We start from the raw sequence: 72,089 nt of genomic DNA, 5'->3' as shown, positions 1-72,089 counted from the left end.
CTGTTGCTGAGTTTTGGAGGTGTTTCTGTGTTCATACAGTAATAAACTCCTAATTCATCAGCAGTCACATTATTTATAACCAGACGATGTTTAAACTGCACTGAAAATTTCTTTCTGAATGTTTTATTGAAGTAAAAAGGTGGTTTGTCAGTTGACATTGATCGTAGAATCAGTGTTGGAGAATCTGCTGTTTTCAGTAAAATCCAATAAACCTCATTTTCATCAAGATCACAGTTTATGATCACATTTGATCCCAAATCAGTTACTAGATCTGACACTGCATACTGACAACAGATTAATACACCTGTAAGATATAAAGAAAAGATGAACATGCGTCATATTCAAGATTATCACATTAAAACACTTATATAAATATATTCATAACATGTATAAACTCACAGAGCTGAAGGCGAATTACATTCATGCTGTCGTGATTTAAACCCTTCAGTATGAATTTATGCTTTATTTCCAAACAAGTGTTAAGATAAAGTCACTGCAGCTCTGAAGCAAAGATAGGAGGAACAGAACTTCCTACATCAAGTCTACGTGGTTGTACGTTGGTGAATTGGGTGGGAAACCTACAATTCACAGCCTCTTGAGGGCAGCAGAGATCAACTGCAGTGGTTCCTGATGTCCACCCAGCACTGCACATTTTGCACGTTTTCATAACCAACTTATATAACTCTGCAGCTCATTATAGTCACTCCCTGTATCCTCATTTACATTTCATTACAATAGTCCCAAAATACAGTGCAGTTATAGGAGTGAATGAAAACAAGTGATTGAATTCATACACTAAAACTGGCGCTTTTGCATGGTTTGTAGTTAGCAAGCTGACATCTCCAGCTCTAAACTAGCATATATAAACCTTAATAAAATAGTTTAATAATCAATTTAAACTACATTTAATTTGCTTATTATACTGTGTCCACATTTGATAAGTGGGTTGGAAAATGAATGGATGATTCAGTCACAGGCGCCATCTTCTGATGAGACGCAGGAATTCATTCGGTATGATCCTCACAGTGCATTATGGGTATTTTCTAGCTATTAGGTGTGTTCAACTTAACGCAGCGCTGCGCAGCTCGATCAAATTCTGACTTGAAGCAGTGCATGCCGGTTAGAAATTTTGTCCGACTTGAGACGGCGCCGACGCCTCGTAGTCTCGCGTAGCCAGACCTTCAGACTGACGGCTGAAGGTCTGGAATTCATAGCAGCTTTCTTTGGCCAAGGCCCGCCCATAAGGCCGTTTGACCGACATGTCAAACAACCAATCGCAGTTCGTTTCGTTCAGCGTCACGTTTCGGGGTGTGGAAATGTCCCCACAACAACAGACCGGCGTGCAACAAGTCAGTCAGCATAGAAAATCAAAGAAGGAGAAGAAAACAAGCAGTAAGTCATTGATCTGTTCGTGCACGTATAACACAGTCTATGCCGTGAACCTCGCATACTTTTGAGAATCCTACGTTTAGCTGATCTTGATAAATGCTCATTGTCACTCATGTGAACACGACAGTTTTTCTTCTGCAATCACATGTCTGCGCTTTGTTTCCCGGCGGACCGAAAATAAACGCGACACTCGCATCCCCCGGAAATCCGATAAAATTCAACCAATCAGATGACGACTTCGACATTCCTGAAGTGTTTCCAGTTAAGTGTACCATATGCATCAGACGTTTAGCCAACGTTCCGTGGGCGTGACGTCTGAGGCTGAGACTAGGATGATTCAGTCACAGGCGCCATCTTCTGATGAGACGTGGGAATTCATTCGGTATGATCCTCACAGTGCATTATGGGTATTTTCTAGCTATTAGGTGTGTTGAAGCAGTGCATGCCGGTTAGAAATTTTGTCCGACTTGAACGCCGCGCTGACTGTCACGTGTGGCATCGATCAAATTCTGACTTGAAATTCTGCAGTCAATAGGGGGTTTAGTCATCTAGAGCAGTCGGGGTGGGACGGGCGTCAAGTCGGACACTTTCTGCTCTCGTTAGTGAATCACTCACGGTGTTTGCATGCTCTATCACAGATGAAGTGAATTAAATGCAATATTTATCAAATACACAGACATTTTTCAAACGCATTTTCACGAGCAACAGAAACACGTTTCATATACTGCTTAATACAGCGCCATCTGAACAAGAATAATGATCAACATAAACATATACCGTTTAAAATATTAATAAAGTGGGGTTATTTACGCTTTTACCAGTGTTTTTTTATAAATCTGACTCAATATAACATTGCGACTACAGTAAAAACACTTTTATTGTTTTAAAAACAAAGATTTGTCAGCATTATCGGACTGGAGGATGTTAGAATAAACCCAAAACACATGTGATCGTTGTCACGTGGTGAATCTGGCCAATCGTGAAACAACCATGTGGTCATCAGAGCTCCTGCAGCCGCTCTGAAGAAACTGCGCTGGCTGAGTCAGTCGCTGCTCTCGAATCGCTATCGCGGTACTTTGATGCAACACGTGACAGTCACGAGGCGTCGGCACCGCCTCAAGTCGGACAAAATTTCTAACCGGCATGCACTGCTTCAAGTCAGAATTTGATCGAGCTGCGCAGCGCTGCGTTAAGTCGAACACACCTATTAGTTGTATATCCATTTTTGCGGTGCATTATGGGATTGAATGAGTGTATTTAATAAATCCACTGTGGTTTTGGACAGCAGTACAAATAGCTGATCCCTCAAATAATGCCTTAAGGATATAGGGGGTGATTTTGGACTAACCGAAACCTGGTGTTGGGTTGGTTGAAACCACTCATCTACAGATGTACAGTTCACTTTAGTGTTTTACCTTTTATTAAAGTGCCCCTATTATGCGTTTTCAAATATGTCCTTTCATGCAGTGTGTCATGTAGCTGTATGTGAACATAAAATATCTGCAAAGTTGTGAAGCCGACAGTGCACGATACATAAAGTTATTGTCTATCAAAAAAAAGAGTCGACTCACATTTGCCTGAACGAGTCGTCAGGATTTCAAATCTTTTTCTGTTACGGCCACACGTCACGAAGTAACAGATTTGCATAATGTCCGCCCACGTTCTACGTCGCGAACAACTTGCCCGCCCATACATTTCCATGTGGTTTACGTCACATGGAAATTTACATATACATTATACAGAAGACGCTGTATCCTACGCTGTGAGTAAAACTGTTTTATATTCACTTCCAAAAGATGATGAATCTATAAAGTTTGTATTTTCTAGCGATCGTTCAAAAAACGTAGTTGTGTATGTTACGTTGTGTAACAACCCTGCACATGTCGTGCTAACCGGCTAATTCACGCTTGTGTGGTTCTGTTGTTCATCTGTGGATCCACTGTAGTCTGACAATTTGTGATTGTTGCAGCTTGACTGTCTGTCTGTCTCATTAGTTGGAGTAATGATAAAAGATGGCGCACGAAGTGGCTTTCACACCGAATGCGGAAAGCGCTGTGCTATGAAACCCATTCGTTTTAATTGCTTCCGCCGTGCGAGGACGACTTGTTTCGGTCTCGAACGAAGCAGACGCACAGTGGAGCGCGCACGCCGCAGACAAAGTTCAAATGAGTTGTTCAAATGAACTTCTGCCGCTGTGCTCTGAAGGGCTGCACTGAACCCAGCGGCCAGCGCAGCGCTTTCCGCGTTCGGTGTGACAGCCGCCTTAATGCATTATTCAATGTTGAAGTTTACAACATAGAGGTGTGTCCGGTTTGGTTATAAAAGCAAATTGCGAGCACTTTCCATGGTAGTCCGTGTTAACATGTCGATCAGCCACTTCAGCCGTTTCATCATCAGACTCTGACTGGAATTGTTATGGTAAAATCGATGCCATCTTTTCTATGTATTGACAAGTATCCAGGACTGTCAGTCAGTTATGGCAATGGGCGTTTCGTTCTCCGACACGCTGTACGCGGTAGACCAATCATAAAGGACTGCGCCATCTGACCAATCACAGCAGTGAGGGCTCACGGAAAGGAGGGGTTTAGAGAGACTGATTCTTCGAACTGCTTCGCACGAGTCGTTTAGGAATCATTTAGAAATGGGGTAAAATTAAATCTATTTTTGGAGAAAACTGAAGTGTTTTTTGACCTTGCATACATGTAAACCTGTTTTGGGAGTCTATTAAAACAATATTAGCAACCTTTAAAATGGCGTAATAGGGGCACTTTAAATATGCTGGAAGCATTTTTAAATAAATTCTTTAATAGTAAAGATGCAAACAAGATAAAAATAAAACATTCTTTGTATATCAGCCAACTTTTTAAATAGTATTATCTTGCAAATTCATATAATTTACAAAAATGCTAAAAGTGTTTTATTTTTTGTTGTTGTTAGAATTATATAGTGAATACCAGATTTCCAATGTGATTTCCCTGCTCAGTGGTCTCGTCAGTTGTTATATAGCACTGTTCATTAACAGTATTTTTAACGCCTAATTTAATAAAATAGGCTGTGAAACTTTGATGGTACAAAATTCTTACTTATTTTACTAAAGCATTCATTTACAGTTATTTGTGATGCTGAAGATGGGGGCAGTGAATGACCAGCGCTCTCTTCCAGCTTCAATACCACGACTGAAGTGAGACCCTTGAGCAAGGCACCGAACCCCAAACTGCTCTCCAGGTGATGCAGCAAAAATGGCTCCTTATTTTTCTGTGTGTTCACTGCTCACTCACCCACTTTAAACTATCCAGCACTGTGCCTACATATCTAGTTTAACGTGAATACTAGAATTACTAGTGTGATGTCACTGATATTTGCTGTAAATCTGGTGCATCTCTACATGCACACAGTGCTGCTTACACGTGGCTACTTGGTTTCACACATGGTACTGTGGGGGTTTAGCTCAAGGGACCCAAAACAAGTACTTTTAAGATGGGTGGAAAGCAGGGGATTTAACCACAAGTTCTATATGTTTCCAAAGACAGACTCACACTTCACAATTTATGATTTTTATAAAAATGTACCATGACGTACTATGTAAATGCAATGCACATGAATCATAGAAACACCTTCATGTAATACATCAATGTGTAAAACCTGATTTTATGTAGGTCAAACAATAAACACATTTTCTATATTAGTTAAAATCATTATATTTGTGAATACTTCTGACTTTTTTTCTTTTGCTTTTCCTCATGAGCCCTACATTTTCACCACTTAAAGTACCACTATGTAAAAACTATATATATATAACTACATATATTTTTTTATTTTATTTATTTACTTATTTTTTACATAGTACCACTATGTAAAAACTATATATATATATATATATATATATATATTATTATTATTATTATTATTATTTATTTATTTTTTTTTTAATCAAAGCCTTTGAGAAAGACCCTATAAATCCTTGTGTAATGGCTTTGACATTTTGAGTCTATTAACTGTTGTACATCCACAGCAATAGATAATTCAGTATTAAGAGTGAATGTGTTACAGCACATATTAATATCAGATTGTCTGACAGTAAATATGTAGACCCAGTATACAGTCAGCCAGCAAGCTGCAACGCTGCTCGGTTTCCATTTGAGGTTAAGACAACTGTGAGAACGGAGATGCATAAATGTATAAAGATACCGGAAAAAAACTGCACTCAGTCTAAGGTTAAACCTCCACTCTACACAAAGTTGACAGACCCTGTTTGTCATTGGCTGACAACTGACCAAACAAGTGGAACATATTTACGGTTTTGGTTTAGCACTTCAGTTGAGTTTAACCGCACTGTGTAGCCTGTATTTTTGTATCCAATGTGTATCATATTGGCCTCATGCACACAAAATACAAAATAAAAAAAAAAAACAATGTCATAAGATTTTTAATGGTTTATTTAATATTAAGTTATTATTAATCATTTTAATTCAATTTAATGCATCTGACAGTGATGTTTCTGAGTTTATAGATCAGCGTGACATTATTTAAAATGATGCTGCTTGTGTTTTTATTTAAATAAAATCATGTTTACGTGAAATACTTATATATTTATACACTATTTATATATTCAAACTATTGCAAACCTAATTGGGAGTCATAGTAAGCTAAGTAAGCATATTAAGCTACATATATAGTTTAATGTTTAGTAATAAAATAATGTTTTCCATTCCAAATATTTACAATGAAAAAACATAACACAAATGAATAATACAAAATGAAGTTATTAAGCCATTACATTTTTATTTATCCACCAACAATGACTTACATTTTTATACAGATTAATTTATACAGGCATTAATCAAAGCATTTTAACAATATAAGCAATTCTCTCTTCTCTCTCTCTCTCTCATCTTTCAGATATTGCTACCTCTTCTGGGTCCAACAGCATTGAAAACTAAACCAAACAAGTTTTAAAAATCATTCAATTTGTTTCAAGAAATAGTTTTCAGAGACCAATGACAGAAAAAAGATCTAGGTCTTCCAATTAAGAAAGTAGATCAACTAGTGAACAAAAACATTCTTAAACACATATTTAATTTTAAGCAAAGGTTTCATTTATTTTGATGCCACAAACCCAAAAATATTATAATTCCCTAACAGGGCAGCTATAATATACAGTATATGAAATATTCTAGCTATAATAAGTATTTGCTTTCTATTAATAAGAAATTTGTGTATTTTTCTGTCAATTATTAGAGTACTGTTAGCTGTACTATAAATTTGAAGAGTAATATACAACTATGGCTGTTGATGCGTTAAAATAATTGTGATTAATTTCTAAACTTTTTTTAACTTTTCCATCTTTAGAAAGCAGATTGAAGCAGTTACATCAATAAAACTGCAGCACACTCAATCAAATTATGTTTTTCATTAATTCATTTTTAAAAAGTCTTTACCCAGTTTAAAAACCTCTGATCTTCTGAATGCTAGTATGTTAAACTGGCTAACGTTTTGCAGGTTAAGTCTTTCTACCAAACAGTTTGTGGTTAGACGTTTGCATGAGCATCAAGAAAGTGGCATATGTGCAGCAAGCACACGTTTATGATTTTGGCGGCTTTAGGGCAGCATATATGACCTGGCTGATACAATTTATTTGACGCAGCTTGGTAAAGTCGACTTCAGCATACTAAAAAAAAAAAAAACACAAAAAACAAACACAATGAGGAAAACAAAATTAGCATTTAAGGTGCAGTTGTCTCTGAAGCAAAATGAATGTTTTTAAATACTATCGTTGGAATAATAGGTCAGCAAAAATCCTTGCTTACAGAAATACATTTTATACATTTAAAATTTTCACATGATTTACCTGTAATTGGTTTGAGTCCTGATGCTGTTTTATATCAGTGTTAGATGAAGCTGATGTTTCTGCAGACTTTCTTGTTCCAACAAAAAAAACTTTTACTAGCCCTAAAACAAAACTAGTCAGATTCAGTATTTACTAAAGGTTGTAATATTATTTCTTGAATTTTAAAAATATTATGTAAGTCACATAAATGGCAAAATAACAATAAAATGGTCTGAATTAAAAAAAAAAAAAATTACACTAGAGAAGATCATAATTATATTTTGCAGAAATTAACTCACCGATCACTACAATGATTAAAAGTCCATTCATCAGGGCAGATATGATTATAATAATCTGATATTGTGTTTGATTCTGATCAGTAAACTCCACCACTGTATGATTGTGACACTCAGTTAGTTGAGTTGATTCAAAAAAAAAAAAAAAAAAAAAAGTGTCCACAGTCTGTTAAAGTAACAGTTGTTACACTGATGATACAAAGTTTGTGATTTTGTAAAACTGAAAATTGTGATAATATGAGAAATGAGTATCTAAAAAATTGAAGTAGTAAATGACAAATGTAAAAGTAGTGATTAACAAAATCTCTTGATCACTGAATGAACAAATGAACTCACCAGTGATGTATATTCTGGTGCTGTTGCTGAGTTTTAGAGGTGTTCCTGTGTTCATACAGTAATAAGTTCCTAATTCATCAAGAGTCACATTATTTATAACCAGACGATGTTTAAACTGCACTGAATATTTATTTCTAAATGTTTTATTAGGGTAAAAAGGTGATGTTGTGGTTGACATTGATCGTAGAATCAGTGTTGGAGGATCTGCTGTTTTCAGTAAAATCCAATGAACTTCATCTTCATCGAGATCACAGTTTATGGTCACATTTGATCCCAAATCAGTTAGTAGATCTGACACTGCATACTGACAACAGATTAATACATCTACAATTAAGATAAAAAAAAAAAAAAAATACATAAGCAAACATCATGACTAAGATCACCAGCTTAAAACCACTGTGAATCTACAACATAAAATAATGGCAAAGCACATGCAAACATACACATAACATGTAATAAACTTACAGAGCTGAAGCTGAAGGATCTTCATGATGTTGCTGTGAATAAAACAGCTAAATATAATGAAACCTTTCTCACCTCACAACTCTACAGCAGCTCTGAATAACAGGAAAAAAAAAACTTCTCCCCATGGGCGTCGCCAGGCCATTTTTAACTGACTACTCAGCCCCCCCTTTTGCGATGAGCTCCATAAACTGTACACAAATTCGTGATCGCCTCAGTCCCCTTTAAATTAATTTGAAAATTGCGGCAGACTTCGATCAGCTCCTCCTGTCTTTCAGCGCCTGTCTTCAATCCGCAGAGCGAGAAACAGAGGTGTGTTTATCGATAGATTGTTATAATATCTGCATCTGTGCAGTTTAAATACAGTTTACAAAATATTGTGGAGGAGTAACTGATTCCCCCATCTACTTTAGCCTGAACTTTCACTGTGTTCACCCTTCATCACACCACAGCTGTTTCCTCGAGCGAAAATGAAGCACATATAAATGCATGCTTTATAAAATGATCATGTTGCCATTTTCATTTGAAAATTTCACTTTGAATATAACACATATTCCAGTGCATGTGGCAAAGAAGGCATACTTGAGCTAAGGAAAGAGAGTTGTAAAAATGCAGACAGAAAAATTTAGCAAAACAGGTGTCTGTGTGAGATCACGAAGACCTGTAGGCTTATTTAGTACTCAAATGTTCCTGTACCTATCTATACAGTACAGTGGAATACTGCAGTAAGTGAGGTATACCACCCCTATTAGTCAAACATTTTTTATTTTATTTATATATTTATTATTATTATTTTATTATTATATCCTCATTGGGGGCTGAGCCCCCCTAAAATGAAAATCCTAGAATTGCCCCTGCTTCTCCCACATCAATCAGACAAAGTCAAGTTTGCTCTGATCACACTGTACACACTCTTTTCAACACCTAATGCCCCACCATGATCGTCACTTTATTAATCAATTTAAACATGTTTATTTTGTGTTTTATACCCTCAGTTTTTTAGTCATATTTGATTGTTAAATGCATTAAACTCTATTTAAAAAATAAATTGTATTAGGTAAGCCTAATACAAAATAATAAAAATAAATTGTATAAGGCCTAAAGAGTATAAAGAGTCATAAAGCCATAAAGAGTCGTCTGCTTTTGAATCGCTCTCGCGGTACTTTGATGGTCTGTGTGATGGTCGGGGTGCAGGGAAGGAAGCCTGGGGTGCGTTTCCCAAAAGCAACTATGGTCACAAGTTCCGTCGTTACCAAAAGAGTTCAATGGAACTTACGACCATAGTTAACGATGCTTTTGGGAAACACATTAAATTGAGATTTATACATCAGCTGAATAAATATGCTTTCAGTTGATGTATGGTTTGTTAGGATATGACAATTATTTGGCCGAGTTACAACTTTTTGAAAATCTGGAATCTAGGGGTGCAAAAAATCTAAATATTGAGAAAGTGGGCTTTAAATTTGTCCAAATAAAGTTCTTGGCAATGCATGTTATTAATCAAAAAATAAGTTTTGATATATTTGCGGTAGGAAATTTACAAAATATCTTCATGGCACATGATGTTTACTTAATATCCTAATAATTTTTAGCATAAAAGAAAAATCGATCATTTTGACCCATACAATGTATTTTTGGCTATTGCTACAAATATACCCGTGCTACTTAAGACTGGTTTTGTGGTCCATGGTCACAAATATCACATGAAGGTGTTTGATCTGTTGGCGTATTGAAAATGCAGTGAAATGAAAATGAATCATATATATTTGTATAGTGAACCTACTTCTGGTTTAACTATTTTTTGATTATAAGAAAATACAAACAATTTTAGACACAAGACTGATATAAACAGGGTTTTATTCAAAAATTCAGGTCACAATTAATCAACTGTGAACATGAATCAAGGTCTTTCTTTGTTTCTTACCTTTAGACTAAAAATCTATAAAATGTTTGAAATTAAGTACAATTATGCATAAAAGAAAATGAAATATAACATGCAACATTTACATGACCTTAAGTTTTAAGTGCGAAGTTGCTTTACATGTTGTGTAATGCTCTGATATTTGCTCTGTTATTGCTTTGATAATATTTAACCAACCATGATGTAAGAAATAATTTTTCCTTACAGGTTTATAACAGAAATCTCACCCAACATGAATGAATCAATATCATTATAACAGAAACTGTACAAATGTGTCTCATTCTAGAATATAAAAAAGGTTAATTTATTGCTAAGCACAAACACGCACAAATTGTGACTGATAAAAGAAAAAACTTACTGTTCTGACAATATTTATTGAAGCTTAATGATGTAAGGATCATTTACCATATATTAAATGTCAATAATTTTTTAGGCAAGGATCTTTAAAATGTGCTCATGTAGGAATTGATTCTACCTTACAATTAGTGCATTTGGTTTGGTTCTTACGACTGATATGTAACTTTTGTCTGCAGATCAGTATTATGAATGTGTTTTTCCAACTGTTCTGTTTTTCCAACAGCAAAAACTAAGAATGAAACAGAAATTGCAGATTCAGTGTTTACTAATGGCATATTATTGTTTACAGGTATAATATTGGGTAAATGTAAAAAATAAATAAAAAAACATCCAAATGGAGTACTATGGAGAACAGCATTATATTTCTATTTTTTAATTTAATTGATATATACTATTATTGGTATTTAATTTGATCATTTTTCGAAAAATAAAAATAATTATAACTCACCGATCACCACAACGATCAGAAGTCCATTCATCAGAGCAGATATGATGATAATAATCCTCCACTGTGTTTGATTCAGATCAAAAAACTCCTCGACCGAATGATTGTGACACTGAGTTGATTCTGTCAAGAAAATGACCAAAGTCTGTTACTGTCAGTCTTTACTGAAACACAATCTTAATATCTACACAAAAAAAACAAAAACAAACAAACAAACAAAAAAAGCAAAGTAACAACAAAAGTAATAATAGAAGTAAATATAATAACAAATAATGAAAAGTAAATAATCACAGTGATTATGAAGAAGTAAACAAACTCACCAGTGAAGTATATTCTGGTGCTGTTGCTGAGTTTTGGAGGTGTATCAGTGTTCATACAGTAATAAACTCCTAATTCATCAACAGTCACATTATTTATAACAAGACGATGTTTAAACTGCACTGAATATTTATTTCTAAATGTATTATTGAAGTAAAAAGGAGACGGTGTAGTTGACATTGATCGTAGAATCAGTGTTGGAGGATCTGCTGTTTTCAGTAAAATCCAATAAACCTCATCTTCATCAAATTCACAGTTTATGGTCACATTTGATCCCAAATCAGTCAGGAGATCTGACACTGCAGCTTCACAACAGAACAATACATCTATATAAAAAATAAATAAATTAATAAACATCATGATTAAGACTAACTGCTTTTAAAAACAGCGAACCTATAATGTAAAACAATTTATGATAAATGTAAATCTATTCATAACAATTCATATACTCACAGAGCTGAAGCTGAAGGATCTTCATGTTGCTGCCGTGAATAAAACATCTAAAAATAATGAAACCCTGTTCATTACACTGCAGCTCTAAAGCGAAGACAGAAGAAAAAAAAAATCTCCCACATCAGACAGAGGAAGTCAAGTTTGCTGTGACCACACTGAACACACTTTCAGCACCTAATGCCGTCAACAACTTAAGAATGTTTTTATTGTGTTTTTAAAGCCATTGTTTCTCAGTCATATTTAATCTCAATAACCAACATTAGCACAATTAACAAAACAAACAAAACAGACAAACTGCAATGCTCCTGTTTCTGTTTCTACTAGTTTCATGTGACAACTGACATACATAAATGTATAAATGTATTGGCACTCGGTTCAAGGTTAAACCTCTATTCTAGACAAAGGTGAAATCATTAGCTGTGAAGTTATGAAGTGACCAACCAATGGAACAAATATTTGGTTTTGGTTTAGCACTTCAGTTGAATTTTACCTGCATTGTAGTTACACGATGTAGACTTTTTAAAATTCATGTCTGTGTGATGCAGAAATGCTTGAATGATGATGCATTTGTGAAGAGGATGGTAACAGTGTGACAGTCAAATAACATACAGAACCCAAAATACTACGGTTAAAATAACAGGCGACTGTCAGGTCAGGCAGTGAACAATCATACAACAGCAAAAAAAAAAAAAAAAAGAAGTTAATACTGTAGAATAAAAGTCAATATACAGGATGGGGCCCTCCGGTGGCCCTCAGAGGGAGCTTCAACATCTGCATGAGTAACAGTCTAATAATATTTATTTTACCTACATTTTTGTAAGCACGTCAGTGGTCTAGCAGGTTTGTACAGACATTTCACCTGTAGAACAGAAATTAGTCAATAACATTATAATAGAAAAAAAGGAAAAGGAAAAAAAAAATATTATAACATGTTTAGAAAGCTAGATAACAGAAGGACCAATTCCAATTTAATTTTTCATTTTCAGTGTTTTTTTTATTTTTTATTTTTTATTTTTTTATATGTGCCCATATAGAAGACTTTACTGTTTTATAAACTTTACTGGAGTAAGAAGTGAAGTATAATAACTAGTGTCCCAAATACTCATGAAATTACTCTGTAATATAATATATTCTTGACCTGCACATGATATTTTAATAACATGTTATTAACTGTTTGCTTGTTGAATGTTTTCCACATCAGTGAACTGAAAGAGCAACAAGGAAACAATCTTCACATTTAGCCGCGGTTGATTTAAATGAATTCAAACAAAAAGCTACTTTATTTTGTTATAAGACAACAGGTCACATATAATTTTCAATAATTAAAACTTACTGTAATTACATTTAGCAATAAATAAATAAAGATATTCATTCACTGACCTTACAATTGGTGCAGTTGGTTTGGTTCTTATGGTTGATATGTAACTCTTGTCTGCAGATCAGTATTATGAATGTGTTTTTCCAGCCGCTCTGTTTTTCTAGCACCAAAAACTAAGAATGAATCAGAGAATCCAGTTTAAATATTTACGGTTATATATATATTTTTTTTACTAAAAACTTCACCTGTCAATGGAGAAAAGCATTATGATATTTTTACACTGTTGTGTATTTAATTTTTTAAGTTTATAAAACTCACTGGTCATCACAATGAGCAGAAGTCCAATCATCAGAGCAGATATAATGATAATGATCTGCCACTGTGTTTGATTCTGATCAATAAACTTCACCACTGTATCATTGTGACACGTAGTTAGTTGTGCTGATTCTGTAAAGAAAGTGTTCACAGTTACAGTAACAACTGTCAGTCTCTATGAAGCACAATGACTGCAGATTAATATATACAACAGGCCTATTCATCTCTGTCTGAAACAACAAATAAGAGGGATCACTTTAATAAAGTGTATAAAAAACTCAAGTAATGAATAACAAATAGTAGAAAGGTAAATAAACACATTGATCATCAATTGATCACTGAAGGAGTAAATGAACTCACCATTGAAGTATATTCTGGTGCTGTTGCTGAGTTTTGGAGGTGTTTCTGTGTTCATACAGTAATAAACTCCTAATTCATCAACAGTCACATTATTTATAACCAGACGATGTTTAAACTGCACTGAATATTTCTTTCTGAATGTTTTATTATGGTAAAAAGGTGGTGTTGGTGTTGAGAATGATCGTAGAATCAGTGTTGGAGGATCTGCTGTTTTCAGTAAAATCCAATAAACATCATTTTCATCAAGATCACAGTTTATGATCACATTTGATCCCAGATCAGTTAGTAGATCTGACACTGCAGCTTCACAACAGATTAATACATCTATAAGATAAAAAAAATATATAGATAAACATTAATCATAATTAAGATTACCTGCTTAAAACCACAGTAAAGCATTAAAGCAATTATTGTTCCAAGTGTATGAAGCACGTAAATATATTGATATTATATAATAAACTCACAGAACTGAAGCTGAATGATCTTCATGTTGTTGTTGTCGTAGTTAAAACACACTTTCTCATCCACACAGCAGTTAAAATGACATCACTGCAGCTCTGAAGCAAAGACAGGAAGAAAAAACTATATTAAACAGAGGAAGTCACGTTTGTTCTGACCACACACCCCACACCCCCATCTATTTTTTTCTAATCACCATTATCACTTTATTAATCCAAAATCGATCTTTTATATGAAATGTGAAATGATATATAAAAGATATGAATGTGATATGCACTTCTGAGAGCCAGTGAAAGGTCAAATTCACGCTGACCTCATAAGCTTTTCAACACCTAAAGCCCATCACCAACATCACTTCATTAATGCTTCATCTGAAGGATGCTCCTTTTTACAGGAGTCATTGAATGGTTCATCAAAAAGTTGCTCCTTTTACAGTCCAAAGTCTGCATCGTTGTACTAGCACTTTTGGACACATACAGTTCATGTCAGGGAATAAGCACCCCCTGCTGGCCAGACTAAAACTACCTTCAACTATTTTTTTAAAAATGTCTCACATCAGTGCACTGACCAGGCTCTGGCCTGCTTAGCTTTTTTGAGAAACCAGACTCTGGCCACTGCATGCAACAGCTGCATTCGGTTGTGGTGCTTAATAAAGCTGCTCTTATAGAGGGGTAGCACATCCTAATAGGCTCATTGTGGCCATCAGAATGTGCTACCACCTCAATAAATGAGGTCAAAGTCATAATTAATGTGGGGAATTAATAACCACAGAAAGTCAGGAGGCCAGGTTAATGCATCATCTGATGGATGCTCCTTTTTACCAGGGCTTGTTTAATGCTTCATCACAAAGCTGCTCCTTTTTACAGTCCGAAGTCTGCATCTTATACTAGGACATTTGGACCCATATAGTACACATCAAGAAATGAACATCCCCTGCTGGCCGGACTAAAACTGTCTTTAGCAGCAAGCTAAATTTTCCACAAAAGGTCTGACCAGGCTCAGACTTGCTTAGCTTTAATGAGGAACAGACTCTGGCTACTGCATGCAACAGCTACATTCACTGCAGTTAAAGTGTTAGTTGCTGACTTAGAGGGCTAGTTCACCCAAAAATGAAAATTAGCCCTTTACTTACTCATCCTCCAGGCATCTGAGGTGTATACGACTTCCTTCTTTCAGACGAATGCAATCAGAGTTATATAAAAAATTATCTTGGCACTTCCAAGCTTTATAATGGCATGGGTGAGTGTTTCTCTTCATCAGTCAAAAACAAGTCCAATCAAGTGCATCCAACCATAATAAAAAAGTGTCTCACATGGCTCCAGGAGGTGAATAAAGGCCTCCTGTAGCAAACTGATGCATTTGTGTAAGGATAATATCCATATTTAAAACATAAGAATTACTTTAATCCAGCTTGCACCAACTGGTCGTACACAGAAGCTGCTCCTGGTGGATGATGTAGGACGTCGCTCTGAAGTGACAAACACGTACGTGCAGTGAAGTGACCAAAACAAAACAATTGTCAGAAGTACAAAACGAGGATTTGTACATGAGGATTTCGACATAAGCCAAGACTGCTAAAGCAAGGAAACTTTGCTTCCTCTGCTTCTGTAAACAAACATTGGCTTTTGCGAGACTCACTGGCGCAACGCATACATCCTACGTCTGTGTACAACCAGTTGGTGCAAGCTAGATTAAAGTGATTTTTGTGTTTTAAATATGGATATTTTTCTTACACAAACACATCGATTCTCTACAGGAGGCCTTTATTAACCCCTCAAAGCCATTTTTTTATATTAAGGATGGATGGACTTTAATGGACTATAATGGACCATGCCATTATAAAGCTTGGAAGTGCCAGGATAATTTGTAATATAACTCTGACTGCATTCATTTGAAAGAAGAAAAACTCACCCTAGGAACTCAGCTAGTAAATATTTTAAACTAATTTCCATTGTTGGGTGAAAGGGTTAATACCAACTTTACATTCTGTTTAGAGAACACTGAATATGGAGGTCCAAATTACTCAAAATTAAATAATTAAATAAATGTTGAAATATATAAATAAATTGTTAAATGCATAATTTAATTATTGAAAGCATAAATAAATGTATAAACATTTATTTATTTATTTATTTATTTATTTATTTATTATTTTATTAAAATATTTATTAAAATATTTATGCATTTATTGCCTCCACATTTCATTTTGAGGTTTGCGGTTGTCGGCATGTCACTCAACAACAGTGGGCGTCACCTTTCCAGTTCAATTTCTTTGGTCTTTCTAATTTAAGGGCCTTTTTCTTGTTATTCATATCATGAAATGAGCATGGTACAGTAAAAAAAATCTGTCGTTGATTCTTGCAGATGAAGTGATATGGCATCTGATGCACAGAAGCCATTGGCACACGCCACTATGCTCAGTGGCACAACCGCTGACACTTCAGGTTTTCACTGACATGTGTCAGCAGAGAGTGGCATGGTGTGAAGATTTAACAACTGCTTTGACAGTTGCAATCAAAGCAATATAAACTTGTGTGAAGGGGCTTTACATGTGCCTAAAAATGTGTAGATATAGACAAAACAAACTGCTATTCTGCTGTTTCTATTTGAGTCAAAGAAAACTGTGAGAACTGAGATGCATAAACATTTTTAAGGTAGGCCTACTGGTACTCAGTGGTTAAACCTCCACTCTAGACAAAGGTGACAGGCCCTGTTTGTCATTGGCTGTTAAATGGCAAAGTGACCAACCAATGGAACATATTTATGGTTTTGGTTAAAGCTTTAGTTGAGTTTAACCACATTGTTTTGCCTGTGTAGATTTGTTAATATTTTTTATTTATTTATTTATTATTATTTTTACATAAATGAATACATAGTCATAAAGCTGTCACTTGATGTTAAATTTTTAGTTTACCAAACAAAATGTTAGCAAATCATTTGTGTAAGCAAATAATTGGTTAAAAAGTACTTTAGAGTTTACTTTTTTTAATTAGGTTATATATATATATATATATATATATATATATATATATATATATATATAAAAAAAGTAGTCTTCAAAATATGACCCCATTTGTGTCACGCAGGTGCTGTTTGCTTGCTAAAAAATTCCACCTCAGTGAACTGAAAGAGTAACAATGAAAAGAATATTAAAATTCAGCTTAACCTGAATTAAAAAGCTTTTTTTGTTTTATATTTTATAGTTTATAGTACCCACAGTGATAAAATATCAGTTTACATTTACCTTATTGTGTTTACAACTGGTTTGGATCTTGAGGATGATATATAACTTGTGTCTGCAGGTCAGCATTTTGAATGTGCTTTTCCAACCGTTGCATTTTTCCAGCAGCAAAAACGAAGAATGAAACAGGAAATTCACATTTGATGTTTACTAATGGTTATATTATTATTTTATTAAATATACAAATATATATGCAGACATAAAAAAGCCAAAACTGTCAAAAGACCATGTAATTAAAAACTTCACCTGCCTATGGGAAAGAAAATTATACTGGTAGTTTTTAGAACAATAAGAAAATTAACTCACTGATAAGTAAAATGAACAGAAGTCCATTCATAATAGCAGATGTGATGATGATAATCTGACATTGTGTTTGATTCTGATTAATAAACTCCACCACTGTATGATTGTGACACTCAGTTAATTGAACTGATTCTGTAAAGAAAGTTTCCACAGTTACAATAACAAGTGTCAGTCACATTATTTATAAGCTGACGATGTTTAAACTGAACTGCATATTTTTTTTTTACATAGATTTTTAATATCTATAACATTTATGTGTGTTTGGAGCAACAAGAGATATAAAATCCAATAAACCTATTTTTTCATCAAGATCACAATTTATGATCACATTTGATCCCAAATCAGTCAGGAGATCTGACACTGCATACTGACAACATATGAACACATCTGTCAGAATAAACAAATAAATAAATAAATCATAATCAAGATGATTTGATTTAAAGCACTGTGAAGCATAAAACAATTGACCGTTTCATATTTACAAAGACCATGAAAATATTTTCACATGTAATAAACTCACAGAGCTGAAGCTGAATGATCTTCATGTTGTTGTCATAATTAAAACACTTCAGTATGAAATCTTCTGCAGCTCTGAAGCAAAGACAGGAAGAAAAAACCTTCCTACTTCAATCAAAGGAAGTGAAAGTCTGACCACAACTTTTTTTCAACACCTAATGCACCATTGGCATCAGTTAATAAAATATTTTATTTGGATTACTGTACATTTGGTTTTAAAGCTTTGTTTAAAACCATCCACCCTGACATCTTTGTTTAGAAATACTACTTTGTTGGAAGGTAACACTGATACAGTTAGTTTTATGGTTTGTACTTTTGTTTAAACAAAACAAAACAATAACAACAACAAAAACAATAGGCACACTGTCAAACAGGAGCACAGGAGAATGACAGACTGAACAACACAGGCTTAATCTATGATGATAAGAACTGACAAAAAGTTAAACCAAACACTGGAGATTAAATGCAGGACAATGAAGTAGAATACAATAAAAGAACAGTTGATAAACTTTCGACTGTGACATTTATAGTGAACCACCAATCATATAAAAAACACAGAGAGATCATCTGTAACGGCTGCCAACCAGTGGTGAGACCAGAAACCTCCAGTGGGTGGATCTTGGTGAAAATGAGTGAAGAACTCACTGTTTGAAGCCTCTTGAGGGCAGTAGAGACCAGCAGTATCTTAGCAGTAAACAAACTGTAGCTCTTATGGGGTGTTCCCCGTCTGTAGTGGTCAGTATATCTGTCAAAAGGAGTCCAAGAAAGGAACAGTGGTGAACCAGTGACAGGGTCATGGGTGGCCAAGGCTCACTGATACACATGGGAAGCGAAGGCTGGCCCGTGTGGCCTGATCTAACAGACGAGCTACTGTTGCTCAGATTGCTCAAGAAGTTAATGCTGGTTCTGATGGAAAGGTGTCAGAAAACACAGTGTATAGCAGTTTGTTGTGTATGGGGCTGCGTAGCTGCACCCCAGTCAGGGTGTCCATACTGACCCCTGTCCACTGCTGAAAGCACCAACAGTGGGCACGTGAGCATCAAAACTAGACCATGGAGCAATGGAAGAAGGTTGTCTGGTCTGATGAATCACACTTTCTTTTACATCACGTGGATGGCCGGGTGTGTGTGCGTCACTGACCTGAGGAACCACATGGCACCAGGATGCACTATGGGAAGACAGCAAGCCGACCGAGGTGGTGTGATGCTTTGGGCAATGTTCTGCTGGGAAACCTTGGGTCCTGCCATCCATGTGAATGTTACTTTGACACATACCACCTACCTAAGCATTGCTGCAGACCATGTACACTCTTTCATGGTATTCCCTGGTGGTTGTGGCCTCTTTCAGCAGGATAATGTGCCCTGTATCAAAGCAAAAACGATCCAGGAATAGTTTGAGGAGCACAACGAGTTTGAGGTGTTGATTTGGCCTACAAATTCCCCAGATCTCAATCCAGAACAAACAAGTCCGATCCATGGAGGCCCCACCTTGTAACTTACAGGACTTAAAGGATCTGCTGCTAACATCTTGGTGCCAGATACCACAGCACACCTTCAGGGGTCTAGAAAAACAACAAACAAAGAAACAAAAAACACAATACAAATGCAAGGTCTGAATCATGTGAGTACATTGTCTGAGCAGTTGGCAAACCCACTTGAAGTTGCACACATTGTGCCTACTGCAGGACACCGGCATGAAAGCTGATGTAAAATAAGGATTGGGTTTGGAGCCAATAATTAATTCGTGTAGCCTACTGTCTGTTAAAATCAGGTGTTTTGTTATTATGGAGCATGTCCCTGTGCTTTAAAGTTGTGCAGGTCACTGCAGAAGCAGATACTCATGTGCGTGAAGAATTTTTAGAATGACGATTATGAAAAAACGCATATGGAAATTCAGAATTCAGTGTGCAAGACTGATTGGCTAGCACTATTTTCCCACTAATCTGTGTTCTTTTGTTCTTTCATGTTAACTGAAGGAAAATCTAATAATGCACTTTTATTTTATGCACTAACTTTAGTCAACAAGTAAAACTGACCATGATATTTTTACCTTACCTTATTCCAGAAAAGTCATTCTCCCAGCGCTGAATGGAGTTCTCATGTGCATAAATGCTGGAATGTGCAAAATCAGCACCCTGATAAAGAGGTTGACTGCCACAACGTATTTTATGTATTTTGAAAATACAAAATACTGATCTTAAATGTATTTAAATACAAAATACATTTGATTTTTTTCACAAAGACTTTAAAATACTATATACAAAATAGTATTTTGTATTTTAAATACATGTATTGGAAAAACTGCCCATCCCTGTGCTCACTAAACACAAGAAAAAATAGTAACACTTTATTTTAAGGTGTCCTTGTTACACGTTACATGTACTTAATATTATCACAGCAATTATTATGTATAATTACATGCAAGTAACCTTAAACCAAACCTTAATCCTAACTCTAACCATAGGCTATAGTAAGTACATGTAGTTAATTAATATTTCTCAGTACTTAAATGTATAATGACACTGCATCAAGGACACCTTAAAACAAAGTGTAACCAAAAATAATAAATGAAAAGTGCTGTTTGAGTTCAGATCTATTATTACCCACTAAACACACTAGACAAAATGAGTAGGTGTCTTTATCTTTAACATTAACACATTTTCATCATCTACACAACTTTGTCAATTTACATGTTTTCTGTGATCTGTGAAACTAGAAAAGTCTTGTAATATTCAATATAACAGACATAAAATGCACTGCTAGTTAACTTTCTCACACAAACCACTGACAGCCTCTCTCTGAATCTTTCAGTAGTGTTTAAAATCACTGTACAAAAAATGAAATATTGTCTGAAACTTAACATAAAACATGAATGTATATTAAGTTCATGAAACATGAATCAAACAGAAAAATCCACATTTTTGCTATGTATAAAAGATTGCTGCACGTATTGTGTATTTCCTGTCTCATTACTCTGGCTCCATTCACACTGCAGTTGTTTTTCAGATCTGATATTTAGGACTGGCTGACAGTGCAAAGTCAACAGGACAGCTAGTCGTGCAAACAGAGGGCGGAGCCTGTGCTTATTACAGCTGAAATGCAAGCAAATGCAAAATTTCTGATAAAAATGAATAAAGATGATTGTCACTTTAAGGCCACATTTGTCACAAAGGCAATGAGTGAATTAATGGTGAGTGATATATTAGAGCTGTAAATACCCTTTATTTTGTTGGCAGAATGCACTTAACTTAGCAATTAATCTTTATCTTTATCAATTAATCTTTATCTTATCTTTCTATATATATATATATATATATATATATATGTATACATACATATGTATATATATATATATATATATATATATATATATATATATAAAACTATAAAACTGCATTTTTATATTATATATATATATATAATATAAAAATAATATAAAACTTTGCAGGGCTGTGGCCCTCCAGGAACTGAGTCTGACACCCCTGCTCTAAACCAACATGAATGTAATTTGATTGACACATTTATGAGAAGGCTGTATTTGTAGCACTTTTCTCTTTTTCCGATTCTTTGTCGTCACTGGAAGATCTGCATTCTTCCCTGATGAAGTTAAAACATGATTGTGCAAGACTCAGTGTGCAAGGGAAAGGTTTTTTTTTTTTTTTTTTTTGTTTAATATAAAGTACATGTATGTATATGTATATGTATGTATATATGTATGTATGTGTATATATATATATATATATATATATATATATATATATATGTATATGTATATGTATATGTATTTGCATTTTTATATGTATTTTGCATTTTTATATTATATATATATAATATAAAAATAATATAAAACTTTGCAGGGCTGTGGCCCTCCAGGAACTGAGTCTGACACCCCTGCTCTAAACCAACATGAATGTAATTTGAATGACACATTTATGAGAAGGCTGTATTTTTAGCACTTTTCTGTTTTTCCGATTCTTTGTCGTCACTGGAAGATCTGCATTCTTCCCTGATGAAGTTAAAACATGATTGTGCAAGACTCAGTGTGCAAGGGAAAGGTCATTTTTTTTTTTTTTTGTTTAATATAAAGTACATGTATGTATATGTATATGTATGTATATATGTATGTATGTGTATATATATATATATATATATATATATATATATATATATATATATATGTATATGTATATGTATATGTATTTGCATTTTTATATGTATTTTGCATTTTTATATTATATATATATAATATAAAAATAATATAAAACTTTGCAGGGCTGTGGCCCTCCAGGAACTGAGTCTGACACCCCTGCTCTAAACCAACATGAATGTAATTTGAATGACACATTTATGAGAAGGCTGTATTTTTAGCACTTTTCTGTTTTTCCGATTCTTTGTCGTCACTGGAAGATCTGCATTCTTCCCTGATGAAGTTAAAACATGATTGTGCAAGACTCAGTGTGCAAGGGAAAGGTCATTTTTTTTTTTTTTGTTTAATATAAAGTACATGTATGTATATGTATATGTATGTATATATGTATGTATGTCATATATATATATATATATATATATATATATATATATATATATATATATATGTATATGTATATGTATATGTATTTGCATTTTTATATGTATTTTGCATTTTTATATTATATATATATAATATAAAAATAATATAAAACTTTGCAGGGCTGTGGCCCTCCAGGAACTGAGTCTGACACCCCTGCTCTAAACCAACATGAATGTAATTTGAATGACACATTTATGAGAAGGCTGTATTTTTAGCACTTTTCTGTTTTTCCGATTCTTTGTCGTCACTGGAAGATCTGCATTCTTCCCTGATGAAGTTAAAACATGATTGTGCAAGACTCAGTGTGCAAGGGAAAGGTCTTTTTTTTTTTTTTTTTTTGTTTAATATAAAGTACATGTATGTATATGTATATGTATGTATATATGTATGTATGTGTATATATATATATATATATATATATATATATATATATATATATGTATATGTATATGTATATGTATTTGCATTTTTATATGTATTTTGCATTTTTATATTATATATATATAATATAAAAATAATATAAAACTTTGCAGGGCTGTGGCCCTCCAGGAACTGAGTCTGACACCCCTGCTCTAAACCAACATGAATGTAATTTGATTGACACATTTATGAGAAGGCTGTATTTTTAGCACTTTTCTCTTTTTCCGATTCTTTGTCGTCACTGGAAGATCTGCATTCTCAGTCATAACATAATAGTGCAAGACTCAGTGTGTAAGGGAAAGGTCAGTTTAGTTCAGAAGGAAATTAATTAAGATTTTCTAGGGAATTTGGACAGAATCACTGTTCCTTTTTTTTTTAATATAGAGTATATATATATATATATATATACACACCCCCCATACACACACAGACATATGCATGCACACACAGGATCACAGACGCATGAATATATACACAGGAGTTCTCTGAATGTACTTGTAATATTGGCTGTTAGTATATATGTTTGTTTGTCCAATTGAATCTATATCTGGCACATTTAAATATTGTCACATTCTTTAATTATTATTATTAGGGCCCGAGCACCGGTGGTGCGAGGACCCTATTGGAATTGCTCCGTTTATTATTATTATTATTATTATTATTATTATTATTATTATTCTCCAAAATGAATCGCATTTTTGAGGGCCTAAACATGCCCGAAAACTCACGAAACTTTGCACACGCATCAAAACTGGCGAAAATTTACGTCTGATATGGGTCTCAGAAGTGGGTGTGGCAAAATGGCTTGATAGCGCCACCTATACACTTTCAGCGGAGTGCGCCTCGAGCTACGTTTCAAGTACATTTACGAAACTCGGTGCACACATGTAACACACCAATACCTACAAAAAAGTCTCTTGAGGTAAAATCCGAAACCCAACAGGAAGTCGGATATTTTTAATTTTTCCAGCAAATTTTGTCTCATTTTTGCCATTTCCAGGCGTCGTACTTGAACGAACTCCTCCTAGAGATTTATTCAGATCAACACCAAATTTGGTCAGTCTAATCTAAAGGCCTTTGTGACGTTAAATTGCGAAGATCTAGAGTTTTCACTGGAGGGCGTGTCCGTGGCGGCCTGTCAAATTTCGATGATTCGCCATGAAAAAGGAAGTTGTTATAACTCAGCCATACAATGTCTGATCTGCCCCAAACTTCACATGTTTGATAAGAGTCCGGTCCTGAACACGTGCCCATAGTCATATTCAGTTTTAGTCATAGCGCCACCTACTGGCAACAGGAAGTGACATGTTTTATTCTGTAACGGACTCCTCCTACAGATTTATTCAGAACCACAGCAAATTTGGTCAGTGTACTCTAAAGGCCTTTGCGATGTTAAATTGTGAAGATCTTGAGTTTTCGTTAGAGGGCGTGTCCGTGGCGGCCTGACAAAGTTTGATGTTTCGCCATGGGAATAGAAATTGTTGTAACTCAGCCATAGGAAGTCCGATCTGCCCCAAACTTCACATGTTCGATAAGAGTCCTGGCCTGAACACATCTAGAGGCCAATATTCAGTTATTATCATAGCGCCACCTGTTGGCAACAGGAAATGACTTATTTTACACTAACTTAAACATGCAATGTCTGATCTGCACCAAACTTCACATGTTTGGTAAGAGTACTTGCCTGAAGACATCTAAAGACCAATATTCAGATATAATCATAGCGCCACCTGTTGGCAACAAGATATGTAATGTCTTACACTAGCTCAAGCATACTGTGTTCAATCTGCACCAAACTTCATATATTTGACAAAAGTGCTGGCCTGAACACATCTACATGCCAATATTCAGTTATAGACATAGCGCCACCAGCTGGCAGCAGGAAGTTTGGCACATATAAATGACTTTGACATATTCCTCCTAAATTTACTATGTGAAAAGCATAGTGCCCACCATTCGCCACCGATCGGCGGTGAGCCCGGGTGCGAGGGCCCGTTCATCGCTGCTTGCAGCTTTAATTAGGGCCCGAGCACCGGTGGTGCGAGGACCCTCTTGGAATTGCTCCGTTTATTATTATTATTATTATTCTCCAAAATGAATCGCATTTTTATTTTGCAGGGCCTAAACGTTTATTATTATTATTATTATTATTATTATTATTATTATTAGGGCCCGAGCACCGAAACTCAGTTGCTCCGTTTATTATTATTATTATTCTTCTCCAAAATGAATCGCATTTTTGAGGGCCTAAACATGCCCGAAAACTCACAAAACTTTGCACACGCATCAGACCTGGCGAAAATTTACGTCTGATATGGGTCTCAGAAGTGGGTGTGGTAAATTGGCTCGACAGCGCCACCTATACACTTTCAGCGGAGTGCGCCTCGAGCTACGTTTTACATACATGTATGAAAATCGGCACACACATGCAACACACCAATACCTACAAAAAAGTCTCCAGGTACGAAATCCAAATCCCAACAGGAAGTAAGTTATTTTAATTTTTCCCGGCAAATTTTGTGTCATTTTTGCCATTTCCAGGCGTCATACTTGAACGAACTCCTCCTAGAGATTTATTCGGATCAACACCAAATTTGGTCAGTCTAATCTAAAGCCCTTTGTGACGTTAAATTGCGAAGATCTAGAGTTTTCGTTGGAGGGCGTGTCCGTGGCGGCCTGTCAAATTTCGATGATTCGCCATGAAAAAGGAAGTTGTTATAACTCAGCCATACAATGTCTGATCTGCCCCAAACTTCACATGTTTGATAAGAGTCCGGTCCTGAACACGTGCCCATAGTCATATTCAGTTTTAGTCATAGCGCCACCTACTGGCAACAGGAAGTGACATGTTTTATTGTGTAACGGACTCCTCCTACAGATTTATTCAGAACCACAACAAATTTGGTCAGTGTACTCTAAAGGCCTTTGCGATGTTAAATTGTGAAGATCTTGAGTTTTCGTTAGAGGGCGTGTCCGTGGCGGCCTGACAAAGTTTGATGTTTCGCCATGGGAATAGAAATTGTTGTAACTCAGCCATAGGAAGTCCGATCTGCCCCAAACTTCACATGTTCGATAAGAGTCCTGGCCTGAACACATCTAGAGGCCAATATTCAGTTATTATCATAGCGCCACCTGTTGGCAACAGGAAATGACTTATTTTACACTAACTTAAACATGCAATGTCTGATCTGCACCAAACTTTACATGTTTGGTAAGAGTACTTGCCTGAAGACATCTAAAGACCAATACTGAGATATAATCATAGCGCCACCTGTTGGCAACAAGATATGTAATGTCTTACACTAGCTCAAGCATACTGTGTTCAATCTGCACCAAACTTCATATGTTTTGATAAAAGTGCTGGCCTGAACATATCTACATGCCAATCTTCAGTTATAGATATAGCGCCACCAGCTGGCAGCAGGAAGTTTGGCACATATAAATGACTTTGACATATTCCTCGTAATTTAACAATGTGAAAAGCATTGTGCCCACTATTCGCCACCGGTCGGCGGTGAGCCCGGGTGCGAGGGCCCTTTCATCGCTGCTTGCAGCTTTAATTAGGGCCCGAGCACCGGTGGTTAGAGTTTAGATTCTCTGCCCGAGACCGAGCCCAGACTTGACCCGACCCGACCCGTGGGCTGGGTCGGGCCGATATTTCCTGCCACTATCTTCGGGCCGGGCCGGGCCGGGCTGGGCCGGGCTGGGCGGGGCCATGATCAAGCATTTGTGTGTGTGTTTTTTTTTTAATCATTACTTAATTAGCCTAATTGGGTGGAGAGCTATGCCATAATTATAAATATTATACGAATATTTTAGCAAAGTCGGCCTGAGCAACACGTGTAGGTCTACAAAGTTGCGCAATTTGCAACGCGTGTCATGCGCAGCAACGCTCTAGCTCCCGCGACAGCGTCTCCTCCACTTGCACACATAACACCGGGCCAGCTGTGCTGTATTGTGTATGTGTATAGCCTAAGTGCAACATGGAGCTTCAAGACGTACGGAAAAAAAAAATTAAAACGGGGGAATTAACTTTGAGCAAGTTTGGAGGAAAGTCGGAGGTACGGAAACATTTTCATTTTCTGTGTTTATCATTGTTCACGTTTTTTTAGGCTTTTTTTTTTTCATTCAGATCTATTTGCGATCCATTCTGAATAAACAAACAATGCAGTTTACATGCTTCGTCCTTGTTGCATTTTTTCATTAAGATAAATCTAAACTAATTTCTGTAGTTCAAACAACTTAGAATTGTAGTTGAGAACGTCTGTTATAACGGCTCACCTATTAAAAAATAGTCGGGTTTAAAATGGGCTCGGGCTCATAATTACAGTTAATGTGTCGGACCGGGTCGGGCTCGGACACAAGGTGCACGGGCTCGGGTAGGATCGGGTTTAATTTTTTGGGCCCGATCTAAGCTCTACCGGTGGTGCGAGGACCCTCTTGGAATTGCTCTGTTTATTATTATTATTATTATTATTATTATTATTATTTTTATTCTTCTTCTTCTCCAAAATGAATAGCATTTTTGAGGGCCTAAACATGCCCGAAAAGTCATGAAACTTTGCACACGCATCAGACCTGGCGAAAATTTACGTCTGGTATAGGTTTCAGAAGTGGGTGTGGCAAAATGGCTCGACAGCGCCACCTATTCACTTTCTATGAAGTGCCCCTCCCGCTACATTTCACATACATGTATGAAAATTGGTACACACATGTAACACACCAATACCCACAAAAAAGTCTCTTGGAGGAAAATCCGAAACCCAACAGGAAGTCGGATATTTTTCATTTTCTCAGCAAATTTTGTGTAATTTTTGCCATTTCCAGGCGTCGTATTAAAACGAACTCCTCCTAGAGATTTATTAGGATCAACACCAAATTTGGTCAGTCTAATTTAAAGCCCTTTGTGACGTTAAATTGCGAAGATCTAGAGTTTTCACTGGAGGGCGTGTCCGTGGCGGCCTGTCGAATTTCGATGTTTCGCCATGAAAAAGGAAGTTGTTATAACTCGGCCATACAAAGTCTGATCTGCCCCAAACTTCACATGTTTGATAAGAGTCCGGTCCTGAACACATAGCCATGACCATATTCAGTTATAGTCATAGCGCCACCTGCTGGCAACAGGAAGTGACTTGTTTTACGCTGTGAGAAACACCTCCTAGAGATTTCATGAAATCAACATTATAATCAGTCAGTCTAATCTAAAGGCCTTTGCGATGTTAAATTGTGAAGATCTTGAGTTTTCGTTGAAGGGCGTGTCTGTGGCGGCCTGACAAAGTTCGATGTTTCGCCATGGAAACAGAAGATGTTATAACTCAGCCATACAATGTCTGATCTGCCCCAAACTTCACATGTTCGATAAGAGTCCTGGCCTGAACACATGTGAAGGCCAATATTCCATTTTAATCATAGCGCCACCTGCTGGTAACAGGAAATGACTTATTTTACTCTAACTTATACATGCAATGTCCAATTTGCACCAAACTTCACATGTTTGGTAAGAGTCCTGACCTGAAGACATCTAAAGACCAATATTCAGTTATAATCATAGCGCCACCTGTTGGCAGCAGGATATGTCATGTCTTACACTAACTCAAGCATGCCATGTTCAATCTGCACCAAACTTCATATGTTTGACAAAAGCGCTGGCCTGAAGACATCTACATGCCAATATTCAGTTCTAGGCATAGCGCCACCAGCTGGCAGCAGGAAGTTTGGCACATCTAAATAACTTTGACATATTTTTCCCAAATTTACTACGTGAAAAGCATAGTGCCCACCATTCGCCACTGATCGGCGGTGAGCCCGGGTGCGAGGGCCCTTTCATCGCTGCTTGCAGCTTTAATTATTATTATTATTATTCTTCTCCAAAATGAATCGCATTTTTGAGGGCCTAAACATGCCCGAAAACTCACCAAACCTTGCACACGCATCAGAACTGGCGAAAATTTACGTCTGATATGGGTCTCAGAAGTGGGTGTGGCAAAATGGCTCGATAGCGCCACCTATACACATTCAGCGGAGTGCGCCTCGAGCTACATTTCAAGTACATTTACGAAACTCGGTACACACATGTAACACACCAATACCTACAAAAAAGTCTCTTGAGGCAAAATCCGAAACCCAACAGGAAGTCGGATATTTTTAATTTTTCCAGCAAATTTTGTCTCATTTTTGCCATTTCCAGGCGTCGTACTTGAACGAACTCCTCCTAGAGATTTATTCAGATCAACACCAAATTTGGTCAGTCTAATCTAAAGCCTTTTGTGACGTTTAATTGCGAAGATCTAGAGTTTTCGCTGGAGGGCGTGTCCGTGGCGGCCTGTCAAATTTCGATGATTCGCCATGAAAAAGGAAGTTGTTATAACTCAGCCATACAATGTCTGATCTGCCCCAAACTCCACATGTTTGATAAGAGTCCGGTCCTGAACACGTGCCCATAGTCATATCCAGTTATAGGCATAGCGCCACCAGCTGGCAGCAGGAAGCTTGGCACATTTAAATGACTTTGACATATTCCTCCTAAATTAACTATGTGAAAAGCATAGTGTCCACCATTCGCCACCGATCCGCGGTGAGCCCGGGTGCGAGGGCCCTTTCATCGCTGCTTGCAGCTTTCATTTTTATTCTTCTTCTTCTTCTCCAAAATGAATCGCATTTTTGAGGGCCTAAACATGCACGAAAAGTCATGAAACTTTGCACACGCACCAGAACCGGCGAAAATTTACATCTGATATGGGTTTCAGAAGTGGGTGTGGCAAAATGGCTCGATAGCGCCACCTATACACTTTCAGCGGAGTGCGCCTTGAGCTACGTTTCACGTACGTGTATGCAAATTGGTACACACATGTAACACACCAATACCTACAAAAAAGTCTCTTGGGGCAAAATCCGAAAACCAACCGGAAGTCAGTTATTTTTTTATTTTTCCAGCAAATTTTGTCTCATTTTTGCCATTTCCAGGCATCGTACTTGAACGAACTCCTCCTAGAGATTTATTCAGATCAACACCAAATTTGGTCAGTCTAATCTAAAGGCCTTTGTGACGTTAAATTGCGAAGATCTAGAGTTTTCACTGGAGGGCGTGTCCGTGGCGGCCTGTCAAATTTCGATGATTCGCCATGAAAAAGGAAGTTGTTATAACTCAGCCATACAATGTCTGATCTGCCCCAAACTTCACATGTATGATAAGACTCTGGTCCTGAACACATATCCATGACCATATTCAGGTATAGTTATAGCGCCACCTGCTGGTAACAGGAAGTGACATGTTTTACGCTGTGAGAAACTCCTCCTACAGATTTCATGAAATCAACATTATATATGGTCAGTCTAATCTAAAGGCCTTTGCGATGTTAAATTGTGAAGATCTTGAGTTTTCATTGAAGGGCGTGTCCGTGGCGGCCTGACAAAGTTCGATGTTTCGCCATGGGAATAGAAGCTGTTATAACTCAGCCATACAATGCCCGATCTGCCCCAAACTTCACATGTTCTATAAGAGTCCTGGCCTGAACACATCTAGAGGCCAATATTCAGTTATTATCATAGCGCCACCTATTGGCAACAGGAAATGACTTATTTTACATTAACTTAAACATGCAATATCTGATCTGAACCAAACTTCACATATTTGGTAAGAGTACTTGCCTGAAGACATCTAAAGACCAATATTCAGATATAATCATAGCGCCACCTGTTGGCAGCAAGATATGTAATGTCTTACACTAGCTCAAGCATACTGTGTTCAATCTGCACCAAACTTCATATATTTGACAAAACTTCTGGCCTAAACACATCTACATGCCAATATTCAGTTATAGACATAGCGCCACCAACTGGCAGCAGGAAGTTTGGCACATATAAATGACTTTGTTACATGTAAACATTGTCACATTAACTACTTTGCATAATAATAATAATAATAATAATAATAAAAAGACTCAGTGTTCTACGGCTGATCACTGAGTCAGCCAGCAATTCAGTGAACAAGTCATATAACCAGTCCTGGCACCAGGGGGATCATAGCATGAGTTTCAGTGAGCGTTTAGCATCGATATAATTTAATTTTGCCTATACAACAAAGTGATTCCTATTATTACGTCACTATTGTGCAAAAAAAAAATCATTTTGCCCTGGCTCAAACTTAATGCAAACATTTTTTAAAAAAGTCACAATTAAAATAAGATGGCGTTATAAACAAATTACATTCTGAAATAAATAAAATAACTACTGTTGTCGAATTAAATTCATCATATCTTGTATGAGCTGTGCATCCAAGAAAGTGCTGTCTTTCTGTGGATCAGAATTCAATTAACTTGCTGTTTCTTTCTCCGAAACACCAAGATTTCTGCAAACACTGCATCCAAAGTACTGTAGTATAATCGTCTGAGCTCTGTTTGATTTCCCAAATTACCTTGAGCCTGGCCAGTGCTATCCTCCAGCAGATATATTTGAAGGCCTTTGTTAATGGTGCGTTCTCGTTTGGGAGGTCTTGGCATTTCATTGTTGTCGGTCTTCTCCCACAGTTCTAAGGAATCAGATTCACAGTGCAATTTCGCAACTAACTTGTGAATGGAAAACATCAAACACTGCCTTCATGTGACGCGTCTATAAACTAAATGAGGCGCATCTATCAGAACCAGTCTGACCACTATCAGAATATGTCATATAGCATTAAGTTAGTTTAATACAGAAACACAATACAACAACAATAAAATACATACAAAACAAAATACAAAACAAAAGCATTTAATGTTGTCAATTTAATATGTGAAAAGGAAGACCAATGTTAGCCTAATAACAATGAAAAGAATAGAAATAAATGTGTACCAAAGAGTTCAAAAACATTCATAAAGGAAACAACAACCAAACTTATCAGCACATTTTTCTTTGTCTTTCCAGAGTGTCAAACTCCAGTCCTTTGGGCCACAGCTCTGCAGTGTTTTAGATGCCTTTTCAAGTCCTTCAGTGTGCTTCAAAGCTGAAAGTGAAATTTGTGTCTGATGAAGAGACTAAATGTTTTCTGCATGGAAAACAAAATGCCACTCCTATGACATATACCATGTTGCAACAGATGACACAACAAATGACCTTTGCTGGTTGTAGCAAAGGCGAAGAGGAAAACATCTTAACCTGATTCGGTTTAAAAATTGCAGAGAATCAATCGGTGTCATCTGGCGCGTCTGCTGAGTTGATGCTTGCAGGGTCTCATCTGGTATATGAGACTGATTTATCATATATTTTGGTATATTTTATGCTGTGTTATGGTTATCTTAATTGACCATTCTATCTAGCCGTCACTGATGAATCATGCAATTGTAGGAAGCTCCCTGACAGGCTATGGGCCGATACAAATCTCTGCCTACCACCAGTCTGACGGACATGTCAGGTTTTTGCCTGATTTTTTTTTAGTGGTTATGGTATGATTAAAACTCGATTCAGTATAAAATTAGTAATGTTTCATTTGTAAAATTTGTATTGAAATTACACATCACGTTTTATGTCACATTATACTTGTTTAATTACATTTTTACATTCTCTTATGCCAGGCTTGATTTTATGAATTTATCATTTTAACCCTTTCATGTTTGGTATCATTTTAAAAGTCTTAGTGTGATTGGAAATATGATCTCAGTCCCATATCAGTAGAACAGACCAACAATAAATTTCAAATTTCATTTAATTTTTTAGAGAATTCTGTTCTAAGGTGTGTTCTGTTCTATTCAGTGATGTGGGTTATGCCCCTGATAGGATCTTTGACGGGACGGTGAAAGTAATAACCCGTAGGAAGCACCCCGGGAGGCTCAGTGTATGACTGGAAAATCTTCTTTCATGCTATTCTCTCACACTGACTCACAGTACTAGACATCCCCATTTGTACGATTTTCTTTATTTATTCATTTATTTGTTTGTTTGTTAAAATGCTGATTTTTCCTGTTAAGGTTAAGTTATATGATTTATATTTATTTGCAAATAAAAATACAGTCCCATTTAGACAGTAAATATGTAAGAGAGCTAGAAAGTGAGAGTGGGTGCCGTGTGGGCGTGTTTGTGCTGTCATGGGAGGTGCTATTACACCTGCTCATCTGGTCTGACAACTTTAAAAAAACTTAAATCCAATCTAGTAGTGCTTTCAGCAGCAGTCTTTGAGGATGAAAACAAGATGAACTACGTACGAGGCAGAACATCCTGGATATCAGGAGCCCACATATGAAGACAAAATGGAACACAACCCTGGTAATTACTTTTTGCTTTATTAAAATCCACAAGATTTGAGTCCTAGGTGTGAGTAAAAATACAGTCCCATTCTGACAGTAAAGCATTCGGATCTACCAGTCAGTGGCAGTCAGTTTTAGAGCGGCAACAAATGATTATTTTGATAATCGATTAACGATTAGACTAATCATAGATTATTTCCCTGATTAATCAGTAGACTTTGTCTGATTGTTCAGCTTTTGCAATTAGTTAAAATATTGAGTTATACATATACTAATGTAGGGACATGCTTGGGTTTTAATAATAGAGTTGGGGTACTCGGACTCGAGTCCGGTCTGGAGTACAATTTTTAGCAGACTCGGACTTGTCACAGACTCGGATGCATTTTTACTTGGACTTGACTCGACCTCGAGCATTTCGGAAATATTCCGAGTCCAACCTAGTCCAGGGACAGTTGAGAAAGTGTCACTGACTCGATGCATTATCACGAAAGTGATATTCAGTATTTGCATGTGTTTTTAAGTCTTGTCCAGAGGGCTTCTTAAAAGGCAGCGGGTTTATGCGCGCACACACTCAAAGCGCGCTCACAGAACGTGCCTCTCAGTCAGTGTGCGAATGCCGAGTTCTCTGTCGCTTAAGTTCTATTAGGTTCTGTTATTGCTAAACACATGCTTGTCTTGAAGACTATTCATGTCAGTAATAAGATTAATTTTCTAAAAAAATTCACATTTGTATTTTTGATTAATATATTTATTTATCCTTTTACTTGGAGTGTTTACTTGCCTTCAGTAAGCAAATATTTTATTTATATTAGTTTATTGGTTTTTGATGTATTAAAATTATTATTATTTTTTTAAACATGGTGGCAGTTTCTAGCTTCAAAGAAAACTATTTTTTCTAACATCTTTGTGGCAATAGATTTTATGGGTCCAGTGGTTTATGGTGCTGGAGCTAAACTCTGTAGGATTGGCCCTCCAGGACCAAGTTTGGGCACCTCTGGGTTAAAACAATAAGATACTGACAAACAGTAGTATTTTTTTAACATTTATTACTTCATGAAATGTCTGGGTCTATTTCTTAGTAGTCCGACTCAGCCCATTTGAAACTCAAACTAAAACTCTTAAAAGATATATTTTTGACTTAGGTGGACTCGAACCCAACACTATTTAATAATGTAGAATATTAAAATGTATGTATTTTATTTTTGTGTATTTCTAATACATGCATCAGCATTATTTCATTGTTCAGATGTTTTTATTTATATCAACTTACATAATATATTTAATTCAAGTATTTTATTGTTGGCCAATGACTGTTGAGCTTCTTTAAGCTTTATGTAATGTGAGTTACACAAGGAAGAAGGGGGAGGAGCATCGCACAAGGAGAGGCTGCATGTGAACTGTGTGGACTGCATTGATGAAGCTTGTCATGGACTCGCTGTGCTGAGTTTGTTCTTGACTGGACACGTATGGTTTCATCGTGGGACTTTGATCGACGGATCGGTGTCGTGTGCCGGGGAATGAACGAGATTGAAAGCAGTGAGTTTGTGTCGTGACTGATTTCAACATTGCCTCTTTATCGTCGGATGGACATAAGTGAAATCCTTTTCGAGCCTGGTTGACTGAGCGATTATTCTGAACTCTTCCGCTGTTATGTGCACCAACAATCTGCGGCCCAACGTTAAAGTATGCGCACATTTGTGACTGTGTTACTGATTCATACCAAATTTGCATACGGGACTGAAAGAGACGTTATAAATTGTGAACCCCAGGTTTTTGTTTTCTTTCTGACAAGTGTGAAATCTGAATTTGTGTTTCTTGTTTCTAAAGTGTTCAACTTAAAGGGGTCATTGGATGCCCATTTTCCACAAGTTGATATGATTCTTTAGAGTCTTAATGAAAAGTCTCTAATATACTTTGATTAAAAATTCTCAATGGTTTTGTAAAACAACCCCCCTTTTTACCTTGCCAAAATCAGCTCTGCAAAAATCATCTCATTCTAAGGGGTTGTTCCTTTGAATGCAAATGAGCTCTGCTCACCCCGCCCCTCTCTTCTCTCTGTGGAAAGACGGTGTTGTTTACATTAGCCGCACTTAGCCGCTAAACGTCCTAACTACCACGTTATAAGGAAAGGCGATCGCAAAGATTCATAAAAAAAAAACGCTTATACTCACTTCTGCTGTAAGTGAAGCTGGATCATGAATGATTTGTGCGAACATAGATGGATATATGTAGATCGGGAGGCGCATTCCCTTCACAAACAAACTTAATCTACTGCATCTTCAGCGGCTCAGATGTCGGGAGTAAATGATGACCACTATGTTCATTATTACATCCAGCAACACAACACCTCAATCACTCAATCTGAGATATTCTTGTCTAACTTACATCCCTGCTCTGGCATCAAAACATGGAAAGTTACTGGACTGTGACAGCTGGTCTAAGGTAAGAGCTCATGTCAATCAATTATGGTGGGAGCGGCCTCTGAGAACGGCTCGATTTGAAAAAGGGGATATTATTTTTACAGATTAATTAAAAACCACTGCATGGATTTTTACCATTATAGGGTAGATTTGTACATACACTGACAACACACATTAATGTTCAAACAACACGAAAAAGTGAACTTGCATCCGATGACCCCTTTAAGAAAGTTTGTGAATTCTCCTCTCGTGTTGATTTGAGGTTAAAGAGTAAGAGAAACAAGATTAATAAGCATAGTATCAGACAAATAACAATCTTGAGACTCAGAATGTGATATAAATCTTTTATTCACTGACAACCATTCATTCATATACTTTTGGGTAAAAGAGTTTATCTTCATCTGTGAAATTTTCTATTCATCATACATTTATATTGTTTATTTGTTTCACTCTTTATTGTTTTCCTTAAAAAAAAAGTCATCCTATTAGTGTACAAATAAACCTTTGTTATATTATTTCATAATCTGGTATTTTATTGTTTTTTTTTTTTGTTGTTGTTGTTTTTTTCAATAGTTAATTCATTCAGTTACAAATTCTGAGGAAAATATAAAAAAGAACTGAAAAATATAATAAAGAACTGTTTTACAAAATTCATTTTCATAGTGATTGCATGATTGCTGAGGGATATATTTGTACAAGAAAAAAGTAATTAACAACTGTTTTAAAGTTAAAGACAAAAACACCAGCCAAATTCACCATTCAACTGCCGGGACCCAAGTTTCTTACTTATGCCAGCATTTAAATTAACCCCTAGGGTTAAGAAAAGGGTTACACTAACAAATAAATAATGCCAGTCACTTCAGTTTTTGAAAATCATTTAATGTAATTACAATTATTATTATTCATTTATACAAATAAATTTTGGTACACAAATGAGATGACAGACAGAGAAACTCTCTCATTCACCATTGACTGCGCAGTGACGCATTAAGTCCAACACACCCAGGGGCCTAGGCTACGGGAGCGCGGGGCACAAACTAACGCAGGGTTAGTTGTTACACACATGGTTTAAATGTTTCCACACATGCTAGCATAACCAAATTTATGGTATTTACTAGTTGCCATAGCAACACTATACAAAGAAAAAGTGTGCCAACATTCAGAAGCCTTTTGAAGATATCGCAGAATATTTATTTTACCATAGTAAAAGTATATTTGTGGCTGAAGTAAATTTTTCATCTCAGTTATTAGTATTCCTTTAAAATGAGACAAATCTGCTATTATTTTATTTGCCATTATTATTTTATTTTATTATATTTTATTTTGGCTCCTGCGCCTCCTGCTCCACCCTGGACGGCTCCTGCTCTGCCCTGGAGGGCTCCAGTGCCTCCTGCTCCACCCTGGAGGGCTCCTGCTTCGCCCTGGTAGGCTCCTGCACCTCCTGCTCCACCCTGGATGGCTCCTGCTCTGCCCTGGAGTGCTCTTGTGCCTCCTGCTCTGCCCTGGAGGGCTCTTGCGCCTCTTGCTCCGCCCTGGAGGGCTCCAGTGCCTCCTGCTCTGCCCTGGAGGGCTCCTGCTTCGGCCTGGTAGGCTCCTGCCCTGCCGGTCCTGCCTCAATCACCTGGTCCTCTACTGGACTACTACTCCCATCACCCATCGCGCTGACTGTATCAACACCTGTGGCCAATCAAGCGCCCTATATAAGCCCCGGACTTACCCCTGTGACCCACGGAGTATTGTGGTTATTTCTGTGGTGTTTTGGATTGTGTTTACATTGTTGTTTCACGTTCCCGAGTTCCCTGTGTTTAGCTTTCTCACCTGGCCATCTTGTTTCGTCTGTCACACCGCCTGCCTTCTGGACTCTCACTCATTTACAGATTATCCCCTCGCTTTGCCCTCCTGGATTACGTTCGCCGATCATCGACCCACGCCTGCTACACGAACTATCCCCATGTCTTGCCTTCGTTATACCTGTCTGCTATATACAATGCATGGCAAATTTACAAATAGACTAACAGGAATGTGTAGAAAATATACTTGACAGTTTATGACAACTAGATCAACCGTTTTGCATGTAATGACTTATACGATGAACTAATGACTAGATGAGGGGTAAGACTATTGCACAGAGAACTATGCAATACATTTTGAGCAACATGACACTAGCAACTGATAATGTAGGAAAATGCAGACAAATGTACATAATCAATTGCATGAATGTACCAAAGCAATCGCAACTTGTTCAAAAGAATAAGAAACTGCTATTATGATGTGCACAATGACTAGATGATGCGGAGGTTGAACAAGTAGTTTTGAGAGTTTCATTTTTGATCTGAGAAATGGATCAAAGTGACTGAGAAAAACTGCAAAAGAGAAACCTTTTAGTTTAGAACTCTTTAACACCATTAATACATTAAACATAAGGTTAATTAATGATTATTAGGTTGTTGTGTTTTCTGCAGTGAAATTAGCTGGGACTATTATTTCTATTCAGTCATTATCATCTTATTATTATTTTTATATTATTTTACCGTTTGTGTTAGGTGGGAATAAAACCCACACATTAGAGTTACAGTGACTAACAAGAGCTTGTTTCTTTCTGTTCCTACAGGTTGGTCTTTCATCTTTTTGTATATAGGGCTACAAGGTGAGCATCTGATCAGCACACTTAAAGGGTAGACTTCTGACTTCTGAGAATCACTGGCTGTGTTCAAAACTGCCCCATACCCTATTCACCTTTCCCTACATTAGTCCTCAAATGTAGCTCATTTGACTGAAAACATGTGAGCAAATTTGGACATTGAGTTTGCATTAGTTGTACACTCAATATTGTGGTGCATTATGGGATTGGATTTGTGAACTTGATAATGTCTACTATGGTTTCAGACACCTCTGCAAATGGCTGTCCCCTCAAATAGTGGCTTATTTAAAGGTGTAGGGGCCAATTTTAAACAATGCCACTGTTTGTAATCAATGCACAAATAAACACACTCCTCCCTTCATAGCTTTACCTCCAAATTCACCAACACAAAAAAACTAAAAACACAAAAAGTCTCTGATAGATCTGATGCACTCTGTTTTTCCCTTATTAATACAACCTATATACGAACACAATATTTCTTTCAGAACACAGAACTAACACCTAGAAAACATTCACAATATTGATTGTTTGGCTGTTGATTTCATTTATCAGTAGTTTTTGTCAGAAATCACCTACTGCACCTTTCATCATATCTTCATGTCATGTCTGTGTTTTCAATTACAGTTCAGATTTCAGTGTGTGTGCCGTTCACAGTAGAGGCTGTTATTGACTACATCTTGATCTTTTTTTGTAACCGAATGGGTTATCACTTTCACTTTCACTAAATTCATGAACATGCAATGCAACATGATGTCATGATTGCAGCAATCACACAAAGAGGAGCTAAAAATAATGAGTAGTTGACACATTAGTACTGTATACAGGTGCTGGTCATATAATTATATAATCATAATATCTTCAAAAAGTTGATTTATTTCACTAATTCCATTCAAGAAGTGAAGCTTGTATAATGCATACATTCATTCCACACAGACCGATATCTGCAAAGGCCTTTAAATGGTCTCTCAGTCTAGTTCTGTAGGCTACACAATCATGGAAAAGACTGCTGATTTGACAGTTATCCAAAAGACGACCACTGACACCTTGCACAAGGAGGGCAAGACACAAAAGGTCATTGCAAAAGAGGCTGGCTGTTCACAGAGCTTTGTGTCCAAGCACATTAATAGAGAGGTGAAGGGAAGGAAAAGATGTGGTAGAAAAAAGTGTTCAAGCAGTAGGGATAACCGCACCCTGGAGAGAATTGTGAAACAAAACCCATTCAAAAATGTGGGGGAGATTCACAAAGAGTGGACTGCAGCTGGAGTCAGTGCTTCAAGAACCACTACACGTATGCAAGACATGGGTTTCAGCTGTCGCATTCCTTGAGTCAAGCCACTCTTGAACAACAGACAGCGTCAGAAGCGTCTCGCCTGGGCTAAAAACAAAAAGGACTGGACTGCTGCTGAGTGGTCCAAAGTTATGGTCTTAAGTAATATTCTAATTTTCTGAGATACTGAATTTGGGATTTTCATTAGTTGTCAGTTATAATCATCAAAATTAAAAGAAATAAACACTTGAAATATATCAGTCTGTGTGGAATGAATGTATACATTATACAAGTTTCACTTCTTGAATGGAATTAGTGAAAAAAATCAACTTTTTGAAGATATTCTAATTATATGACCAGCACCTGTATAGTACTGTATATACAGCAAGAGTTAGATGCTATAGATCAGGGGTGCTCAACCCTGCTCCTGCTCCTGGAGGTGCTCACGTGTCGAGCAGAAACAAACCACATCCGATCTGTAATGTCTGTCCAGTGCTGGAAAGCTTTTCCAATATTAACACGTGTTCAGTATTCGTCTGATCGTAACCCCTCTTTATCCAGTGATATTCCTCTGACCATTTTCTCTATTGTAATGACACTTTCAGCTGTCATTCTTAATACTAATCTCATGCTTGCTCAAACTCTCTTCTTCCCATCATGAAAGTAAATGCCCATTATTGCTGATTGGCTACAAGAGTGTGATGGCAATCAGTTGATCTTAATTGTTTGTTTGAGTGTTGATTTTATTTATCAGTAGTATTTATCAGAAGCCACTTACTGCACTTACTTTAAAAGAGAAATTCATGGCACATACTTTGTTTTTAAAGCTAAACTTTCTATCATTTCAGTGTCTCTGCAGGTCACAGTAGAGGGTGTCATTGGTGGCTCTGTTGTCCTGCCATGTTCTTCAACTGAACATGATTTTAAACTTCAAGAGGTTGATGTGAGCTGGAGACACAATGGCAGCAAACGTGTGTGTGATTTAACTCCACACAGTAATTTACTAGAGACACACGACCAACGATACAAAAACAGAACTGTAACTTTCCCTGAGGAGTATGATCGAAGAAATTTCTCCATCAAACTCACCGGTCTCACTTACGCTGATGCAGGAAAATACATCTGTCTCATCACACCCTCGGATGAACAAGAGACTGTGCTGCTGATCATCAACGGTGTGTGAAATTAGCTGTAGTGTGCAATGTTTTTAATCTAAAGCTGTACAGTAAATAGACTAAATAACCTGATACCATATTAGTTCACTAGTGATGTTTCAGTCTGCTGTATAAAAATTATATTGATCTGTTGTCTTTATCACAATGCAGTAATGTTGTTTTCTTTCTGACTTTTTTATTGCAGAAACAACAGAAAAAGTAAGAAAAACCACTGATCAAGAAAACCAACAAGAAACCAGACCAGACAGTGTTGGGAATTCATGGCATTTGATCCTGGTTGGCACTCTATTATCCATACTGTTTATACTTTTCATTGTAATTAGCTTTAGACAAAAGATCTCAAGCTGCTGTATGTCAGGTGAACACAGCGTGGGTTCAGACGCTCTTGAGGATGTGAGCTGTGACCAACATTATAAATTAGTAACTGCAGATGATGAAATGAACACAGAACTGACACATGTGCAGCTTTACATACGGACAGTATCTGCATGAGCTTTTTCACTAAACAAGAGGAGGAAGTTGGTTCTTTTATTGTTGCTGCCGCAGTAAATGTGTTACTGTATTTTCCTCATGTGCACACTGTAATGCTACATAGCAGTCTAGAGTGACTTTGTCATATTTAATTTCAGACAAATTCAAGCAGATTCCCCAAATATTCAGCATTTCTAAAAATTATTGTCAGCATGTAGAGTACTCTGCTCTGGGAAACTGCATACTTCCACCATTTGCCTGTGTGTGTATCTGTGAATTGTAGAAAGAAGGTCAGGCTATAACCAGTGTTGGGAAGGTTACTTTGGAAATGTAATAGGTTACAGATAACAAGTTACCCTATTTAAAAAGTAGTAAGTAGTGTAATTTTTCAATTACTTTACTAAAGTAATGTAACTGATTACATTTGATTACCTTTTGATTACTTTTCTAAATTTCTAATGCTTTTGACTGTTAATTATTTTTAAAACATGCAAACCATGGGTTAACGTACAGTATACTCAACAATGACTGACTCAACTCTGACTTTCAAGACTTTCAAAATCCTTCATCACTTGTATTAAGATTACAATAGTTTAATTTTAAAGCTCAGTTACCACAAAATCACACTTACTTTGAGATCATTCTGATGTTAAATAAAGATTTAAAACCATAACAAGAAATGAAGAGTTCAGATACAAAACCAGCTAAATCCATCTGACGTCTTTCTTGAAAAAATGCATTTTTATCAGGCTCAGATGTATAGGTTTCTATGTAAGTACTGGTACTTCTGATTGGGCTGAGGCTGGAATTTACCGAGTAAAAATATTTGATGGACGTATTTTATGTGTCAGGAGCATTCACTCAGAATCATTATCTCATTTTTGACCGCGATGGCTTTTAGCTGGTTTTGCATCTGAACTCTTTATATATATGTATATGTGTATGTATATGTGTATATATATATGTGTGTATATGTGTGTGTGTGTGTGTGTGTGTGTGTATATATATATGTGTGTATATGTGTGTGTGTGTGTGTGTGTGTATATATATATATATATAACTTTACAATTGGTTTGGTTCTTATGGTTGATATATAACTTTTGTCTGTAGATCAGTATCATGAATGTGTTTCTCCAACTGTTCTGTTTTTCCAGCAGCAAAAACTAAGAATAAAACAGAGAATTCAGATTCACTATTTACTAACGGTATATTATTTTTTCTTAAATGGTAAAAATATATACAGTATTAAAATAAACCTCAACCAAATAAAAACTAAGAACAGCATTATAATGGTGTTTTTACACTAATTCATATTTAACTTGATAATTTTTAGAATAAGAATAATAACTTACAGATCACAACAATGATCAGAAGTCCATTCATCAGAGCAGATATGATGATAATAATCCTCCATTGTGTTTGATTCTGATTAATAATCTCCACCGCTGTGTGATTGTGACACTCAGTTGATTGAACTGATTCTGTAATGAAAGTGTTCATAGTCTGTTACTGTCAGTTTGTTACTGTCTGAAGACTAATATACAACACAGGCCTATTAATTTCTGAAATGATCAATAAAAGGAATAAATATGACAATGTGTATGAACAACTTGTAGTAATGAATAAAAAACAAAAAGTAAATAATCACACGGATTATGAAGGAGTAGATGAACTCACCATTGAAGTATATTCTGGTGCTGTTGCTGAGTTTTGGAGGTGTTTCTGTGTTCATACAGTAATAAACTCCTAATTCATCAACAGTCACATTATTTATTATCAGACGATGTTTGAGCTGCACTGAATATTTCTTTCTGAATGTTTTATTAGGGTAAAAAGGTGATGTTGTGGTTGACAGTGATCGTAGAATCAGTGTTGGAGGATCTGCTGTTTTCAGTAAAATCCAATGAACTTCATTTTCATCAAGATCACAGTTTATGGTCACATTTGATCCAAAATCAGTTAGTAGATCTGACACTGCAGCTTGACAACACATTAATACATCTATTAAAAAATGAACAAACATCATGATTAAGACTACCTGCTTTAAAACACTGTGAATCTATAATGTATAACAATTTATGATAAAAGTAAATGTATTCATAACATATCACATACTCACAGAGCTGAAGCTGAAGGATCTTCATGTTGTTGTATAAATATGTTGTTGAATAAAACATAAAACCCTGTTCAATACACTGCAGCTCTGAAGCAAAGACAGGAGAAAAAAAAAAAAAAATCTCCCACATCGATCACAGAAAGTTTGCTGTGACCACACTGCACACAGCACCTAATGCCGTCACCATCTTAAGAACATTTTATTGTGTTTTTAAAGCCATTGTTTTCCAGTCATATTTAATCTCAATAACCAAAATTAGCACAATTAACAAAACAAACAAAACAGACAAACTGCAATGCTGCTGTTTCGGTTTCTATTAGTTTAAGACTGAGATATATAAATGTATTGGCTCTTAGTTCAAGGTTAAACCTCTATTCTAAACAAAGTTGAAAACATTAGCTGTGAAGTTACCAAGTGTCCAACCAATGGAACAAATATTTGGTTTTGGTTTAGCACTTCAGTTGAGTTTAACCGCACTGTGTTGCCTATAGAGTTTTTAAAATGTCATGTTTGTGTGACGCAGACTCGGAAATGTCTGAATCATGATCCATTTTCAGCTTTATTTGAGCACAAAGACGAATGAAACACCAAAGAGAATGGTAACAGTGTGACAGTCAATAACAGACACAGAACCCAAAATACTATTTAGAAAACAACCAATGGTCAGGGAGTGAACAATCATACAACAGAAAAAAAAAAAAAAAAAAAAACAATCCAAGAAAAAAAAAAAAGACATAAACAATAGAAACCTCTCAACATAACCAGCTAAGCCAAGAAAAAGACTTCACCAAGAGTAGGGTATATGTTCACAGCTTAAATGCTCTACAAATGGCTTACAGGTGCTGTGTGATCAGGCAAGGCATTGTGGGAATTGTAGTTAATAGAATAAAAGTCAATATACAGAAGGGGACCCTCTGGTGGCCATCAGAGGCCGCTTCAGAGTCTGTGTGAGTAACATTTTGATAATATTTAAGCAAATCATCGGTCTAGCAGGTTTGTGCAGACATTTCACCCATAGAACATGAATGAGTCAATAACATTAGAACATAAAAAAGAAAAAAGAAATAAAAAATACTCTCAATTTTTTTTCTTCAGTGAATTTATGCCAGGTGGAAACATGCAAATTCTTACTTAAATGAATTAAGAAATATTCACTGATATGATAATATTAACAAAGCTTGATAACAGAAGGACCAATTCCAATTTTCTTTTCAATTTTCTTTTTTTTTTTCAAAATATGTGCACATATGGAAGACTTTACTGTTTTAAAGACTTTACTGTAGTGAAAAGTGAAGTGTGATAACTAATGTCCCAAATATGAATATTTTTGGGATATATATATATATATATATATATATATATACCTGCACATGATATTTAATAACATGTTATAGAGTTACACATGTGCTGTTTGCTTGCTGAATGTTTTCCACATCAGTGAGCTGAAAGAGCAACAAGGAAACAATATTAACATTCAGCTGCAGTTGATTCAAATCAATTCAAACAAAATGTTACTTTATTTTGTTATAAGATAACAGGTCAGCTAGAATTTTCAATAATTAAAACTTACTGTAATTACATTTAGCCATAAATAAATAAATAAAGATATTCATTCACTGACCTTACAATTGCTGCACTTGGTTTGGTTCTTATGGTTGATATGTAACTCTTGTCTGCAGATCAGTATTATGAATGTGTTTGTCCAGCCGCTTTTTTTTTCCAGCAAGAAAAACTAAGAATGAATTAGAGAATTCAGTTTAAATATTTACGGTTATGTGTATATATATATATATATATATATATATATATATATATATATATATAAATATTTTATTTTATTTTTTCTTTTTTTTACTAAAAACTTCACCTGTCGATGGAGAAGAGCATTATGATATTTTCACACTACTGTGTATTTAATTTGATAATTTTATAAAACTCACTGGTCATCACAATGAGCAGAAGTCCAATCATCAGAGCAGATATGATAATAATGATCTGCCATTGTGTTTGATTCTGATCAATAAACTTCACCACTGTATGACTGTGACACTCAGTTAGTTGAGCTGATTCTGTAATGAAAGTGTTCACAGTTACAGTAACATCTGTCAGTCTCCATGAAGCACAATGACTGCAGGTTAATATCTACAACACAGACCTATTCATCTCTGTCTGAAACAACAAATAAGAGGAATCACTTTAATGAAGTGTATAAAAAAACTCAAGTAATGAATAACAAATAATAGAAAGGAAAATAAACACATTGAACAAATGAACTCACCGGTGAAGTATATTCTGGTGCTGTTGCTGAGTTTTGGAGGTGTTTCTGTGTTCATACAGTAATAAACTCCTAATTCATCAACAGTCACATTATTTATAACCAGACGATGTTTAAACTGCACTGGATATTTCTTTCTGAATCTTTTATTATGGTAAAAAGGTGGTGTTGGTGTTGAGAATGATCGTAGAATCACTGTTGGAGGATCTGCTGTTTTCAGTAAAATCCAATAAACATCATTTTCATCAAGATCACAGTTTATGATCACATTTGATCCCAGATCAGTCAGTAGATCTGACACTGCATACTGACAACAGATTAATACATCTATAAAATAAAAAAAATATATAGATAAACATTAATCATAATTAAAATTACCACAGCGAAGCATTAAAGCAATTATTGTTCCAAGTTTATGAAGCTTGTAAATATATTGATGTTATATAATAAACTCACAGAACTGAAGCTGAATGATCTTCATGTTGTTGACGTGATTAAAACACACTTTCTCATCCACACAGCAGTTAAAATGACATCACTGCAGCTCTGAAAAAAAGACAAGAAGAAAGAAAAACATATCAAACAGAGGAAGTCAAGTTTGTTCTGACACACAGTTTTTCTACACCCCCCATCAGAATGTGCTACCACCTCAGTAAATGAGCTCAAAGTCATAATTAAGGTGGAGAATTAATGACCACAGAAAGTCAGGAGGCCAGGTTAATGCATCATCTGATGGATGCTCCTTTTTACAGGGGCTCGTTTAATGCTTCATCACAAAGCTGCTCCTTTTTACAGTCCTAACATCAGGGGGAAAAAAAATATCTTGGTACTTCCAAGCTTTATAATGGCATGGGTGAGTGTTTCTCTTCATCAGTCAAAAACAAGTCCAATAAAGTGCATCCATCCATAATAAAAAAAAAAGTGCCTCACATCCCTGGTGAAAAAACCAGCATATGCTGGTAGGTATGTTTTGATGCTGGTTTAAGCTGGTCCTTTGCTGGTTTTTGCTGGTCATGTTGCTGGTCAAGGACCAGCAAGAACCAGCAAAGGACCAGCTTAAACCAGCATCAAAACCTGCCTAATCAGCATATGCTGGATTTTTCACCAGGGTGGCACAACGCATACATCCTACGTCTGTGTACAACCAGTTGGTGCAAGCTAGATTAAAGTGATTATTTTAAATATCGATATATTTATATATCAGATATTTTATAATCTAGAGAGCAGGTTTGTGAATAATAATAATAAAAAGGAAAACTAATCCATGTGTCTAACAGCTCTACTGTTGCGGCGTCGTGTCATGGAAAAAATAAGGCAATATGATCTAAAATAACGGTCGCCTTAAAAACTCACCCTGGGAGCTCAGCTAGAATATTTTAAACTCACGTGTGAAAGGGTTAATACCAACTGTACATTCTGTTTAGAGAACACTGAATATGGAGGGCCAAATTACTCAAAATTAAATAATTAAATAAATGTTGAAATATATAAATAAATTGTTAAATGCATAATTTAATTGTTGAAAGCATTTACTATTTATTTATTAATTTATTAAAATATTTATTAAAATATTTATTTATTTATTTATGCATTTATTTATTGCCTCCACATTTAATTTTGAGGTTTGCTGTTGTCCGCACGTCACTCAACAATAGTGGGCGTCACCTTTCCAGTTCAACTTCTTTGGTCTTTCTAATTTAAGGGCCTTTTTCTTGTTATTCGCATCACGAAATGAGCATGGTACAGTAAAAGATCTGTCGTTGACTCTTGCGGATGAAGTGATATGGCATCTGATGCACAGAAGCCATTGGCACATGCCACTATGCTCAGTGGCACAAGTGCTGACACTTCAGGTTTTCACTGACATGTATCAGCAGAGAGTGGCATGGTGTGAAGATTTAACAACTGCTTTGACAGTTGCAATCAAAGCAATATAAACTTGTGTGAAGGGGCTTTACATGTACCTAAAAATGTGTAGATACAGACAAAACAAACTGCTATTCTGCTGTTTCTATTTGAGTCAAAGAAAACTGTGAGAACGGAGATGCATAAACATTTTTAAGGTAGATAGAATTAAAATGAATTCAAAGCTTTTTTTTGTTTTATATTTTATAGTACCTACAGTGATAAAATATCAGTTCACATTTACCTTATTGTGTTTACAATTGGTTTGGATCTTGAGGATCTAATTATGCACTTTTATATGCACTAACTTTAGTCAACAAGTAAAATTGACCATGACATTTTCACCTTACCTTATTCCAGAAAAGTCATTCTCCCAGCGCTGAATGGAGTTCTCATGTGCATGAATGCTGGGATGTGCAAAATCAGCACCCTGATAAAGAGGTTGACTGCCACAAAGTATTTTATGTATTATGAAAATACAAAATACTGATCTTAAATTTAAATACAAAATACATTTGATTTTTTTCCCCAAAGTCTTTAAAATACTATATACAAAATAGTATTTTGTATTTTAAATACATGTGTCTGAAAAACTGCCCATCCCTGTGCTCACTAAACACAAGAAAAAAAAAAATGGTAACACTTTATTTTAAGGTGTCCTTGTTACACGTTACATGTACTTAATATTATCATAACAATTATTATGTATAATTACATGCAAGTAACCTTAAACCAAACCTTAATCCTAACTCTAACCATATGCTAGAGTAAGTACATGTAGTTAATTAATATTTCTCAGTACTTAAATGTATAATGACACTGTATCAAGGACACCTTAAAATAAAGTGTAACCAAAAATAATAAATGAAAAGTGCTGTTTGAGTTCAGATCTATTATTACCCACTAAACACACTAGACATAATGAGTAGGTGTCTTTATCTTTAGCATTAACACATTTTTATCATCTGCACAACTTTGTCAATTTACATGTTTTCTGTGATCTGTGAAACTACAAATGTCTTGTAATATTCAATATAACAGACATAAAATGCACTGCTAGTTAATTTTCTCATACACAAACCATTAACACAGCCTCTCTCTGAATCTTTTAATAGTGTGTTTAAACTCACTGTTTTGCAGTACAAAAAATGAAATATTGTCTGAAACTTAACATAAAACATGAATGTATATTAAGTTCATGAAACATGAATCAAACAGAAAAATCCACATTTTTGCTATGTATAAAAGATTGCTGCACGTATTGTGTATTTCCTGTCTCATTACTCTGGCTCCATTCACACTGCAGTTGTTTTTCAGATCTGATATTTAGGACTGGCTGACAGTGCAAAGTCAACAGGACAGCTAGTCGTGCAAACAGAGGGCGGAGCCTGTGCTTATTACAGCTGAAATGCAAGCAAATGCAAAATTTCTGATAAAAATGAAGAAAGATGATTGTCACTTTAAGGCCAAATTTGTCACAAAGGCAATGAGTGAATTAATGGTGAGTGATATATTAGAGCTGTAAATACCCTTTATTTTGTTGGCAGGAAGCACTTAATTTAGCAATTAATTAATCTTTTAGTATTTCTGTTGCTGTGTTTTTGAAGGCAGTTTTTAAAAGCTGTGTAAGTTTCTTTTTGTATTTAAGTGTTATTTTTTTTTTTTTTTTTTTTTTTTTTTTGATTGAAGCAAATATTAGTAAACATTTCATATTCAAGATAATGCTTTTTTTTTGCAATAAGTGTACAGCATTAAAAAAAAACGATTTGTGTGGATTGCGAGTGAAGTTGCAGGTAGCAGAGAGTGCAGGTGGCGACTGCGAGTGACACTGTAATTTAGTTTCTTTTTTCTTGTCTTCACCACCTGTCTACTGTTGTAAAATGTTGAGAGATTTGATTAAAAAAATTCTAAATATATAAAATAAAGTAAAAAATAAAATAGACTGCAAATTACGTCACTTCCGGAAGTGCAGGTGTCTGAGAGTGCAGGTGCAGGTGTCTGCAGCCAGACCCTATTGTGGAATGTGGTAGAGAAATAAATGGGTGTGTGAAATCTTGAATCTTGACTGATCACTATCAGAACATGTTATACAGCATTAAATTAATTTAAATTGCTGGGCAAAGTCTTCGACAGTGTCACCGAAGAGGCTGGCCTGGGAGACAGGAGCGTCAAGAAAGCGTACTTTGTCGACGTCGGCCATCTGCGCCAGGTTCAGCCAGAGACGGTGCTCCTGGACTACCATGGTAGACATCACCTGACCAAGGGACCGCACCCTGACCTTGGTCGCCTTGAGGGCGAAGTTGGTCGCCGTACACAGCTCCTGCATTAACCCCTTGTCAGGCCTACCCTCGTGCAGCTGTTTCAACGCAGCCTGGCCTACAGCACTGTAAGTCTTCGCAGCGAGAGCCGACAAAAGCTTACATGCTTTGGACGGAAGACAATTCCTCCAGGTGGCGGCATTTTGCGGGCACCCCCCACTGCCCCGTCGTCGAGGGTAGTGAGAAGGGAAGAGCCCGAACGGCACCTTGCGCACATCCAGCCCGATAATCTTAGCTGCCCAGAGGAGCATGGCCACCAGTTCGGCATCGGCCTCCGATTGAGCAGCCGCAGAAAGCTACCACATCCAGAAGCACACGATCTGAAAGACATATTGAATGATAAGGCTCTTGACAACTGTGTAAGTTGAGAAATTAGAACCGCGGCACTTTCGGTGCACTCGGGACGGTACATTCGCTGGAGAAGCAAAAGAGAAGCAGCCGGATGTTCAGAGACTTCTCCCATAGCCGAAGCGCAACAGCCAGAATCTTCGGATAGGCTCGGAATCAGTGATAGGCTCCGAAGCAGAAAATCTGAATGAGTGGTTGCATGCCGCCATCTTATATAAATTCCACTCGCCAAATTTCACTGGCTTTTTCTTCTAAGATCGGAGGTGATTGGACTCCCAAGGGAGACCCCAAATACGTCAGTATTGACGTAACATCGTAGAGTACGACTGAAGGGGAACTTTAGTATCAAGTATAAAGTTTCTTTTATGTCTATGTTGTCTAAAACATACTTTACATTAAATATTGACTATACATTAAATATGCATATACACAAACAATAAGCTGGATGTTCCAAAAAACTGTTTTTATGATTAAATATTAGTTTATTATATATTATAGATATTACATAAGATCTGATATTACAGCAGGGAAAATAAGTATTTGACACATCAGCATTTTTATCAGTAAGGGCATTTCTAAGTGGGCTATTGACACAAAATTTCCACCAGGTGTTGCCATCAAGCCAAATATTGAATTCATACAAAGAAATCAGAACATTTAAGTATACAAGTTGAGTCATAATAAATAAAGTGAAACGACACAGGGAATAAGTATTGAACACACTTTATTTAATACTTTGTAAAAAGCCTTGGTTGGTGATTACAGCTTCTAGACACCTCTTGTATGGAGAGACCAGTCGTCTGCTTTGCTCAGGAGTGATTCTGGCCCATTCTTCCACACAAACAGTCTTTAAATCTTGAAGGTTCCTTGGGCCTCTTTTATGAATCTTCAGTTCTCTCCATAGATTTTCTATGGGATTTAGGTCAGGTGACTGACTGGGCCATTCAAGCAATTAGTTTGTTTTTTTTTTGAAACCACTTCATTGTTTCCTTGGCCTTGTGTTTGGGATCATTGTCTTGTTGAAATGTCCACCCTCTTTTCATTTTCATATTTCTGGTAGATGGCAGTAGATTTTTATCCAGAATGTCCCGGTACATTTCTCTATTCATCCTGCCTTCAATAATATAATAATATGAAGTCTGCCAGTAACCCTTGCTGAAAAGCAGCCCCAAACCATGATGCTTCCACCCCCAAACTTAACTGTTGCTATGGTGTTCTTGGGGTGGTGGGCAGTGCCATTTCTTCTCCAAACATGGTGTGTAGAATGACTGCCAAAAAGTTCAATTTTGCTTTCATCTGACCATACCATAGTCTCTCAATAATCCACAGGCTTCTCCAAATGTTGTTTCGCAAACTTTAACCTAGCCTCAACATGCTTTTTGTTCAGCAATGGAGTCTTGCGTGGTGAGCGTGCATGGATGCCATGGCGGTTCAGTGCATTGCTTATAGTTTTCTTTGAAACAACAGTTTAATTAGGACTAAAGCAGCTGATATCAATTAGTACTGATAGGGGGCAGGGTTTCTCTCTCAATACTGACAGATTTCAGGTGATCTCCTGGCTTTCTATGCCATTTTACACCTTGTTATCTTCATGTGTTCAATACTTATTCCCTGTGTCATTTCACTTTATCTATTATGACTCAACTTGTATACTTAAATGTTCTGATTTCTTTGTATGAATTCAATATGAAATTTTGTTCAATAGCCCACTTAGAAAAATAAAAATGCTGAAAAAAATTTCCCCGCTGTATGTTAGAATAGCATGAGAACATTCTTTTTTTTCTCATAAGATTTTTTTTTTTCCTTTTAAGAAACAGCATGATTCAAAATTTTATATAATAGTAATAATAAGCCACTATTCTTACTGTTTACTGTTAAATGGTCTAGCAGCCTTTGACTTTTTTCAGTTTATTTATTGTTACATACAAAAACATTTGAAAGGCAGTCACATCATATCTAAAAACATGTTATATAATCACATACAAATGCTGCTGACTTGATGACTATTCTTGTAGAAAAGTCCACCACTGCGTACTGAAAGAGCAATGAGGAAAACAATTAGCATTTCAGCTGCACTTAACCTAAAGTTAATCTGAACAAAAGTTTACTGTAGTTTGTTGTAATAATAGAAGTAAAAACCGTCAGTATTCCTCAATAATTATCATAAACAATGGTTTTATTTTTTTTAATTAAGGTAAACATATTTACCTTATTGTACTTGTAATGACTGATATGTAACTTGTGTTTGCAGATCAGCATTATGAACATGTTTTTCCATTCGTTCTGCATTCCCAACAGCAAAAACTAAGAATTAAACAGAGAATCATTCTTTTTTAAATATATACCAAGAGATATGTCATAATAATAGTCAAAAGACTTAGTAATGAGAAACATCTTCATCTGCTTACTGCACAAGAACATCATATTGATATTTTCACAGACAGCACAGCTAGTGTATATTTAATTTGTTAATGTAATTTTTCATTAAGAGCTCACCAATCACCACAATGACCAGAATTCCGTTCATCAGAGCAGATATGATAATAATAATCTGCCACTGTTTCTGATTATTACAGTCCACCTCTGTATGATTGTGACACTCAGTTTGTTGAGTTGATTCTGTAATGAAAATGTTCATGGTCTGTTACTGTCAGTCTTTTACTGGAGCACAATGACAATGTCACAGTTTTGTAGAACTGATAACTTTCCACACTCTTTGTGGAGTGACCAATGAGGGGCCTTATATTTAATAATAATAATAATAATAATAATAATAATAATAACTAGCAGTAAATAATAATAAAAATAATAAAATAATAATAATAAACAATCACACTAATTATCAGAATGATTTAACTTACAAGAGTAAATGTACTCACCAGTAATGTATAGTCTGGTGCTATTGCTGAGTTTTGGAGGTATTTCTGTGTTCATACAGTAATAAACTCCTAATTCATCAACAGTCACATGATTTATAACCAGACGATGTTTAGACCGCACTGAATATTTCTTTCTGAATGTTTTATTAAGGTAAAAAGGTGATTTTGCTGTTGAAAATGATCGTAGAATCACCGTTGGAGGATCTGGTGTTTTCAGCAAAATCCAATAAACCTCATTTTCATCAAGATCACAGTTTATGATTACATTTGATCCCAAATCAGTTAGTAGATCTGACACTGCAGCTTGACTACAGATTAATAGCACTGTGTGAAGAATTAAAAATAAATTAATAAATAATAATAATAATAATAATAACTATAAAAGATTCAAGTTTGTAAAGTTTGTGAATGTATGGTAAAAATATTCATAATATTTAAACTCACAGAGCTGAAGCTGAATGACTTTCATCTTGTTTTCTTGATCACTTAACTATAAATTCTGGTTTTGTCCACACTGCATGTGCGATGAAGTCACTGCAGAAAAAGACAAGAAAGAAATACATAAGAAGAAGAGGAAGTCAAGTTTGACCGCATTGTACACTTTTTTTTTTTTTTTTTTTTTTTTTTACACACAATGATCCATGACCCCAATAACAAAGGGCCTCAACACTTCAGTAAATGTGTTTGATGGAAGATTTCCAAATGGTCTCATTGCCTTAACCTGCATCATTGTCTCTGAAAAAATGAATGAATGCTTAAATAATTGTGCCTCATAAAGGCATGGTGTTCATCTAGGCTAGTAGAGCAAGAGATTTGTTTTTACTGTCCAAGATTTCCTTCAACCAGAGGTGGAATGATTTTGGGTCCCTAGTCAAAGTCTAGGTATGGGGCCCCAACACACCAACTTTATTTTGCTCTCTCTCTCTCTCTCTCTCTCTCTCTCTCACAGTTTGGAGTTTATTTACCCCTTTACAACCTATCTATGGGATAGTGTAAATTTAGTAAATTATTAGTCAACCTGATGTTGTTCTAAATATGTTTTATCTTATGTTTGCAAACTGAAAATGCAATCCTTTTTTTTTTTTTTTTTTTTTTTTTTTTTTTTTTACCAAAAATCTACAGTCATTGCAGTCCTATGTACCTTCATACAAGTGCACCAGCATGCACAGGAAAAGCACACAGGTAAATTATTTTGAGAAATCAAGATGAACAATGATGTGAAACACAAGGCCTATAAACCTAAACAGTTTTTGTATACTTTCTTCTCTGAGTAAACATCTTTGTTCTGAGTCAGTTGGACAGTTGTCATGTTAACAAAATGTATTGTAATCTATAAGCTACCTAACTTAGTTATTCTGTGTGGAAATTATTAAAATATATTAATTTACAGACAAGTTAAAACTAAACATTTAATAATTTTGATATTTGCAATCATTTTATTTCATTCATATGATAATCAACATGTGCTTATAGACCATGTATTTATGCACTATGCATTTGTATATAAAATTCTATTTTGTCAAATTTAAAACCTTAAGGGCTGCGTGTTTTTTTTATTATTCCAGAATATATAAATTTAAAACCATTTTTTTATTATTAGATCACTTACTGTGAAATACATTTTCTCTCAGGTGCATCACTAGTGTAAGCATCATGGTGAATACTTCTACATCACTCTAGTCCATAGCAACAATATTTTCTGTTTTTGTTTGTTTGTTTGTTTTGTTTTTGTTTTTGTGTTTTTTGTAAAAAGTGTATATAGCCACTAGTGATCCAAGGTATGTAGTAGTGTAAGTAGGTCTATATTTTTTCCTGCACAACAATAAATTAATATCTGATAACTCAATAAGTACAATTAACTTTCATTCCTCAGTGTGACATTGTTTGATAGATAATGATAATGTGATGTTTCACTTATAATCTTGTTGGCATTTGTCTGTCTCAGAAGACAATGGTAACGTCTTACGTGGATGGCCGGGTGTGTGTGCGTCACTGACCTGGGGAACACATGGCACCAGGATGCACTATGGGAAGAAGGCAAGCTGGTGGAGGCAGTGTGATGCTTTGGGCAATGTTCTGCTGGGAAACCTTGGGTCCTGCCATCCATATGGATGTTCCTTTGACACGACCACCTACCTAAGCATTGTTGTGGAGCTTGTGCACCATTTCATGGAACTGGTATTCCCTGGTGGCTGTGGCCCCTTTCAGCAGGATAATGCGCTCTGCCACAAAGCAAAAATGATCCAGGAATGGTTTGAGGAGCACAACGAGTTTGAGGTGTTGACTTGGCCTCCAAATTCTCTGGATCTAAATTCAACTGAGCATCTATGGGATGTGCTGAACAAACATGTCTGATCCATAAAGGCCCCACTTTGCAACTCACAGGACTTGAATGATCTTCTGCATACAGCTTGGGTCGCTAAAGACCCGAATGTGTATGATTGGTGAGACATCCATGCATTTAAGGGTTAACAGCATGGAAAACAATGCTTAATGCAATTTCTGAATGGATTATATATAGTCTATAAAACATTCAAAGAGTAAATAAACCTTTGACGTTCTCCAGAGGCTAAATGCAAATATGCATTGGAGTCCCCGGGGCTCTAAATGGCCTCTTAACTTGCTTAAGTTAAGTCAGTTAGATCCGCCCCTGCCAGTAACCACAGGTCTGCCTCAAACTAGGTTGTGGCTAGAAGAAATACAACTCCGACCAGAAACTAACAATGAAATTTAATTTTCTACCTATTAGATTGTGTTTTATTAACGTTTACACCTACCCCCTACAATAATGCAAAAATAGTAAGTATTGTTGTACTTGTCACAGTGTGACAAAAATTATGCTGTATTGATGTGTGCATGCCCAGTAGCCACAGCTGTCCCCCTTCTAGCCTTAATCCTCAAACTGTTCATCTATGCTGCCTCACCCACATCATTTCCAAAACAATGTTTTTCTGTGACAGACTTGCACTTTTATGCCTCAGCTGAAGGCTGTTAATTAAGAGTGTGTATTATCTTTTATAATGTTAAAGATATGAATGTGGCAGTAAACTGAGATTGTGAATCTATGAATGAATGGACTGCAGAGAAATATCCATTAAAGTCTTGTTACAAGCTGCTTGTAGTATGATTCTATAAAGAACAAATTTTAGAGGACTGTATGAAAAAACCAGTTGAACAAACCAAACAAACTTGGGTTCAGTGGATTAGATTGGGTTAGATTGAGTTCAGAGATTGGGTTGAGTGGTCCAGTCTTTACACATTGTCTGTAAACCCTAAACCTACCCATCAGAACTAAGTGCCTCACCCAAACCCTAAACCTAACCTTTACCCAATTATAACCTGGACCTTAAAATCAAGTCTTCACCCTCAAACAGGCCTTTAAAGAGGTCTCAGAAAGTAAGGACCGGCCAAAATGTTCTCACTTTACAAAATTGCCCTCACTCCGAGAGTCTAAGGGTGTTTTCACACCTGCCTCATTTAGTTCAGTTGAATTGCACTAGAGATCGTTTTCCCTCTTGGTGCGGTTCACTTGGGCAGGTGTGAACGTAGCAATCGCACTCGAGTGTGCACCAAAAGCGGACCAAAGAAGTGTCCTTGAAGAGGTGGAGTGGTTCGGTTGTAGTGAGAAAGCAATCCGATCCAATGGACCAACGAACCAGGCTTCAAACACTGTATAATGGGTAATTACAGTTCCATGAACAGCAGCTTTGTTGTTTTGCTAATACCACTTAAAATGAACCTGTGTCTGTCTGCGCCATTCAAAATCAAAGCGCGCTTTTTCATTATATAATGCCGTCTTATTGCTCTGTTTGTAGTAGTAGGTGTGTTTTAAAAATGTTTTCCTGACGAATCCTGGACTCCTGCTCAAATTTATAAATTAATATAATGATACCCAAAAAGGTGTTGTAAAGGTGTTGTTCCATTCAGATGACAGCTGAGCGGAATCCCGGAAAAAAATGTGGAACTTTGACCAATGAGAGGACAGTTTACTCGAGCGTGACTTGTATTAACACATTTGGTCCATTTAGAAACTTTGCTGTGTGAAAGTGAACCGCATCATGAATAAAAAGCAACATTGTAATAATTTTAACCCCTGTTTCGGAACAAAGCAAACGATCTACAAATGTGAAAGCACCCTAAAACTCAAACCGGCCCTCACAAAGATAGCTGTATACACAGTGTTGGGAAGAATACTTTGGAAATGTTATTATAGATTATACTGTAAAAAACAATTTGTTGAGACAACTTAAAATAATTTGTTACCTGGCTGCCTTACAATTTTAAATTCAGTCAACTCAAAAAAAGTTAATTCAGCTTGAAATGTTAAATTCTACTAAGTGACAACTTAGATATTTGAGTTGATTCAACTTAAAATTTTAAGGCAGCTGGGTTACTTTCTCATCTGTTAAGTTTAGCAAAAACAAATATCTAAGTTGTTCCTTAGTACAACTTAACATTTCAAGTTGACTAAACTTATTTGAGTTGGCTGAACCTAAAATTTTAAGGCAGCAGGGTAACAAATTATTTTAAGCTGACTCAACAAACTGTGTATTTTATTTTTTACAGTGTACAAGTTACTCTATTTAAAATGTAATAAGTAGTGTAACTTTTCAGTTACTTCATTAATGTAATTTATTACATTTGATTACTTTTTGATTACTTTTCTAAATTTCTAATATTTTCAACTGTTCATCATTTTGAAACATTTACACCAGGCAGAGTTAACCTTACAGTAGCACTTAACACTGATTACCGTCAGACCTTAATCACTTGAATTAAGATTATAGTAATTAGCGGATTATATACATCTTTATTTTGTGATAAACAGTTGGCCGGATGTACATTATCCTGCTTAATACACAGCTGCTTGCCACAAAAGTAAATAATTAGACACGAAACACTGATCTGAGTTGAAACATTTGAATGCAAAGCTTCCATGAGGAAATCAGTTGCTAGCAAGTGGCAAGTTCAAACTAGACATTTAAGGGATACAGTGCATTCATACCACTTTTATTATTACACATTTCATCACATAAATAATTAAGTACTAGTACTTACAGAACTAGTTTGTTAGTTATCTTATAATCTATTACAGTGTACAAAACAAAATGGCAGCAGCTGCGTTTGTATGAAAAAACAGAGCGAGTCCATGATACCAGGATGACAGAATTAAGAAATACACATAATACTGAATTGAGGTTTATTTTTTATTAGCTAACCAAGTTGCCCGGATGAGTCTGTGTTATTAGCTTTTACCAGTTGTTATCGGGAAATAACACACGTTGGAATGTCATGACTGACCAATCAGAATCAAGCATTCCACAGAGCACAGCCACCACAAATTCAGACTTAACACCTCTTACTGATTTCACTTTCAGATCATTCTGAGGTTAAATACAGATTATAACAAGAAAGAGTTTAATAGCTATGATACTGGTTTTGAAATCAAATGTTTGCATAGTTATGACAGGAAACACTGGCATCTAACAATGCCTTGGAAAAAACATAATTAATCTTAAAAAAATAAAGTATATGCATAAACTCAAATAGGAAATAAAACAGTTATCAAATAAGCATGTGTCCTGTTCTGTCTCCTAAACTCCTGAAACATTGGTGTCTCATTTTAGAGCAGTCAGTGAAATTTATGAAAGAAAGTAAATTAAATCTGTATGTGTGTGTGTGTGTGTGTGTGTGGCAAAAAATTCAGTTGTAACCCCCTTTGTAATCATAAATATTTTCAAAAGTAACTAATTTATTTACACATTTTTTTCTCAGTAACTAACTAATTACAGTTACATTTATCTTGTAATTAAGTTACATAATTCCATTACATGTAACTAGTTACTTCCCAACACTATGTATACGAGGGGTTCCCAACCTTTTTCACTCCGAGGCCCCCCTCCTTCTCTGGTCAATTGTGCAAGGACCCCTATGACTGACATTTCCTCTTATACTGTACTTCTGCAGCAAAGAGAAAGGGGTTTAAACTTTTTCTATTATCCAAAATATCTGTTTTGCCTTTTTATTCTTCTACTACATGTTAAAATTCAAACAAACTTTAAATTAAAGCTATACTTTGTAACTTAAAAGAAAACCCTCTGCTCAATTCTAACTTTTTCAAATAATATATCTACATATACAGATTTAAAGAACCTGACTTCTTTAATTCAGACATTCTTTACAACTTCAAAGTACTTTTTCTTAAATAAGTGAACCTCCAAAACAGGACAACAGGGAGATGCCAAAAGACCAGTCACTAAACCTGTCCCTTTGAACTGAGCTGTTCCTATCCACACGTCCTGATTTTGCTGAGTTAGATGTGTTCCTGGGTCAACATATTTTATTCACCTTGGAACAACATTTTAATACAAAATGTAATCTTGACCACATCCCTACACCTAAACCTAACCTTACGCATGAGTAATCCCTAAAATCAGAGGAAATAATAGATGAATGACTCTAATGTACAAGCACCAAACACTGATTGTAAGCCTAACTTCACAAAAATTATAAACTAATTTTTCAAATCTGATTGGTTAATCACAATGTTGTTCCAGGGTCAACAAAGATATTGATCCAGGAACATGTCGTACTTGGTAAAATCAGGTTCTGCGTTTGGGCACCCAAAATGAAAAATGCAACAAATACATTCTTAATCTGTTGAAACACATCGATCAAGCCAGTTTATCGAAGACGTGATCAGTTAACAACAGTTCCTCCGTCAGAGTGTGTCTGATGCTAATAGGTACATAAACACCACTGAGCCTCACAAGATTATCCTCTATGGGTGAGCATACATTATAAAACACTTACAGAACATTAATTTGGACGACTATGCAAATATATTGAAATTTCACACAAAAATACTAGGGATCAAAGCCCCGAAAGCGTGCATAGTTTGGGAATCAATAGCGGACTTGTACATGCCTAATGTACGACTTGTGCCATACATTAGGCACGCACAATTTCATGCCACTTTGACTGTCAGGTAGAAGTCTGCTGCGGAGCTCATCTCTTTGTGGCTCTGCAGAAGTGCTCATTGTGGGCGCATAGCGGTCACAAAGGGGACACTTGCCAGCTCCCTTCTGAAAGCTAAAATGAGCAATGTGACAACCTACGGTCTAATGGACTTGACAGCATGACACATGCATGTGGTGCTGCTGAAGCAGTAGCCGGTGTTCTGACATAAGTTAAGATTTGTTATTAAGTTTAACATAAGATACGTTCCTCATTGGAACCAGGATTGGCCACCATCTTGGAAGTGACATCAAATGACACATCTTACTGAGGCTGGGGATGACTGATCTGCTCTGAGTTCACAGGTCGGATATCCCACTTTAAGCTGTGTTCTTGATGTTATTTCCATGTAAGAGAAGTATATGGGCAAAATCTGAATTTCTAGTTTTGTGGAATGTAGCATTAGCTGTTGGCAAACTGGGAGAAGAATAGAGAAAACTTATCTTAAGTTATCTACCACATCAAAGAAGCTGGAGCCACAGAACAAACTTACCTATAATGTTATCGCATTGGACCAATAGTTTGAAGGTGTTACCAGTCAGAGCGAACTTTACCAGAAAGTTTGCTTTGACAAGTTGTTTCAAACTCCCCAAAAAATCTTATTCTTCAGTTTTACTTGACGTATATAGGGGCCTATGTGAGTCTTTGGAAACACAGTAATAAAAGAACTTGTGGTTACAATCTAGGGCGCCCCTTGCTTTCAACCCACCTGCCTTGCAAAGGGCAACCTACTTCTAGCTTCACAAGGTCCTCTGGAGGTACCTAATGCTAAACACTCCAGTTCTAAACTAAACTGAAGTATTCAGTCCCCAGAGTGTGCGCATAAAACAAAGTACCCACTTGTAACCAGCAATGTGCTGGAAATGTTTTGGATTCATAGCAAATCTCAGTGACAAGCTTCTGATTGAAGAGTTCTAATTATTTGTGACACAGCTGAATTTTGAGTCTCTTCACCACTGCTCAGGTTAAGATAAACCACTGACCCAAAGAGGTCTTTGCACTATGAGTTTTTTTTTTCCTCCTGCTCTTGTAGTCAAGTGAAGATTAATTGTGAAGTTTCGAGTGAGTCTGTTTACCCCTGTCATTAAAAATTTGTTAATCACAAGCACCTGCTATAAACCTCAGTTACACCATATGAACACATCTATGTGATAAAATTTAAAAAATGTACAAAATATAAAAAGAGCATACATATACTGCATTGCACTGAGTTTCTCATTTCATTTATGCATCTTTTAAAAATACCATACCGCATATCAGCATATCACCAATCATAATAGCAATCAAAATCAGGATAATTTCAATAACAACATGATAAAAAAAAAAAACAAACAAAAAAAATCCACAAGCCATCACAGTTTATAACTTATGATATGGCATTATGAACTATCATGAATGACCTGCAGAGGGACTGTAGAGGAACTCTGAGACCAAATAACATGTACTTGCAAATGTCCAAAGTATCGCTTTAACTGTCATTACAGAAGCCATACAATCTTTCATCTGAAAATGAGAGATTCAGTTTTTATTATTCTATAATTTTAAATATTCTATAATTTTCAATGTAAATCTAAAACAATAAATAAAATGAATAAACAGAACTGTTGTGAGTATGCGTTCAGTGTTTCTCTGTGTGGTTAAGGTGTCATTTACAGCTCTGTGGTGTTTCCAGTCAGAAAGAGATGTTTGCTGGGTGACTGCTTAGAGGAAATAAATCTGGGTTACAGAATGAAGATCATACAGCTTTACAACTGAGTTTGTCACACTAGATTTATTGGTTCAGTCATCAGTTGGATTTTCTTTTAATTGTATGTCTTAATAAATGTGTTTTCATTTACTTTTTCTTGTGATTTCAAGCCACAGAGAGTCTAACAAACATACTCTCCACTTTAGACGCAGAGGAGGTATTCACATATTTTTTTTTATTCATAAAAAAGCAGCATACAAATCTGATCACCTTATGGAATTATAAGCTGTGTTTGATTATCTGATTCTGACATTTTTGTCAAAATTGAGTTATGGAGTTTGCTAAAAAACACCTGAAGGACTCCAAGATGGTGAGAAATAAGATTCTCTGGTCTGGTGAGACCAAGATAGAACTTTTTGGCCTTAATTCTAAGCGGTATGTGTGAAGAAAACCAGGCACTGCTCATCACCTGTCCAATACAGTCCCAACAGTGAAGCATGGTGGTGGCAGCATCATGCTATGGGGGTGTTTTTCAGCTGCAGGGACAGGACGACTGGTTGCAATCGAGGGAAAGATGAATGTGGCCAAGTACAGGGATATCCTGGATGAAAACCTTCTCCAGAGTGCTCAGGACCTCAGACTGGGTCGAAGGTTTGCCTTCCAACAAGACAATGACCCTAAGCACACAGCTAAAATAACGAAGGAGTGGCTTCACAACAACTCCGTGACTGTTCTTGAATGGCCCAGCCAGAGCCCCGACTTAAACCTAATTGAGCATCTCTGGAGAGACCTAAAAATGGCTGTCCACCAATGTTTACCATCCAACCTGACAGAACTGGAGAGGATCTGCAAGGAGGAATGGCAGAGGATCCCCAAATCCAGGTGTGAAAAACTTGTTGCATCTTTCCCAAAAAGACTCATGGCTGTATTAGATCAAAAGGGTGCTTCTACTAAATACTGAGCAAAGGGTCTGAATACTTAGGACCATGTGATATTTCAGTTTTTCTTTTTTAATAAATCTGCAAAAATGTCAACAATTCTGTGTTTTTCTGTCAATATGGGGTGCTGTGTGTACATTAATGAGGAAAAAATGAACTTAAATGATTTTAGCAAATGTCTGCAATATAACAAAGAGTGAAAAATTTAAGGGGGTCTGAATACTTTCCGTACCCACTGTATGTATATACACAACTCAAGCATGCGTCTTACCTGAAATTTAATCTGTATGTTTGCGTGAGTGTATTATGGGTGTATATGCGCGTAACGAGTTTATATGTATGTGCGAGTGTTTTTAGGTGTATATGCATGTGTCAAGTTTATATGTATATGCGAGTATATACAGGTGTGTCTGCATGCAGCGAGTTTATATGTATATGTGCGTGTTGTAGATGTATATGCATGGATCAAGTTTATACGTATAAGCGAGTGTCTATTAGCATATGCATGCTTTAAGTTTGTATGTATATACAAGTTATTCACAAGTGTATATGTATTCATTACTAATAAAAGACGTATTGGTATGGATTTCATATTAGTGTGCACGTGTATTTCATATACAGTGGGGCAAAAAAGTATTTAGTCAGCCACCAATTGTGCAAGTTCTCCCACTTAAAAAGATGAGAGAGGCCTGTAATTTTCATCATAGGTATACCTCAACTGTGGGATATTCTGTGCACAGTTGGGTGGTTGGAACTCAGCTGGCCTAATTCTTCGGTTAGAAAGAACTGCAGCTACTCCAGAGTGAATATGTCCAATCTCTATGTTTATTAATTTGTGTGGATGTGTACAAAATGTGGTTTCTGTCAGAGAACAAATAAACATGATAAATATACATGTAATATTATGCAATGACAAAGACAAAAAGATGGAACAATACAATCTATATAAACTATATAATTGTCTGAGGCAATAGGAAACAAATCTAAACAAGAGCTTTTCACCTATGAACACAAAATGCAGCTTTAATAAACACACCGGGGCTGCTGCTGCTTGCTAGCGGTGTCAAATTACACTATGTGTGTGCTGTTTTAGCGCTCCCGTGTGCTCGTTATAGTAGTTATTAATATGTCGATAAAAGCCTGAATAAGTATTTACATGAACACACATGACAACAACGCTCTTATCCAAATGAATTAGCATCTTAATTTACAAACAACTGAATTATTCGTCAAATACGTGAGCATTACGGCTACTGTATTGTTACTGACGCACTAATTTTCCTGAGGTAAAATAAACTGAATTACGCCATGACACGCTCTGAAACACATCTACAATGATAAGAAATATTGTTACTTACGGAGTTATTAACGCACAGCAATACCACACAAGGGAAAAAAAACAAAAACAAAACAAAACAAAAAAAAAACACTTTAAAGGAATAAACAAGCCGTGTTGCACTTCTATGCTGGATGCTGAGGAACACTGAAAACTTTCTGCGCATGCACCAGACAAGTCCGAACAAGTTCGACTTGGGCATGCGTGAGGCAGGGAATTTTGTACATCAACTATGAGAGACAAAATGAGGAAAAAAAAAACAAAAAAAAACAAAAAAAATAAAATAAAAATAAATCCAGAAAAATCACATTGTCTGATTTTTAAAGAATTTATTTGCAAATTATGGTGGAAAATAAGTATTTGGTCAATAACAAAAGTTCATCTCAATACTTTGTTATATACCCTTTGTTGGCAATGACAGAGGTCAAACGTTTTCTGTAAGTCTTCACAAGGTTTTCACACACTGCTGCTGGTATTTGGGCCCATTCCTCCATGCAGATCCCCTCTAGAGCAGTGATGTTTTTGGCAACACCGACTTCCAACTCCCTCCAAAGATTTTCTATGGGGTTGAGATCTGGAGACTGGCTAGGCCACTCCAGGACCTTGAAATGCTTCTTACGAAGCCACTCCTTCGTTACCTGGGCGGTGAGTTTGGGATCATTGTCATGCTGAAAGACCCAGCCACGTTTCATCTTCAATGCCCTTGCTGATGGAAGGAGGTTTTCACTCAGAATCTGACGATACATGGCCCCATTCATTCTTTCCTTTACACGGAAATCTAAAACAATAAATAAAATGAATAAACAGAACTGTTGTGAGTATGCGTTCAGTGTTTCTCTGTGTGGTTAAGGTGTCATTTACAGCTCTGTGGTGTTTCCAGTCAGAAAGAGATGTTTGCTGGGTGACTGCTTAGAGGAAATAAATCTGGGTTACAGAATGAAGATCATACAGCTTTACAACTGAGTTTGTCACACTAGATTTATTGGTTCAGTCATCAGTTGGATTTTCTTTTAATTGTATGTCTTAATAAATGTGTTTTCATTTACTTTTTCTTGTGATTTCAAGCCACAGAGAGTCTAACAAATATACTCTCGACTTTAGACGCAGAGGAGGTGGTATTTTTTTTTTTTAAAGCAGCATACAAATCATCACCTTAGAATTATAAGACTCTGACATTTTTGTCAAAATTGAGTTATTCACATATTCATATTTGGTCATATTCATATGGTCTTAAGTATTCAGACCCTTTGCTGTGACACTCATATATTTAACTCAGGAGCTGTCCATTTCTTCTGATCATCCTTGAGATGGTTCTACACCTTCATTTGAGTCCAGCTGTGTTTGATTATACTGATTGGACTTGATTAGGAAAGCCACACACCTGTCTATATAAGACCTTACAGCTCACAGTGCATGTCAGAGCAAATGAGAATCATGAGGTCAAAGGAACTGCCTGAAGAGCTCAGAGACAGAATTGTGGCAAGGCACAGATCTGGCCAAGGTTACAAAAAATTTCTGCTGCACTTAAGGTTCCTAAGAGCACAGTGGCCTCCATAATCCTTAAATGGAAGACGTTTGGGACGACCAGAACCATTCCTAGAGCTGGCCGTCCGGCCAAACTGAGCTATCGGGGAGAAGAGCCTTGGTGAGAGAGGTAAAGAAGAAGCCAAAGATCACTGTGGCTGAGCTCCTGAGATGCAGTCGGGAGATGGGAGAAAGTTGTAGAAAGTCAACCATCACTGCAGCCCTCCACCAGTCGGGGCTTTATGGCAGAGTGGCCCGACGGAAGCCTTTCCTCAGTGCAAGACACATGAAAGCCCGCATGGAGTTTGCTAAAAAACACCTGAAGGACTCCAAGATGGTGAGAAATAAGATTCTCTGGTCTGGTGAGACCAAGATAGAACTTTTTGGCCTTAATTCTAAGCGGTATGTGTGAAGAAAACCAGGCACTGCTCATCACCTGTCCAATACAGTCCCAACAGTGAAGCATGGTGGTGGCAGCATCATGCTATGGGGGTGTTTTTCAGCTGCAGGGACAGGACGACTGGTTGCAATCGAGGGAAAGATGAATGTGGCCAAGTACAGGGATATCCTGGATGAAAACCTTCTCCAGAGTGCTCAGGACCTCAGACTGGGTCGAAGGTTTGCCTTCCAACAAGACAATGACCCTAAGCACACAGCTAAAATAACGAAGGAGTGGCTTCACAACAACTCCGTGACTGTTCTTGAATGGCCCAGCCAGAGCCCCGACTTAAACCTAATTGAGCATCTCTGGAGAGACCTAAAAATGGCTGTCCACCAATGTTTACCATCCAACCTGACAGAACTGGAGAGGATCTGCAAGGAGGAATGGCAGAGGATCCCCAAATCCAGGTGTGAAAAACTTGTTGCATCTTTCCCAAAAAGACTCATGGCTGTATTAGATCAAAAGGGTGCTTCTACTAAATACTGAGCAAAGGGTCTGAATACTTAGGACCATGTGATATTTCAGTTTTTCTTTTTTAATAAATCTGCAAAAATGTCAACAATTCTGTGTTTTTCTGTCAATATGGGGTGCTGTGTGTACATTAATGAGGAAAAAAATGAACTTAAATGATTTTAGCAAATGTCTGCAATATAACAAAGAGTGAAAAATTTAAGGGGGTCTGAATACTTTCCGTACCCACTGTATGTATATACACAACTCAAGCATGCGTCTTACCTGAAATTTAATCTGTATTTTTGCGTGAGTGTATTATGGGTGTATATGCGCGTAACGAGTTTATATGTATGTGCGAGTGTTTTTAGGTGTATATGCATGTGTCAAGTTTATATGTATATGCGAGTATATACAGGTGTGTCTGCATGCAGCGAGTTTATATGTATATGTGCGTGTTGTAGATGTATATGCATGGATCAAGTTTATACGTATAAGCGAGTGTCTATTAGCATATGCATGCTTTAAGTTTGTATGTATATACAAGTTATTCACAAGTGTATATGTATTCATTACTAATAAAAGACGTATTGGTATGGATTTCATATTAGTGTGCACGTGTATTTCATATACAGTGGGGCAAAAAAGTATTTAGTCAGCCACCAATTGTGCAAGTTCTCCCACTTAAAAAGATGAGAGAGGCCTGTAATTTTCATCATAGGTATACCTCAACTGTGGGATATTCTGTGCACAGTTGGGTGGTTGGAACTCAGCTGGCCTAATTCTTCGGTTAGAAAGAACTGCAGCTACTCCAGAGTGAATATGTCCAATCTCTATGTTTATTAATTTGTGTGGATGTGTACAAAATGTGGTTTCTGTCAGAGAACAAATAAACATGATAAATATACATGTAATATTATGCAATGACAAAGACAAAAAGATGGAACAATACAATCTATATAAACTATATAATTGTCTGAGGCAATAGGAAACAAATCTAAACAAGAGCTTTTCACCTATGAACACAAAATGCAGCTTTAATAAACACACCGGGGCTGCTGCTGCTTGCTAGCGGTGTCAAATTACACTATGTGTGTGCTGTTTTAGCGCTCCCGTGTGCTCGTTATAGTAGTTATTAATATGTCGATAAAAGCCTGAATAAGTATTTACATGAACACACATGACAACAACGCTCTTATCCAAATGAATTAGCATCTTAATTTACAAACAACTGAATTATTCGTCAAATACGTGAGCATTACGGCTACTGTATTGTTACTGACGCACTAATTTTCCTGAGGTAAAATAAACTGAATTACGCCATGACACGCTCTGAAACACATCTACAATGATAAGAAATATTGTTACTTACGGAGTTATTAACGCACAGCAATACCACACAAGGAAAAAAAAAAACAAAAACAAAACAAAACAAAAAAAAAACACTTTAAAGGAATAAACAAGCCGTGTTGCACTTCTATGCTGGATGCTGAGGAACACTGAAAACTTTCTGCGCATGCACCAGACAAGTCCGAACAAGTTCGACTTGGGCATGCGTGAGGCAGGGAATTTTGTACATCAACTATGAGAGACAAAATGAGGAAAAAAAAAAAAAAAAAAAAAACAAAAAAAATAAAATAAAAATAAATCCAGAAAAATCACATTGTCTGATTTTTAAAGAATTTATTTGCAAATTATGGTGGAAAATAAGTATTTGGTCAATAACAAAAGTTCATCTCAATACTTTGTTATATACCCTTTGTTGGCAATGACAGAGGTCAAACGTTTTCTGTAAGTCTTCACAAGGTTTTCACACACTGCTGCTGGTATTTGGGCCCATTCCTCCATGCAGATCCCCTCTAGAGCAGTGATGTTTTTGGCAACACCGACTTCCAACTCCCTCCAAAGATTTTCTATGGGGTTGAGATCTGGAGACTGGCTAGGCCACTCCAGGACCTTGAAATGCTTCTTACGAAGCCACTCCTTCGTTACCTGGGCGGTGAGTTTGGGATCATTGTCATGCTGAAAGACCCAGCCACGTTTCATCTTCAATGCCCTTGCTGATGGAAGGAGGTTTTCACTCAGAATCTGACGATACATGGCCCCATTCATTCTTTCCTTTACACGGATCAGTCGTCCTGGTCCCTTTGCAGGAAAACAGCCCCAAAGCATGATGTTTCCACCCCCATGCTTCACAGTAGGTATGGTGTTCTTTGGATGCAACTCAGCATTCTTTCTCCTCCAAACACGACGAGTAGAGTTTTTACCAAAAAGATCTATTTTGGTTTCATCTGACCATATGACATTCTCCCAATCCTCTTCTGGATCATCCAAATGCTCTCTAGCAAACTTCAGACGGGCCTGGACATGTACCGGCTTAAGTAGGGGGACACGTCTGGCACTGCAGGATTTGAGTCCCTGGCGGCGTAGCATGTTACTGATGGTAGCCTTTGTTACTTTGGTCCCAGCTCTCTGCAGGTCATTCACTAGGTCCCTCCCGTGTGGCTCTGGGATTTTTGCTCACCGTTCTTGTGATCATTTTGACCCCACGGGGTGAGATCTTGCGTGGAGCCCCAGATCGAGGGAGATTATCAGTGGTCTTGTATGTCTTCCATTTTCTAATAATTGCTCCCACAGTTGATTTTTTCACACCAAGCTGCTTACCTATGGCAGATTCAGTCTTCCCAGCCTGGTGCAGGTCTACAATTTTGTTTTTGGTGTCCTTTGACAGCTCTCTGGTCTTGGCCATAGTGGAGTTTGGAGTGTGACTGTTTGAGGTTGTGGACAGGTGTCTTTTATACTGATAACGAGTTCAAACAGGTGCCATTAATACAGGTAACGAGTGGAGGACAGAGGAGCCTCTTACAGAAGTTGTTACAGGTCTGTGAGAGCCAGAAATCTTGCTTGTTTGTAGGTGACCAAATACTTATTTTCCAGCATAATTTGCAAATAAATTCTTTAAAAATCAGACAATGTGATTTTCTGGATTTTTTTTTTCTCATTTTTTCTCTCATAGTTGAGGTATACCTATGATGAAAATTACAGGCCTCTCTCATCTTTTTAAGTGGGAGAACTTGCACAATTGGTGGCTGACTAAATACTTTTTGCCCGACTGTATATATTTTGAACATCCAACAGTATACATGTATATGCAAGTAATTTCTAGGTGTATATGCACATGTTTTATGTATGTATTGATAAGCGAAGTTTGATATGAGTACTTGGCGCCTCATATTTTTTAGTTTGGTGAAACATGCACTAACACACAGCACTGTGTGTTTATATGAAGCAGGACAGAAGACAAGAATCTTACAGAATAAATATGACAGTATCAATTACATTTATCTTCATTGTCTACTGGCATAACTGCAGTGTTAAATATCTTGATAAAATGTTTAGTGTCTAAAATATCTCCTCAGTTCAAACAGGTGTTTCTGTGAGCAGTAAGCAGACATTATGGGCCTAGAGAGCCTCTAGTGGTGAAGTGTGGTGTAGGTTTAGGGTGTGACAGTGACTGACACAAGGAGGGAGGGTTGGTTTTTCTCTCTAAACAAATGAACCCGTCCTCCATTTCATTTGAGTTGTTCATCTCTGTTAACCTCAGTTACACTGTATGAGCAGTATATATGTGGAAAACAACAACAACAACAACAACAACAAAGTAATGAAGAACAATTATTTCAATTATTTCATAGCACTGTGAAAAAAGAGAGTACTACAAAGCACGTGAAATGATATTAAATGACATGTAATTACCTCAGAAAGAAATGCAGAACTGAAGCTGTGTGATTCTTGTGCTGTTGTCTTGGTATAAAATCTATAAACTATAATTGTCCTGTACTGTATGTTAATATGTTTTGGGAATTTCAAATAAAGGAACATCTGAAAATAAATCCTCTGCTGCCCTCTGCAGGACATTTATGATATTTAGTTCAGAAATAACGTTAACAGTAGTATGAAGCTGCAGACTCGGAGCCTGCTGCATCTACAGTCCCGCACCCAGAGTCCCGCATTCTCAGACCCCTCGTTTTTCGAGACAGCGCCACCTTTCAAATTGGATCGGATAAACACATGGATAAATATGGGAGTATTTTTGTGCCAATAAGAATGAACGTAACTTTATAAAACTGAACATAACTTTCCAAGAAACGATCAAAAATATGCCACTGCAAAAGAAGAAAAACACAATGAAAATGAAAAAATGAACTCAGTCGCACGAATTTAACATGCTCTTCAAATATGCTTCATTCTTTGTTAATGATTTTCAAAGAATCGTTTTCGCGAATCATGGATTCTGAATGCGTTGCCACAGCTTTCGCTTACGCTTCGCAAATTTTCGTTTGCTGTTTTGGCACAAACCTCTCGTGGGGGCGGGCTTAACAGCGATCTACTCTGATTGGCTAATGAGCTTTTGATGGACAGTTGCTCTCTGACCTGGAAGCATGGACGGTGACGTCAGTGGCGCACATATTGGAAAGTTGTTGCGGTGTGCAATACGTCGTGTTTATCCCATAGATAAACACGTGAAGAACCGAAACACGGTGAGTATCGTCAATTTTATTCAATGATTTCTTTTTTAATCAAACTACTTTATAGCTCATCGATACACCAACATATGAACAGTCTATTTAATATTTGTAATGATAGTTTGTAACAAAATTTGAGCCGTTAATGTATGTTTTTTCGCCTTTTTTCCCCGAAAATATTTTGATAGCTAACGTTAGCCTTTAACCTTGGACTTTTTGTAGACAAGCCATTGTAAAAAAATTGATTAAATTTAGTTGACATTAAAGTAGACCAATTAAATACATTAAGTGTGTTAATATCAAAGAATGTCATCATTAATTATTTAATCAGATTTACCTTTTTTTAATTATCGGAACTTTTCTCTATAAATTGAATTAATTAATGCCAGAGTAATTATTTTACTTTATATAATTTATATAGACTACTTAAATTAGTTCTTAAAACGTAAGTATTAAAATGGATCTTTGGATCATTGTCAACTTCAACATTGTCAATTGATTATCCAATATGCTCTTTAGCTATATTTTTAATGGTTATGCCAATTATTCATTGATGGCTTGTGTATATATAAAACAACACTTTTTGTTTGCCCCGCAGGATGTTCTCAATGGGAAACCATCAAAGTGGTTCCCCCTAAAGCCACGTGTGCCAATCTTCATGGACAGTGAGCAGCAGTGTGCCATTTTTTTTGAACACCTCAAAGCTCTGCTACACAATTGTAAAACTCAACTGAACTTCACAAATGAAGTGGAGTTCGTTTGTAGTTTTCTTTTTCCTGAGGTAGGCCCGCACATGTTTGTCAATTGGATTGTTTCTATTAGTGCCATATAT

At 36.4% G+C, this 72,089-nt stretch overlaps 1 protein-coding gene and 3 long non-coding RNA genes across 4 annotated transcripts in view; 2 read left to right on the top strand and 2 right to left on the bottom strand.

The window, feature by feature from the left end:
* Positions 1 to 6,301: 6,301 nt before the first annotated feature.
* On the bottom strand, positions 6,302 to 7,636 carry LOC127161671 (uncharacterized). The gene is made up of 3 exons (XR_007827136.1): positions 7,516 to 7,636; positions 7,238 to 7,338; positions 6,302 to 7,057 (listed from the first exon to the last, which is right to left on the bottom strand). It is a non-coding gene; the product is annotated as an uncharacterized LOC127161671 (long non-coding RNA).
* A 32,871-nt stretch (positions 7,637 to 40,507) lies between these two features.
* Positions 40,508 to 43,061, top strand: LOC127161663 (uncharacterized). The gene is made up of 3 exons (XM_051104387.1): positions 40,508 to 40,513; positions 40,608 to 41,025; positions 41,210 to 43,061. Exons 1-3 carry the CDS (start codon positions 40,508 to 40,510, stop codon positions 41,515 to 41,517), a joined length of 732 nt encoding a protein of 243 aa, XP_050960344.1. The 3' UTR covers positions 41,518 to 43,061.
* Positions 43,062 to 52,398: 9,337 nt separating this feature from the next.
* Positions 52,399 to 53,088, bottom strand: LOC127161675 (uncharacterized). Its single transcript, XR_007827139.1, has 3 exons — positions 52,955 to 53,088; positions 52,667 to 52,762; positions 52,399 to 52,492 (listed from the first exon to the last, which is right to left on the bottom strand). It is a non-coding gene; the product is annotated as an uncharacterized LOC127161675 (long non-coding RNA).
* Positions 53,089 to 71,251: 18,163 nt separating this feature from the next.
* The window catches only part of LOC127161669 (uncharacterized), a 1,465-nt gene continuing 627 nt past the window's right edge, over positions 71,252 to 72,089 (top strand). Inside the window, exon 1 of the long non-coding RNA XR_007827134.1 lies at positions 71,252 to 71,272. This is a non-coding gene — a long non-coding RNA (uncharacterized LOC127161669). The remainder of the gene's footprint in view (positions 71,273 to 72,089) is intronic.

This window comes from Labeo rohita, unplaced genomic scaffold (genome assembly GCF_022985175.1).
Source record: "Labeo rohita strain BAU-BD-2019 unplaced genomic scaffold, IGBB_LRoh.1.0 scaffold_71, whole genome shotgun sequence".
In the NCBI taxonomy this organism is placed as follows: Eukaryota; Metazoa; Chordata; class Actinopteri; order Cypriniformes; family Cyprinidae; genus Labeo; species Labeo rohita.
Note: the sequence above shows the minus strand (reverse complement) of the source record. Positions and strands in the feature narration are given on the sequence as shown.

Bases quoted from the DNA above. Each gene is read 5' to 3' on its own strand.
- LOC127161663 (XM_051104387.1), top strand. The intron at 41,026-41,209 runs GTGTGTGAAATT...TTTTTATTGCAG, and splicing joins TGTGCTGCTGATCATCAACG to AAACAACAGAAAAAGTAAGA.